The sequence below is a fragment of the Scyliorhinus torazame genome, chromosome 16, assembly GCF_047496885.1.
Source record: "Scyliorhinus torazame isolate Kashiwa2021f chromosome 16, sScyTor2.1, whole genome shotgun sequence".
In the NCBI taxonomy this organism is placed as follows: Eukaryota; Metazoa; Chordata; class Chondrichthyes; order Carcharhiniformes; family Scyliorhinidae; genus Scyliorhinus; species Scyliorhinus torazame.
The window spans coordinates 179,632,541-179,704,629 of record NC_092722.1 but is presented as its reverse complement, the minus strand read 5'-3'; positions in this window follow the sequence as shown (position 1 = coordinate 179,704,629).

The window sequence follows — 72,089 nt, the reverse complement described above, 5'->3', positions numbered from 1 at the left end:
CAGAGGGAGAATTCAGAATTTTCAGCTGGTATGGGAATTGAACCCACGCTACATGGCCTTGTTCTGCATTACAAACCGGCTGTCTAGGCCACTGAGCTAAACCAGCCCGAGTTCAGCTAGAGTGATTTTTCTGCCCATCATTCACTCCGTGAAGGAGTGTAAAAAAGCAACACAGGCCGGAAATATAGCCTACCTTTATTGTATCTTCCTTACAGTAAGACGCTTTTAATTTAGCGCACTTTCGTTTAACATGGTGCTGTTTGGGCACACGTTAGGAGTGCTAAATGGGGCATATAACTGTTCTGCCCTTTTACTGATCGATTCATATTCACTCAAGGAACAGTGAACCAAGAAGGAAGCCTCCTGTTTTGCCAACCAGCTGCTGACCCAAAGAAAAATGGGGCATCGTCCTAGCAACAGCCACTTCGTGGCACCAAGTGCTTATCTAAGGTATCAGAGACGGCACTCACTGAGCATCGCAGTTTTTCTGCTGGTGACAGTTCTTTCGGAATTCTGAAACAACCTCGGCCAATGTTTACTTTGACTTTTTTCAACTTGTTTGCAATTCAGCATCATTAAATTTATGTGCGGCCTTAATGCATCATATCTGTCTGATGATTGCATGCAGTCTCCAGTCTCCACTGCCCTCACCCCAACAGGAATTATTGCTCATTGTAAAAATGGGTAATAGTTTAAAGCCTGCCTTACCGATAACACGATTGTGCTCATTTGAATCAGCACATTATTGTTGTGTGTTAAAACTAAGATTGCAATTTACTGCCACCAGGTGTGCGGGGGGTGGGGTAGGGGTGGGTCTCCTTTAATCACCATTATTTCGTCAGTGCTGTCACTAATTAAAAATGTACCTATGCACTCCTCTTAGGCTCACTAAGGTAGCCCAAGTTGTTAACTTTCTCCATCTATCTTAAAATAAATTGTGCAACTTTTGTGGGTCCAGAAGCCTCACCTCTCCCAGCAATGTGTCAGCTGTGGTTCAGCAGGGAACATCTTTGGTCCCGGGTTGGAGAACTGTGCCAGTACAGCTCAGTGTGGTACTGAGGGCATGCCGCACTGCCAGGGGTGCCTTCTTTCAGGTGAAACATTAAACCGCGGCACTAATGCAGCGGTGGGCAACCTGCGACTTGGGGGGTGGGGGCCACATGCAGTACACGTGTGTTCTGAGTGCGGTCCATGGGACATTTTGTTGACCGTTGCCCACGCGCAGGGTCGCCACATTCCTCCGGTTTCCCTCCGCGTTGTTTTTTTTTCCTGACCAGTATGACTGAAGTGATTCACACGTAAAGCAGGACCAAGCGAAGTGACGTGTGTGCTGACTGCATACATTGACCGTGAGACCGTGGGCTCCCTCTGTGTCCAACGTGTGCATTTTAATTTAATTTTTACCATTTGAAGATGAAAGTTTTTTCAATATGTAAATGATTAAGAATTTTCTATGACTCATTGTGGAATAGTCGGTGTGTATTAAATGTATTTAATCTCATTCATGGGGTCATAGTTGGTGAACAGGCCTTATTTCAATTTTTCCGCCCACTGAGATGAAGGAGGGCCACTTATGCGGCCCAGTCACAATCCTAGGTTACCCATCCCTGCCCTGGGTGGGGATTGTCTGTCCTGGAGCTGAAGTGCTTCCACCTGCCGAGAATCTCTACTGGTCTCCACTGGAGCCAGGAGTGGGGCCCAATATGCGAGTCTCTCCCCTTCACCATGCTAATTTATGCTTGGGGGAGAGCTCGCCGGGATCCGGGTATCGGGCTGCCATTTAGATCGGGCGGCTCAATACTGAGGTCTGGCGGCGAATCCGGCGCCCCCTGCTGACAAGTAGGGGCATCCTCCTCTCATCACAGGAATAGCGGGTCACGCCCCCACGGCACGCACACATAAGGGTGACCTGACCTGGCCCGTCACCCCCCCCACCCCCCCACCCCGGCCATCAGAGCCCCTCCAGGCTCCTCTGCCTGAAAGCTGAATAGCAGTCTAGGCAGTTGATTGAAAAAGCACTGCATTTTCACTTACCCTTCCCTAACATCTGTTGCCACAGACAAAAGTGTTTAATGCAGCAACTGTTACAAGTGTCAGAGGCTTTCTCGAAAGCCAAATGCACTTCAAAGGCCTCAGATCCCTTGGCGACCTTTGAAATGCAAATATTCCATTCAATTTCACACAGCAATACATTGCATTAGCCAGTGATTAGCAGTTTTATTACTCCCCAGTAAGGTGCTTGGTGGATTGAGTAAATCTCAAGTGCCTTGCTTTGATGCTAACCACCATGTTTATAAACACTTTTGCTGTGATTGGCACCACATCAAAAGCAGTTAAGTAGTTTCACTTCCTCTTTTTCACAGCAGAAAACACTTAGATGAGGATGGGGCGGGGGATCGGAACATCGCAACGGGCTTGTCGGCCAGGACGCTCCATTCTCCCCCTGATCGAGATTCCCGATTGCAGCGGTGAGCAAAGGAGATCCCGGCCTTAATGTTTCCCATCTCAGGTAGATGTGAAAGATCCTGCGACGCCTGTTAATGAAGAGCAGGGAAGATTTCCTTGATTTGGTCGTTATCATAGAATCATAGAATTTACAGTGCAGAAGGAGGCCATTCGGCCCATCGAGTCTGCACCGGCTCTTGGACAGAGCACCCTACCCAAGGTCCACACCGCCACCCTATCCCCATATCCCAGTAACCCCACCCAACAATAAGGGCAATTTTGGACACTAAGGGCAATTTATCACGGCCAATCCACCTAACCCACACATCTTTGGACTGTGGGAGGAAACCGGAGCACCCGGAGGAAACCCACGCACACACGGGGAGAATGTGCAGACTCCGCACAGACAGTGACCCAATCCGGGAATCAAACCTGGGAGCTGTGAAGCAATTGTGCTATCCACAATGCTACCGTGCTGCCCCTAGTTATCTCTGTTCATCGGCCTACCTTGCTGTGCACAAATTGGCCACTGCATTGCAAGAGTAACTACATTTCAAACATGACTTCACTGGCTGTAAAGCATTCAGATCATGAAAGGTGCTATATAAATGCAGGTCTTTTGTTTTCTCTTTCACTGGATTTGCACCTTCCTGTGATTCAAGGCAATTCAAAGAGGGAGCAATTTACCAGAATCCATGCTTGTTTCCCATTTTTCCGGACCCCATTCCGTAAGGCAGGGACTCACTTTACATATCTGGGGGTGCAGGTTGCCCGGGAGTGGGGGGGGCTCCGTAGGTACAACATTTCTAGTTTGGTGGGGAGGGTGAAAGCTGATCTGGCAAGGTGGGATGGTCTCCCTCTGTCATTGGCATGTCGGGTACAGGCGGTTAAAATGAATGGGCTGCCACGATTCCTGTTTATCTTTCAATGCCTGCCGATTTTCCTGCCAAAGGCATTTTTGAGAGAGATTGAAGGGATGGTTACTTCGTTCATACGGGGAGGGAACGTGGCCAGAATTAAAAAGGTAGGCAGGGGGTTTGGGTCTTCCGAACCTGATGTATTATTACTGGGCGGCGAATGTGGGGAAGGTACGGAGCTGTGTCAGAGGGTTTGACTCCCATTGGGTCAGAATGGAGGAGAGTTTGGGCAGGGGGTTGGGATTGAAGGCGCTAGCGACAGCGCCGCTCCCAACGGCCCCGGGGAGATACTCAGGGAGTCCGGTAGTAATAGCTTCATCGAGAATTTGGAGGCAGTTTCGCCAACACTTCGGGTTGGGGGCAGGGTCAAGGGAAATGCCGATTCGGGGGAACCATAGATTTGAGCCAGGGAAGTGGGATGGAAATTTTCGGAGATGGGAGGAGAAAGGACACCAAATGATTTGTTTCTTGGGGGTCGTTTTGCGGGATTGAAGAAGCTGGGAGCGAAGTATGGGCTGAAGCAGGGGGAAATATTTAGATACATGCAGGTTCGAGACTTTGCCAGAAAGGAGATACAGAGCTTCCCAGTAGAGCCAGCTTCCACATTGCTGGAGGAGGTGCTGATAACAGGGGGACTTTTCCCGTACCAGCCTCCCCGAATAGGCGCCGGAATGTGGCAACTAGGGGCTTTTCACAGTAACTTCATTTGAAGCCTACTTGTGACAATAAGCGATTTTCATTTCATTTCATTAGGGAAGGGGGTAGTAGCGGCGGTTTACGGAGCTATTTTGGAGGAGTAAAAGGCGCAGCTAGGAGGGATCAAGGCAAAGTGGGAGGAAGAGTTGGGAGAGGGTATGGAGGAGGGGTTCTGGTGTGAGGTGCTCCGGAGGGTGAACACCATCTTGTGTGCGAGGTTGGGGCTGACACAGCTGAAGGTGGTGGAAAGAGCGCACCTTACAAGGGCGAGGATGAGCCGGCTCTTTGAGGGGGTAGAAAATGTGTGTGAACGTTGCGGGGGGTGGGGGGGGGGGGGGCCTCAAACCATGGTCATATGTTTTGGTCCTGTCCAAAGCTGGAAGATTACTGGAAGGAGGTTTTTAGAGTAATCTCTAAAGTGGTGCACGTGAAACTGAACCCGGGATCCCAGGAGGCCATATTCGAGGGGGGGCGATTCTCCGCTCCCCGCGCGGGCCGGAGAATCGGAGGAGCCGCGCCCCGACACCAGCGTGCGATTCTCTGAGGTGCGGGGAATCGGCACCCTTTGCGTCGGTGAGTTTCGCGCGGCTCCTGCCGCGGGCCGCTGGAATCGGCGGGGCCGCCGATTCTCTGACCCGGATGGGCCGAGCGGCCGCTCCGACACGACAGAGCCCCACCGGCGCCATTCACCCCTGGTCGCTGCCGGCAGGAACTCCGTGGGAACATCCGGAGGGCAGGCTTTGGACGGGGGGGGGAGGGGTGTTCCAACCCCGGGGAGGCCCTCCGGAGTGGCCTGGTCCGCGATCGGGACCCACCGATCGGCGTGCCGGACTCTCTGTCAGCGGGCCTCCTTTCTTCCGTCGGCAAGCCTGGATCCATGTGCCATTTTTGTGCCGGGCGGCCTGAGGGAGGACGGCCACCTCACTAGTTGACCCCGTCCCAACTGCGCATGCGCGGGACCCAAGGCGCCTTTTATGCGGCGCTGGGTCTCTGACGCCGCGCTGAGGCCCCGCCCCCGTAAATCACGTGGCGCCCCTGCTAGCCCCATGGAGGGCGGAGAATAGGAGTCTGGGAACGGGCGCCGATGCCGGAGTAAAACACTCTGGTTTTTACTCCGGCGTCGGCACTTAGACTCCCGTGGGGAGAATCCCGCCCCCGGTGTCGGACCAGCCAGGGTTGGAAACGGGCGCGGAGGCAGATGTTGTAGCCTTCGCCTCGTTGATCGCCCAAAGGCGGATCCTGTTAGGGTGGAGAGGTGGAGGTCACCCTCTCCACCCAGTTCCCTGGCGTGGCGGGGTGGCCCTGCTGGAATTCTTGATGCTTTAAAAGGTCAAATTTGAACTGAGGGGAAGGATGGAGCGGTTCTACAATTCATCAGCGTTATTCATTATGCACTTCAGGAATTGGATAAGATCGAACATTAGCAGGGGGTGCTGGGAGGGTTGGGGGGAGGGGGACGGTGTGTGTTAATGGTGACTATGGGTGATTCCTGATTCCTTTTTGTCATTTGTTTATGTTAACATGCGAGCCAATGTCTGGGGTTTGGTGGGAGGATGGGATTGTTGTTATTGAGATGGGGATTGACATTGCATTCGTTGCTGATTATTGTTTATTGTTGGGTGTAAATTTGGGAGAATAAAAAAATCTATATATTTAAAAATTGAACAACTCGGCATCATCTGAACCTCTTGACTGAATTATTCAGGCACCCACTATGATTGAGATGATTCAATATCCTAGACATTTGTTTTATTATCTTTAGGAAATCAGGGAGCATTAACACGGATGTTCCCAAAGGACACTCGCCAACCAATTACATTGTGCATGGTCGGGAGAAAGTGTAGCTCTCATATGCTAACAGTAACCCCTCTACTTTTCCTGCTCTCTCATCTTCTTCGATATGGATATTTCAAATTTGGGTTCCAAAAAAAGGATCTATTGCGTTTTCTGAACTGTTATTCAATTAATATTTCCAATTGCTGTGATATGAACTTTGGGTTTGTGCCAAATATTTTGTTCAGACAACGAATTGCAGCAAAGGAGTCTTCCATTTCTAAGGAACTGTTCACATCCAATACATTACCTTCAACAATGTGATTTTTTTTTTGCAGGCACAATTTCCTACAAATAGCAGCGAGGCAAATGGGCCACTTCTTTCTTTTTGTTATGTTTACGTTGGATAACCAGTAATTTCCTCTCGCAATTGCATTCTGTCCAAATCTCAAATTCCTCTCAATAGCCATTGACTCCGCCCACCTTCCTTGTAGCTTTCTGAGACTGAACCATGCTATTCATAATCTTTGGTGTCCTAACTTAGCCATGAGCTGAGCTTCTATCACAAAGACAGCATCCCAAAGGAGCCATGCACGGGGCGGGGGAGTGGGGGGACATAGCTTGGCATAGTAGGCATGAGGAGTCAAAGTGAGTGAATGGAGGGGCGTAGCTTGGCATTTTGGGTATGAAGGGCGTGCAGGGTTGGGTGGAGGGCCACAGTTTGGCATGGGAATGTGTGGGACTATAGGGGGTGAATGGAGGGGCATGATTTGGCATAAGGGATATGATGGACCACGGGGTGAGAAGGGAGATGAAATGGCATAGATGAGGCATGGGGAGTGTGGGGAGGGAGGGGTGGTGAAGAGGGGCAGTGGCTGGAGGGCATTTTTTGTTTTATTTTAACTCGGACAAAGAACCACAGCTCCAATAGGAGGCAGGCCTTTTAAACAGACCTGCTCAGAAACGGGCAGTCCCAGTGATTGCCTCCAACCTCTTTCCTGGGTCAACTGGCCCAACTCCAATCTGGATCCATACCCCACTTTTCCAGGCACTTGCTCCCAAAGCAGACTCAGCCTGGTTGGCTGAGTCAGGAATTTTCCCAACACCCGCCTCAAGGGTGAAAATTCTGGCCAATGTGTGTGAAAGGGTGTGGTTTTCTGTGGGTGCTGCTACGTGCATTTCCATTTGTGAATGGGTGTGTGTGCCCAAAGGTATAGGTGTGGTTGGATGTTTGTGTGTGCATCTGTGTTTGTGCGGGTATGGTGGTGCGGCTGGCTGTGTTTGTCTGTATGTTTGTGCATGTATGTTTGGGGAAGGCAGTGAGTGTATGTGGGTTTATATATGAGATTAGACCTGGCATGTTAGTCTCCATAGTCGAATGGCTGAGTAGGCCAACTTCCAGCTTAGTACCCCAAGAAAACATCAGAGCGAGAGTTGATTGCCTCTAAGATTCATGGATCTTCATTGTAAGTTGCTCAGTTGAGAACTGAAAAGATGTAAAAAGGAGGGGATAAACACAGACCAATTTAATTATTTCATACAATACACTAAACATTGACCCCTGCTGGAAAATTCGAGAACTATCAACTATCAAAATAAGCCTTTGAAATGAACCAGTTGTTCATTTTTTTAAAATGAGAAGTCCCCTGAGATTTTGTGCCGAATTGATTGATTCTGTTGGCAGTTTAAGTCTATGCCCAATACAGCCCATTGTCATCTCTGAGGGATAAGACTAGCCCGGGGCAGTCATTGCGGTTCCAAATACTGTCACTGTCATATTTCAGCTCTGCATTAACAGTCGCTCACGATTCACTTCAGCCAACAATTTGGCGGGTCCTTTATAATTCTGCAGCCAATATGATTTGCTATTGCTGACACGCCATCAATTCTTAACCACATAGCATCAGCTTGAAGAGAAATCCTTATGAGCTATTGAGACCTGAAATTAAAACCTTGCTCTGAACGACAATGAAATGAGTAAATATTATTATAAATTACGGACCAAGGAATTATCGGAGAGTAGGGAAGTCTAACATTAAAACAAATTTAAATGCTTTGTATCTAAATGCAAGAAGAATTCGTAACAAACTTAATGAACCAACGGTGCAAATAGAAACAAAAGGTTATGACTTGGTGGGGATTACTGAAGCGTGGTTACAGGGAGACCAGGTCTGGGAATTAAATTTCCAAGGGTACGCAGTATTTCGGAAAGATAGGGTGAAAGGAGAAGGAGGTGGCGTACCCTGCTGGTGAGGAAAGGGATCAGTGCTGTAATGAGAGTTGACATAAGCACTGGAGATCAAGATGTCGAATCAATCTGGGTAGAAATAAGAAATGACAAAGGGAAGAAGTCCTTGGCAGGAGTAATCTATAGGTCCCAAACAGTATTTCTACAATGGGGCAATGTATAAACCAGGAAATACCGTGGTATTGCAAGAAAGGTACGGCAATAATAATGGGTGATTTTAATATGCACACAGGCTGGGGTAATCAAATTGGCAAGGGTAGCCTGGAGGCAGAGGTCATTGGATGCATTAGAGATTATTTCAAAGAACAAAGAAAAATTACAGCACAGGAACAGGCCCTTCGGCCCTCCAAGCCTGCGCCGATCCAGATCCTCTATCTAAAACTGTCGCCTATTTTCTAAAGAACAAAGAAAAATTACTTCCTGGAACAGTATGTTGGGGGACCCACCAGGGAGGAGGCGACTCTCGATTTGGTATTCTGGAATGAGGAGGGATACATTAATGACCTCATAGTTAAGGACCCACTGTGGAATAGTGACCATAGTATGGTAGAATTCAAGATTCAGTTTGGGGGCGAGAAAGTGGAATTCCACACTAGTGTTCTGGAATTAAACAAAGGAAATTACACAGGCTTGAGGACAGATTTGGCCCATATAGACTGGGCAAGAACGCTAAAAGGTAGGGCAGCTGATGAGCATGGCAGTTGTTTAAGGAGATACTCAATTCCTCACAACTAAAATATATCCCAGTGAGGAAGAAAGATGGGAAGTGGGGTCAAAAAACAACCATGGCTAAACAAGGAGGTCAAGGATGGTAGCATGGTGGTTAGCACAATTGCTTCACAGCTCCAGGGTCCCAGGTTCGATTCCCGGCTCGGGTCACTGTCTGTGCAGAGTCTGCATGTTCTCCCTGTGTGTGCGTGGGTTTCCTCTGGGTGCTCCAGTTTCCTCCCACAATCCAAAGATGCGCAGGTTAGGTGGATTGGTCATGCTAAATTGCCCTTAGTGTCCAAAATTGCCCTTAGTGTTGGGTCGGGTTACTGGGTAATGGGGTGGAGGTGTGGGCTTGGGTAGGGTGCTCTTTCAAAGAGCCGGTGCAGATTCGATGGGCCGAATGGCCTCCTTCTGCACTGTAAATGCTATGCTATAAAGATATAAACAAAGTTATATCGTATTGCAAAGGCCAGTGGCAGACTGGAAGATTAGGAAACTTTCAAACAGAAACAAAGGGAGACCAAAAAAGTAATTAAAAAAGCTAAGGTAAATTACGAAAAAACAACTAGCACAGAATATCAAAAAGGATAGCAAAAGCTTCTATAGCTACATAAAAGGGAAGAGAGTCGCTAAGGTGAATGTTGGCCCCTTGAAAGATGAAACTGGTGAGTTAATAGTGGGGAACACAGAAATGGCAGAGATGCTAAATCAATACTTTGCCTCAGTTTTCACGGTGGAGGACACTAGTACCATTCCTATAGGAATGGGCAATTCGGGGTAATAGAAAGGGTGGAACTTGGAAAAATCAGCATCAATAGGGAAATGGTACTCAACAAACTATTGGGATTGAGGCAGAGAAGTCCCCTGGGCCTGAAGGCCTACATCCTAGGGTGTTAAAGGAAGTGGCAGCAGAGATAGTGGATCCATTGGTTATGATATTCCAAAATTCCATGGACACGGAAACGGTTCCAGTGGATTGGAAAAATGCTAATGTGACGCCCTCACTCAAAAAGGGAGGGAGGCAGATTGTGGGAAATTATAGACCAGTTAGTTTCGCATCTGTTGTTGGAAAATTATTAGAATCAAAGGTTCTATAGCCAAATTCACAGATGACACAAAAATAGGTGGGACCGTAAGTTGCAATGACAAAATAAGAACCTTACAAATGGATACAGATAGATTAGGAGAGTGGGCCGAAATGTGGCAGATGGAGTTTAACGTGGATAAGTGTGAGGTCATGCATTTTGGTCGAAAAAATAGAAAGGCAACTTATTTTCTAAATGGGGAGAGACTTCGGGGTGCTCCGAAGCAGAGGGATCTGGGTGTCGTTGTGCCTGAGTCACAGAAAATGAGCATGTAGGTGCAGCAGATAATAAGGAAAGTAAATGGAATGTTGGTATTTATAGCAAAAGGAATTGAGTGTGAAGGTAAGGAAGTGCTGTTGCAACTGTACACGGCATTGGTAAGACTGCACCTGGAGTATTGTGCACAGTTTTGGTCCCATTATTTGTGTAAAGCCGCAGTGGCATTGGAGGCAGTTCAGAGGAGGTTCACTCGATTGATTCCAGAGATGAGGGATTTGTTGTATGAGGAGAGATTGAACAGTTTAGAACAATGAAGGGAGATCTAATTGTTAAAGATGCTAAAAGGTATCCATAAAGTAGACATGGGCTGATGCTTCCTCTTGTGGGGCAATCTAAAACGAGAGGTCTTAATCTTAAAATAAGAGGTAGCAAATGTAAAATAGATTTGAGGAAAAACGACTTCTCTCAAAGGGTTACGAATCTCTGGAATTCACTACCCCAGAGTGGTGGATGCCGGGGCACATTTAAGGGGGATTAGACAGATTTTTAATTGGTAATGGGTTGAAGGGTTATGGAGAACGGGCAGGACGGTGGAGTTGAGGCCGGGATGGGATAAGCCATGATCACATTGAGTGTGTTTAGCCTCGGGAGGCTAACTCCTACTCCTGCTCCTCGGCGATGTGTTCCAGGGAGGAGATGCTCTGGATGTGTTCGCAATCCAGCTCTTGGTCTGTAGCATTGTAAGTAGCAGGTGAGGAACATATCGGCCATGATAGAATGGCGGAGCAGACAGCAGACTCGATGGACTAATTCTGCTCCTTATGAACTTATGTGAAGCTTTGTGCTAATTTAGGCCTTGTGCTGTGTATAGTTAAAAGGATGTTTATTATAAGTCTGTTTAACAACTTGCCTCCTCCAGCAGTCTCTATCAAGTCTAAGCAAAGACAATCCAAGCTAAGACCCACAGTGATGATAATAGGGGTGACAGCTGTAAAGACAATGGAAAAAGCACTGAGGAAATGCTCCAGCAACTGAAAAAAACACATGGACTACTTGAAAGAAAGGACAACATGGGGAAAATGTCAACAAGAATAAAGAAAGGCTGGAGTGAAGAAAAATCATGGAAAAACTCTTACACTTACCAGAGTGCTCAGAACATGTGGAAGTTCTCTATCAAGCAGAGGAGTGGCAGAATTGGCATCCGGGATTTAAGAGGTGCAGAGTCACTTCAGGACTAGCAGAGAAGACAAGCAAGGAATAGGTCAATACCCTTCTCTATGCCATTGGCAGTAGTACTGATGATATAATGGCCGGGAAACACATAAATAAAGAAATATCGCACGCAAAGGTGTTTGTAACAGCTTTTGGTATATATTTCAGCCTTAGAATAACACACAATCATTGAAAGGTGAAGTTCGACAGACATCTCCAAAGAGGGGAGAGAGCATGGATTCCTTCCTTAACAATTTATAACAGCTAGCTGTGTGTTGAGAATATGAAACCCTGAAAGATGAATTAGTTTGGGATGGCATTGCTGTTTGAGTGCTGGAGGAGATTTTAACAGATTTTCCACCATTGAGGGAAGATTTAACACTCGCGGAGGCAGTGCAGTTAACAGGGCAGGCAACAGTGGAACGGCAAAGTTGTGTACTTATTAGAGGCAATGGATTTTGTGGAGGAAAATGACTGACGTACTGCAGTTTGCAGGATGAAGGGGTAGCAGAGCACTTACCAAAAATAGGAAAGTGTAAAGGTGGCACGGTAGCCGTCATTGCTCAGTGTTGTTGCTGAGACAGGAAAAGGTCGCACTGGTGCAAAGAATGTCCCACCAAAAATGTGGTGTACCATCCCTGTCAGAGGAACTTTGCGTAGCAGCTCACTGTTTCAGTTAGGCAATCATTAGCATCGCATGGTGACTAGGGTCGTGTTTAAGCCAGTTAAAATCGCCTGAGTGCTGATGGGTATCCTGTTACACATCAAAACATTCTGACACGATGTCAATACATCTCTTTAAAGTAATTTCTACAAGGATCCCTGAAGCTGACAGTCTGTATTCTAAGTCTGTATTTTTCAGTGCAAATGAAATTCAATACTCAAAGGTTCCTTAGGTCATGTTCCCGATTATAGGTATCCGACACTATTGTTTTATTGACAATTTCTTTCTCTGTTTTTTCCCCCTTTTACTGCACGTCTGCTGAATGTGCATCGAATGCAGCACCTTGTCCCATTGGGTCCATGCTGCTGAAAATAGCTATCCCTGCAGTTTAATCCCACTTGTCATCCCTTTGGTCCATAGCCTTATAGGTTACAGCTATACAAATGCATTTACAAGTGTTTTATTTAAATGCGAGAGATTTTTGGTCGAGGTTAAATGGTAGAGGTTCCTGCCGCCATGACCCCTACAGGCAGTGAGTTCTGGCCCCCAACACCCTCTGGTAGAAAGAAATTCTCCTCAGCTCCCCTCTAATCCTCTACCAGTTGCTTCAAATTGTCCTGGTTATTGACCTCTCTGAAAATAAAGGTACAGTGTCTCAAGACCAGCAGCCTCCGGACTAGGTCTGTGCCAGGTTTTGGATGTTGCCGGTTTTCAGGCCGAATGCATCAGGTCAAGCAGGACGGACTGGGTCAAGTCAAGGGTCATTTGGGCACTTTGAGCACGGGAACAATCTGACGCGGGAAACCGATAGCGAGTCAGCCTGCCTCCATGCGAATACAGCACCTATTCGAACAAGCCAGTAAGTTATATTACTCATTTAATTATAATTCAGGTTCATGCATGGCGGCTCAAAAAAGATTCAGATATTGCCAATTTTGGAGAGCTGGGTTTGAGGTGCTATGCCTGTAGTTTGGTCATATTCACTCTATTTGGCCCCCCATAATTTTATACACCCCCATTAAATGTCCCATCGTCTGCACTCTTACAAAGAAAACAACTCCAGCCTCTCCAATCTTTCCTCATGTGATGTCGCTCACGATGACCATGGGGGATCACTAATCGATCTCCCCATGGGGCTTGTAGAGTACGAGTTTCCGTGTTTGTGGGCGGAGACTCTCAAAGCTGGGACTCATTAGTGAGCCCTTTAAATGCTTCTCTCAGAACTGGACTGAGGACCCGGATTTGAATCCCGGCCCTGGGTCACTGTCCGTGTGGAGTTTGCACGTTTTCCCCGTGTTTGCGTGGGTTTCGCCCCAATGCACCATGGTTCTATGGTATTGATACAACTTTCCACTCCACTCAGGAACTGTTTTCTTTCGCACCAACTGATATTATCAACCTTAAATACAGGTTCCTCATCCTTTGAATGAATTCATCCTTCACGAGAACTGCCAACTCACAACCCAAAAGATGTGCAGGGTAGGTGGATTGGCCATGCTAAATTGCCCCTTAATTGGAAAAAATAATTGGGTACTGTAAAAAAAAGAATTGGACCGGGAGTTCCAATAGTCCCGGGTTGGAACATTTGCGATGTACATTGTGGCAGCTTTATCCTTTGAGTTAAAATAAACCTGTTTAGCCTTCTCCTTCGTTTCTCCCGGATTACTACAGTGCCGACGAGAATCAAGTATGAGACTCTGGAAAGACTTCCTTGAAACTCCGATAAGGAACAAAGTGTGAGGATATCCCAAAAACGCCTCGATTCAGAAAACTCAAACTATATGATGTGGGTGTAGAGGACTGGTCCGAATATGCTGAAAGAATGCGCAAAATTTTTCATGTGAATGGTATCGAAGGTGACGACCGACACAACGTAATACTTCTGACTACCTGTGGAGCCCTAACATTCAGCTTCATTCAGAGTTTGATGTATCCGGCAGCCCCGGACTCAAAAACCTTGAATGATCTGGTAGAGTTAGTGGCAAACCACTATGGCCCAAGACCATTGATAATTTTCCAGCATTACAGATTTAGCACAGCTGGACTGACCCCCGGAGAATCCCTGACAGAATTCCTAACCAGGCTCAGCAAACTTGCAGCACACTGAGTACGGGCCATCTCTTCCTGAGATGCTACGGGACCAATTGGCTTGTGGGATAAACAATATAGTGATGCAAAGAAAATTAATATCAGAACCCACTCTAGACCTTCAAAGAGCCATAGAACTGATCTTGTCTCTGGAGAATGCACTGTAAATTCTATGATCTATAAAGGAGCCCAGGTACTGAGCATGGAAGGCGGCATCATCCGATGGGGAGGCCAAGTGATCGTTCCTTGCCCAGTACCCAATCTTGACGGAGCTACACAACGGTCACCCTGGGGTCTCCAAGCTGAATGCTCACCAGGAGCTAAGTCTAGTGGTCCAGGTTTGACACTGACATTGAGAACCTGGTGGAACAGAGCCCTTTGGGTCAGGAGAACCAGACGTTCCCCCCTTTGGCCTCGCTGCAGCCGTGGGAATGGCTAGCGAGAACTTGGGTACAGGTACATGAGGACTTTGTCGGGTCATTCATGGGATCAATGTTCTTAGCCTTGGTTAATGGATGGACATACACTGGATGTCCTGTACGACTTCCAATATGACCACAGAGAAATCCCAGCAATCATTTGCATTCATGGGATACCGGGGGTCCTCGTTTCCAACAACGGGCCCCCCTTCACTAGCCGAGAATTCCAGCCGTCTGTGAAGCCCAACAGGTTTAAGCATATCTGAATGGTGTCATATCATCCATCCTCCTGTTGTCCGTGAGACACCAAATTAGCCGAGCTGTAGTGGAAAAGACTTTGTTGAAAGCCTTCTGAAAGTTCAAATAAACCACACCCACTGACTCCCTTCATCAACTCTACTAGTTACATCCTTGAAGTATGCTATGTGACCCTAATAAAGATTATTATTATTAGATTTGTTGAGCATGATAGAATCCTGGAAGGTGACCACCATTGCATCCACTATTTCTAGAGCCATTTCCTTAAGTACTCTGGGATATAGATTATCAGACCCTGGGGATTTATCAACCTGCAATCCCATCGATTTCCCCAAGACCATTTCTCCACAAATACTGATCTCCTTCAGTTCCTCACTCTGACTAAATCCTTTGTTTCCCCAACATTTCTGGTACGTTATTTGTGTATTCCTTTGTGAAGACTGACCAAAGTATGTATTTAGTTGGTCAGACATTCCTTTGTTTCCCATTATAAGTTTCCGTCTTTCTGGCTGTATGGGACCTACATTTGTCTTCACCCATCTTCTTCTCTTCACATACCGATAGAAATTTTGAGAGTCAGTATTTATGTTCCTCACAAGCTTACTCACAGACTCGATTTTCCACTACTGAATCAATCACTTTGTCCTCCTTTTCTGAATTCTGAACTTCTCCCAATGCTCAGGTCTGTTGTTTTTCTTGGCCAATTTGTATGGTTCTTCCATGCATCTAATACCATCTCTAATTTCCCTTGTAAGTCATGGTTTGACCACCTTTCCTGTTTTGCTTTTGTGCCAGACAGGAATAAACAATTCTTGTAGTTGACCTATGCACCCCTTGAATGTTTGCCTATCCACCATCATCCCTTTAAGTATTGACTCAATCCATCATAGCCAACTTGCGCCTCATTTCATCATAGTTTCCTTTATTTAGATTCAGGACCCTAGTCTCAGAATCAATTACGTCACTCTCCATCTTGATGAAAAATTCTATCATATTATGGTCGCTCATCCCCAAAGAATGTTGCACAACTAGATTGCCAATGATTCTTTTCTCATTACACAATATACAGTCTAGAATGGCCTGTTCTCTATTTGATTCCTCAACATATTGATCCAGAAAATCACCCCGTATATACTCCAGGAATTCCTCCTCTTATGGTATTGTGGCTAATTTGATTTGCCCATCTATTTGTAGGTTAAAGTCACCCTTAATTACAGATGCTCCTTTATCACATGCGCCTCTAATTTCCTGTTTAATGCCATTCCCAACATCATTATGACAGTTTGGGGGTCTATATGCAACCCCTACTAAGGTTTTGTGCCCCTTGGTGTTTCTCAGCTGTAGCAGATTGTTGGAGCTAATAGCCAGAATTCTCCAGCTGTCACAATTCCCTTTTCCCACCGGCAGCGCACCCCTGTCCGTGGGTTTCCCACCAGCATGGAGTGGCTTCAATAGGAAATCCCATTGACAAGCGGCGGGAATATAGAATCGCACCGCGAAGAAACATGCAGCTGAGGGACAGGGGGAATCCAGCACAATATCTTTCCTCTCTATTGCTTTAGTCTCCTCACTTAACCAGCACTGCAACTCCACCATGTTTTCCTTTTGGTCTGTCCTTGGTAAATACTGAATACCCCTGAAAGTTCAATTCCCATTCCTGGTCACCTTGCAGCCATGTCTCCATAACCCCGAACAAATCATACTCGGTTCCATCTATTTGTGCGATTAATTCATCCACTTTATTGCAAATGGCACGTGCGTTAAGGCACAAAGCTTTAAGGTTTGTCTTTTGAACATTACTTGCCCCATCTCACTGTTGTTGACTGTGTCCCTCTTTAAATCTGGCTCTTGGTTTCTCTGCCTATCACTTTTCTTACTCCCTTTTCTGCCTTTTGTTTTTGTCATTGACTCCCCCTCCTCTGACTCCTTGCAAAAGTTCCCATCTCCCAATGAGAATGTTAATGAAGCACAAACTTGAGTTCCAATCAGAGATGAAATTATGGAATACTGTTTTTAAACAATTCATTAACTAAATCCTTTGCACTGTGACCATAATCTGAAAATCACTCATAGAAGTGCTGGCCTATTATGGTTATTTACTGCTGGTAATAAATGATAACAGAAGTACTGAGGGCATGTTTCACTCCCATTCTGTAAATGGTTAATGAGGGGTAATGGTGATTTTTCTAATACACTTGAATGTATACTCAGTCCCTGTACTCTGACCCAGAGTATGTCATGGTCAGGGGTTATGTATCCATAAAAGATTTTTACTTTCTTGCAGTGGCTCTATAAGAAAGTCCTCTCCAAGTTGTTGGTACCGTTGCACTCAGTTTGTTGTGAAGCGATTGGACGCGATTGAAATGCCATGTTACGCCTGAAAGGCAGCGCGCTGCAGCGCAATGTGGCTGATAGAAGCTGGGAAACACCGCTCCCAGAATCGACCCTGCTCGCAACGTCTCGCTGGAATCTACGCGGTCTTGCGAGACGTTGCGATGTGAATCTTGCCCATTGTGGGCAGGATCGGTTTTCAGCAAATCTGCATGTTGCAGCAAGACAGCTAGTCTCATTTTAATATGCAGTTTCCCGAGGCACTCAAGGCATTGAGTTCTATTCCCTTCAGCTCGGAGACCTTGGGCAAGTGCTGTTCAGTACTGGTCTCCACAAACAGGGACCAGACTGACCGACACTTGTGGGGGTCTCCCAGGGGATTGGCGGCCCCAAGGTGCTTGCCCTCTGGGAAGGTTGGCACCCTGAGACTGTTGGTACCACCAGGGTGGGTGCCAGTCTGGAACTGCCAATGTGCCCATGTGGCACTGCCATCTGGCAGGGGCACTGCCAGGGCACCAGGTTGGCACTGTTGGCACTGGCGATGATAAAGCCAGGGTGCTCTGTGTGAGTGTTGGAGAGGTGGGGGGGGGGGGTGATCCCCTCATAGTGAGTTGGGACTTGGGGGGGGGGGGGGGGGGAGGTTGGGTGTTGTGTGGGAACTCCAGAGGTTGGGATGGTGTCCTGATCTTTTGCTACACTGAGGAGCTCCAGTGAGCGGAGCTCCTCAGTGTGGAAAACGGGGGTATGTGCAGCCTCAGCCACGCTGTCTCTGCTGAGGCCCCCGATCTAACCAGGGCCGCGTTAAATAGCGGGGTGTTTCTCAGTGCTGCGAGCACCGGGAAACACGCAGCTAAACCCGCTCGCAGTGGGACTTTGTTACCTTTTAGTTAAATCGCGCCCTTTCTCATTCCATTGCCAGCAGTCAACGCTATCGTTGCTCTCATGTTTCCAATCTAGCACAGTATTATAGAACATGCACCCTCTATGAACCTTTCATAGAATGAAATTGTGAAAGGTGTTATCCCAGTCTGGCCCATTCCCAACCCAGTCTCTTCTCCCTGCTCCTCTCTCTCCCCTTCCAACTAAACCTGCCATGTTTTCTTTCTTTTCAATATTCCTCTGCCTCCTCCCCAGAAGCACCCACCACCCCAACACTTAGATCCCTTTCCCACCTTCCCTAGCCCCACTTTGGCTTCCTTCTCTGACAGACGTTGCCTCATCTCGTCTCAACAAGAATTCAATTTTCTTTTTATCTCAATGGAATCGCTATAAACCATGACTGGTACCTCGTCGACTGTGACCAGAATCAATCCCGCAGCAGATTCCACTGAAGCCGATTAAGATGTAAGCAGATAATAATCTGAAGGTTGGCTGCTGGAGAGGCTTGTTGGACATTATAGAGCAGCCATTAGATACAGTATATCATTTCCAGTATCATTCTGAGACACAACGTTCACTCAATTTAACTTTTCCAATAAGGAAGAAGCAGAGTCCTTTCAAAACGTGTGAAATGTGTCATCTATCTGGCCGGCTAATGTGTTCACTCAATTCCAGTTGCTGTCATATTGGCTCAGTTCGCTGGTCATTGGTTACAGATTTGAAACAAAATGAGAACGTTAGTGAAAGTAAAAATAATCGATGCTTCGCACATTTCAATAGACGGAAGCACAAGATTTGTTTAACCTTTCTCAAAACAATAGCTTCCTAAGACATTTTGGGCACTTGTCTTTTCAATAGGTGTTGATGCGCCACAGAAGAGTGAGGGAAGATTGATCGAAAGACTTCTGGATCCGAAAACTCAGTGATAAGACCAGAAGACATAGGAGCAGAATTAGGCCACTCGGCCCATCGAGTCTGCTTCGTCATTCAATCATGGCTGATATTTTCTCATCCCCATTCTCCCATAACCCCGATCCCCTTATTAATCATTAACCTATCTATCTCTATCTTAAAGACACTCAGTGAATTGGCCTCCACAGCCTTCTGCGGCAAAGAGTTCTGTCGTGTTGGGTGCTCTGCGACACAGACGAACCAGCATGGTTGCAGATGGTACAACTCTGTTTTATTACTATCAATAACAACATCTGTAAACTGGTTCGTTCATTACCCTCTAACCTGTGGACCCAGCCCTAACACTATCTTGGAGAGGCACTCAGCACATGGTGAATGTCTGAGTGGCTGGCTGTGAGCTCTGTGCCCTGAGCTGTCTCCTGCTGGAATGAGCGGGAACTGTGGTGTTCCCCGTTTTATAATGCGTGTGCCCTTGCTTGTGATTGACTGTGATGTTGCGTGTGTGTTGATTGGTCCGTTGATCTGTCCATCAGTGTGTATGTGTGTTTGCTCCATGATGTTTATCTGAATATCATGACATCCCCCCTTTTTTACAAAAATATTTGCCTATGTGTTAATAAATATAGATGTGTACTGAGCGCAGCTGAATGTGTGTGTGCAATATCTACAACATGTACATGAGGCTAAACTATATACATAGGAAGGTGTCAGGTGCAACATAGCAACGAGGTTGTACCATAACAAAACAAGTGTAAACATCAAGCATCAAAATGAACTCCTGTAACGACAAAAAGAGAAACATATTAGCATTGTGGCATAAAACTTTAGTGAGTCCAATGTTCAAACAGGCTCATACGTCCAGCCTAGTAGGTGGGCGACGAATTCGGGTTGACCGCCTCAAGGGTGGGTCAGGATCCACCGGCTGAGGAATGGGCCTGGCCACAGGCGACAGAGGAATGGGCATGGTGGCAGGAAGCTCCACGAAGTCGACATGAGGAACAACAGGAGGGCGTGGCACCGGTGTATGATCATGTAGCGAGCGCGGAAGCAGGCGAAGAGCCCGGCGATTGCACCGGCAAATGGAGCCATCAGGCATGCGAACAAGGAATGAGCGGTGAGCCACACGTCGGAGAACTTCGACAGTTGCCGACCAGCCACCCTCTGGTAGGTGGATACGGCCGTTGTCTCTAGGTGCCAAGGCAGGAAGGTCAGTTGCCCGAGTGTCATGTGCCACCTTCTGCTGAGCACGCTGCTGTCGCATCCTTTGCAGTACTGGAGCATAGTCGCTTTAAATGTGCGGATCCACAGTTGCCGGACGTCGTGACGTCATGGCATTCATTGCGCCATCGCGCATGCGCAGTTCGGTCCTGCGTAGAGCGCGCCTGGGGGTCATGTCCCTCTGCGTCGACGTCTCTTTTGGCGCGTACAATTGTACATAGTTGTACCGATGTATGTATTTGTATATAACAGCGCCACTGACCAATACATGTAGGGACAGTTCTGACCTCACGCCAGCAGGTGGAACCAAAGACACAGACATATATATATAGGGGAACGGACGGGAGGCGGGCACTTGGCAGGAGGACGGACAATAGGGCAGGCATCTTCCTCCATGGTCTTATGGTAACGGAGATGGAATTGTTTGAACATAGAAATGCATGGTAACCATCAAGAATGACTACTTGTAGCAATCATATCTTTGTGTTCTATGTGTACCTTCATGATCAAGGAAGCAAGTGAACACAACAATAATGTGCGCTTTAATTTAAACAAAGTCCTGCAGATACTGGAAAACTGAAAGAAAGAAATACCACATGATGGAAATTCTCAGCAGGCCAGCCAGGCAGGTGGGAGGAGAAACATGGAAAATGGGCTGAATTTTCCTGGTCGCAGAGTAGCTGGAGTGGAGACAGGGGGCGGGGTGGGAAACTAGCAGGGAGCTGCGTTGGGGTAGCTGCCAACACGTTGTCACTGCAGGCAAAGTATCCCAGGGGCTGCCTAGGAAAATTATTGCCTGCCTACTCCATGGATGCAGCAAGTAAGTTTAATAGCTGCAGCCCGAAATAGGCCATTTTGCAGAAAGGAAATCCCCAGTGGCCTGAACAATCCAACTGGTGGGACTCTGCATTCTATCCAGTGAGGGGACGTACTCTTCCCCCCTCTAATATATTGAATTATTTTTACGTTTCCAAGCCTGCCTCCATTTTGAGGTGCCCCACAATCTCAGACTTGCCTCCGCAGCGCCCACCTCTCCTGATGCAGCTGCCAAGGCTCGAAGCTGCTGATCCTCATCCTTAATTGGACAGCAGCCAATTGGAATGTTGTCTCCAGGCAAACAGCCGCGCCAGTCTGGCTCTGAGCGAGACTGGGCTCGGAATCCCCATTCAGCCCCATTGTCGAGGGCCCAACATATGGGGCACCATGGGGAATTTTTTTTTTAGCATGGCCAATCCACCTAACCTGCACATCTTTGGGCTGTGGGAGGAAACCGGAGCACCCGGAGGAAACCCACGCAGACACGGGGGGAACGTGCAGACTCCGCGCAGTCAGAATTGAACCCGCGTCCTTGGCGCTGTGAGGCAGCAGAGTTCAATGGTTTCCCGTTGTTCGTACCTTCCGCCACCGGGGGGGGGGGGGGGGGGGGGGGGCCTGTGGCGGGGGTAATCATCAGCAGAACCAGAAGAACCCGCTGGCAGAAACGGCTGGAAAACCCTGCCCAATCCCGGCATCTGCTGTCCAAACTCCCCCGATCTGTGTTTGGTCTCCCCAGTGCAGATAAGATTAGATTATCAACAGCAAATTTGCCATGTTAAATTTAGAGGTATAAGTAACTCACCGTTTCCTGTTGAAGGAGTGGTTAAGGGCCATGCACAGTGGGAAGGGAGGAGGTGGAAGAGCAGTTCCTTCATCTCCTGCTCTGGGATGAAAGGTGCAGCAGGAAGGTTGGGGTGAGGGGGGGGGTGTAATTGAAGGGTGGACCAGGGTATTTTGGAGGGAACAGTCCTTTCAAGATGCTGAAAGGTGAGGCGAGGGTAAGGTGTGTTTTGACGGTGGCATCATACTGGGGTAGCAAGGATGCTAGAGGATGATCCGTTGAATTTGGAGACTGGTGCACGAGACGTTGAGGACAAGGGGAATCCTAGTGTGGTTCTGGTAACTGAGAACACAAGTGCACCAAATGGAATGGGCAGTCGAGAGCCTCGTCAACCATGCTGGAGGGGGTTCATCCTCAATTGAGGAAAAGGAAAGTCAAACTGAATGGACTGCTACAGAAGGTGGCATCATCAGAATGGATGCAATGAAGAAACTGATAGAATGGAAACAAGTTCATTCAGGAAGCAGGGTCGATGGATACACAGTTAACATGGTTGTGGGAGGGAGTGCGATTATAGTAGATACTGGTTTACAGCTTAGTCCCACAAAACAAATGGCGATACAGAGGATGAAGGGAAGCAAAATGTCAGAAATGGACCATGTGAAGGTGAGAGAGTGGTAGAAACTGGAAGCAAAATTGATGACATTTTCCAATTTGGGGTGAGAGCAGAATACAAATCCAGTACATTCATCCATGTGATGAATGTTCATCTGATGTTAGTTTCTCTGCTGTTTGGCCTTTCACACCTTTTGGGGACTGCCATTAGCACTCTTTCCCCTTTGTTTCTGTGGCCATTAGCACCCGGTTTCCCTGGGTTTCTGTGGCTATGACTCATCTTTCATTCATTCATTGCATTTCATTCATTCTCTCACTCCACAGTATAAATATTTCCCACTTTCTCTGTCTTTTGCTTTGACAAAGGGCCATCTGGACTCGAAACGTTAGCTCTTTTCTCTCCCTACAGATGCTGCCAGACCTGCTGAGATTTTCCAGCATTTTCTCTTTGGTTTTACATTCATCCATGTGCCAGGAAAAGAGATTAAGGGAGGGGCCCCGAGTAGAATGTTAGATTTGGATTTGGTTTATTGTCACGTGTACCGAGGTACAGTGAAAAGTATTTTTCTTCGAGCAGCTGAACAGATCATTAAGTACATAAAAAGAAAAGAAAAGAAAAGAAAATACATAATAGGGCAACACAAGGTACATAATGTAACTACATAAATACCGGCATCGGGTGAAACATAACAGGGTTGTAGTGCTAATCAGATCAGTCCATAAGAGGGTCATTTAGGAGTCTGTTAACAGCGGGGAAGACGCTGTTTTTGAGTCTATTCATGCGTGTTCTCAGACTTTTGTATCTCCTGCCCGATGGAAGAAGTTGAAAGAGTGAGTAAGCTGGGTGGGAGGGGTCTTTGATTATGCTGCCCGCTTTCCCCAGGCAGCGGGAGGTGTAGATGGAGTCAATGGATGGGAGGCGGGTTTGTATGATGGACTGGGCTGTGTTCACGACTCTCTGAAGTTTCTTGCGGTCTTGGGTCGAGCAGTTGCCATACCAGGCTGTGATGCAGCCTGATCGGATGCTTTCTAAGTTCCTTGTATGCCAGTAAGGAGGCCATAGCTAGAATCTATGTTGGTTCCCATAGCAGCATACTTTTATTTGGAAGAAGTTGAATGGAGTCAAAGAATAAGTTGTTCAATGTAAGAATATATTTAGCCCGATGCAGGAGGATGGTGCTGAATAGTGTTAGGCAGGCCCTCTGTCAGGGAGGAGTACTCTTGAGGAAAGTAAACAAAGGGGATTGAACATTCATGATTAAAATGAGGGAACTCATGGCGCTACAGTTCCACTCTTTTTTTTTAAAAATCGTGAGCCCCAAGTTGGGGTCGGATTTTCTCTTCAAGAGGTGGAAATCGCGAGGCAGGTTCAATTCTGGGTCGCAAGTCCACTCCCAATGCAAAATAGGAAGTTGCTTCTCGTTTGACCGAGTTAGGGGGTTAATTGGCTCGTGGAAGGGTTCGCTGCTGAACGAACTGGCAAGGATACGGGAACAGAGGTGGGCCAGTGACAAAGTGAGCCAAGTTGTGACTCTGGCAGTCATTCCCGGAGCTGCCATTTGCACACTAACGTTTTGGAACAAACGTTGACACAGTTAAAACTTCCCAAATTTGGGGAGAGCCGCAGGAAACCTGAGATCCGGGACGAGGTGGGCTGGTGGCGCATTCTTCAAAAAAAAAACAGTGAACGCTTCTGTAATGGGGGCGGAGCCCTCGGCCTTGCTCCGCGTCGCCAGAACGCCACTTCAGACTTCCGCTCACTTTCCCACCTTCCGGATAATGGCAGAGGGCAGAAACTGAGGCGGGATTCCTGGCCACTCTCGCCCTCGCTGCCCATTTTATTTACCGTCCCGGCTCCATTCCTGTCTCATCGTAGCTAAGAGAATCCCATTCTTTGGAACCGAGACGGTCCCGCGCTTACATTCTTACCAATTTTAACATTGTCTCACCCAAGTGCCAAAATCATATTTGGAAGCGTGTCACACTGCACCGGCTGGACTGGAGATTCGATTCATACAAACAGGGTGATTCAGTTGGTCAGAATGTCTGAGAGTAGATAAACCACTCCATTACCCAGCTGGGGGGCAGGGGCGTAGGTTTTTGTACATTTATAGGCACACCCTAATGGGCTGGAACACAGAAATCTAATGTGTTTTCACTTTTTTAAAATCTCTGGGTGAAGCACATTTTAATGTGGTGCCTATCCCTGACTACTTTGCTCATGAGGAAGAAAACAAAATCACCACTAGATGCATATCGTGCATTCATTCCAATTCTCTTTTAAACCATGCTCTGTTGTTCTTTGTTGTCCATAGGAGGTTGATTTGGAGCCTGTCTGAAACAGCTTGGAGGTGATCAGGCACATGCTGGTCCCCCCCAGTTTCATTCCGCCACCCTCGACCACTTTCACAGAGGCAGAATCTGGGAAATGGGAGTGCCCGTCTGCAGCAGATACCCGATTGGGATAATTAAGGACGACTTAATGTTCTGAGATGTGCCCTTCCACCTTGGGCTCTGGGTATGGGACTTGGCTCTAAGACAGACAATAAACATTCTCTGGTACTGCTTAACACTTCCTTATTAGCACCACATCTAAACAAATTATAGAGTAGGCACGTTGCTCCTCGGCATGGTTCTAATCTCTCTTTCTTTCTCTCTCTCTCTCTGTTGAGGAGTCTAACACAGCTGACTGCCAGTACTACATTATTATTTGCATCGTACAGTGGCACATCCCATCTGTTAATCCTTTATCCAATACTTAAGACCAGCTGAACAAGACTGACTGGGATTTTCCACTTGACCTCCAGGTTCATGCAGACAATCGGGGCCAGTTTCTTAAAATTTGGTCATGAGATGTGGCCATTTATTGTCCATCCTAATTGTCCTTGAGAAGGTGGGAGTGAGTTGCCTTCTTGAACCGCTGCAGTCCATGTGTTGTAGGCACACCCACAGTGCTGTTAGGAAGGGAGTGCCAGGATTTTGGCCCAGTGACAGTGAAGGAACAGCGATATATTTCCAAGTGCTCCTTCCAAGTGGGAAGACCTCTGGTAGATAATGCTTGGATGTGGAAGCCCTCCAAGGTCAACACCCACCCTGGAGGAAGCCAATCTGGAGATCCAGTTAAAAGACCAGAGGACGCTTCAGGGGAAATAGGAAAGAAAGAATAATAAGGGCTTCATGGGCAATGAAATATCTTTGAAGTGTAGTATTGCAGGTAACAACGCTTCTACAAACAACAACGGTGTAATGGTCAGATAATCTGGTTTAATTACTGTTGGTTGAGGGATAACTAGTGGCTGGGCGAGGGGGAGAACTCCTTTGATCTTTTTCCAAATAGTGACGTGGGTCCTTTTGCATCCACCTGAGAACAGATGGAACCTCGGTTAAGATTTGATCTGAAAGATATTCACCTCTGACAACGTGACACTTGCTAAGTACTGCATTGGAATATGAGCCTAGATATTGCACTCAAGCATCTGGCATTAAACCAGAATCTTCTGGTCCAGAGGTGAGTGTTCCACCAGCTGAGCAACAGCAGTGGAAAGTGTAACCCATTGCAATGTGTTTCATCCTCTCATATCGCTTGGGTTCAGCCACCTACTCATAGAATCATAGAGTCACCGCGGTGCAGAATGGGGCCATTCACCTCATCGAGTCTGCACTGATCCTCCGAAAGAGCACCCGACCTAGGCCCATGCCCCTACCCTATCCCCATAACCCAGTAACCCCACCTAACCTTTGGCCACTGTAGCCACCTAAAATGGCTGATTCCCTATTAATTTGGCCAAAACCCGATTTAAAATGGCTCACCGAAAAGGGCTGATGGGAAAAGCAGCCAACAGGACGCAAACGGACAGCTGCCGACAGAATAGCGTATTCGGCTCTGGGGAAGTCGGCCCAGATCGATGCTCAAGACCATTAGCAGCACGTCAATCCAGACATCTGCAGTTAAATCGGCTATCCCCGGGAACAATTGCAACATATTAGCAATTGAATGCCGGGCCAGACCTGTCGGCGCCTGCAGTGGCCGAAACAAAGATAGGTGTAAGACCACCCCCCCGATCGAGGAATCGCCCCGTTATTGGACATATCATACCCAGTGATTGGGAACAAGTCCAATCACTTGGGACTCAGGGTCAAAGGCCGCCCCGAGAGGCGGGAAGCCCCTGGGCCCTATAAAATGAGGGGCCAAGTTCAGATCTCTCTATCTCTCCCTTCTTCTCCTGCTCGAGACCTTCGCAAGAACATCGACCAGAAACTGTAAGTTTGACTCCAGCGATCGCTACCCGATAAAGACTCCTAGCCATCGACCCGTATCAGCCTTTTTGAATCCCGCGGGCCAGATCCGATTCGATAAGCCATTCGTTTCCCTGACCTGGTGGGCCCTTCCTAAAGTTAAGTATTGGCCAGTAATGACAGGTTTCGGTATAGATAGTAGGATTATTGTGTAAGCATTAATTGTTGTATGTAATAAATGACCGTTGATTTCAATCTTACTAAGCGGTGTGCTGACTTATTAATCATAACTCGAGTTTGAACCACGTGGCGGTATCAGAAAGATACCTGGCGACTCGTGAGCAAAGGTGACATAATCAGAGGTAATAAAACTAAGGCTAAAAAGAGCAACACCACTAAGGGCAATTTAGTATGGCCAATTCACCTAACCTGCACACCTTTGGACTGTGGGAGAAAACCGGAGCACCCGGAGGAATCCCACGCAGACACGGGGAGAACCTGCAAACTCCACACAGTCACCCAAGCTGAGAATTGAACCTTGGTCCTCCACCTGAACCTCCACTGCAATTCACATATCGCCGCATCCAGTCCACAGCAGACGCCATCTTCCTGGCCTTACACTCATCCCTAAAGCATCTCGACAACAAGGACTCCTACAACAGACCTCTTTATTGACTACAGCTCCGTCTTCAACACCATAATCCCAACCAAGCTCATATCAAAGCTCCAAAACCTAGGACTTGGCTCCTCACTCTGCAACTGGATCCTCGACTTTCTAACCCACAGACCACAAGAATAAACAACAACACCTCCACAATAGTCCTCAATACCGGGGCCCTGCAAGGCTGCATACTTAGCCCCCTACTATACTCCCTGTACACACACGACTGTGGTTCCAATTCCATCTACAAGTTGCTGACGATACGACTATAGTGGACCAGATCTCGAATAACAACGAGTCAGAATACAGGAGGGAGATCGAGAACCTAGTGAAGCGGTGCAGCGACAACAATCTCTCCCTCAATGCCAGCAAAACTAAAGAGCTGGTCATTGACTTCAGGAAGCAAAGTGCTGTACACAGCCCTGTCAGCATCAACGGGGCCGAGGTGGAGATGGTTAGAAGTTTCAAATTCCTGGCGGTACACATCTCCAAAAATCTGTCCTGGTCCACCCATGTGATGCTACCACCAAGAAAGCACGACAGCGCCTATACTTCCTCAGGAAACTGAGGAAATTCGGCATGTCCACATTAACCCTTACCAACTTTTACAGATGCACCATAGAAAGCATCCTATCTGGCTGCACCACAGCCTGGTATGGCAACTGCTCGGCCCAAAACCGCAAGAAACTTCAGAGAGTCGTGAACACAGCCCAGTCCATCACACAAACCTGCCTCCCATCCATGACCCCATCTACACCTCCCGCTGCCTGGGGAAAGCGGGCAGCATAATCAAAGACCCCTCCCACCCGGCTACTCACTCTTCCAACTTCTTCCATCGGGCAGGAGATACAAAAGTCTGAGAACACGCACGAACAGACTCAAAAACAGCTTCTTCCGTGCTGTTACCAAACTCCTAGAAGACCCTCTTATGGACTGACCTCATTAACACTACACCCTGTATGCTTCACCTGATACCGGTGTTTATGTAGTTACATTGTGTACCTTGTGTTGCCCTATTATGTATTTTCTTTTATTTCATTTTCTTTTCATGTACTTAATGAACTGTTCAGCTGCTCGTAGAAAAATACTTTTCACTGTACCTTGGTACACGTGACAATAAACATATCCAAATCCCTGGCACTGAGACAGCAATGCTAACCACTGTGCCACCGTGCCGCCCACTATTTTCATCTTGTTTCATCTACGCTTACACCCCAATGTTTCCAACGACATCTATTTTAGGGGCTGGTTTAGCTCAGTGGGCTAGACAGCTGGTTTGAGATGCAGAACTTGGCCAGCAGCGCGGGTTCAATTCCCGTACCAGCTTATCCGAACAGGTGCCGGAATGTGGCGACTAGGGTCTTTTCACAGTAACTTCACACTTGTGACAATAAAAGGTTATTATTATTATTGTTGTTCAAAGAGGGGTTTTGATCAGTTTCAAATATTTGTGAACTTTTTAGAAATTTTGGGAAGAACATAGGGCACGCTTCTTCAAGCATTCTCTGTATAAAACAATAAAGAGCAAAGTTTATTCGTGTGCATTATTTTCAGTTCAGAAAGTCCTGAAAATTGGAAAAAAATCGTCATCCAGAACTTGCACAAAAGAGCAAATAATGAGGTTTAAATGACAAAAAATCATGTTCATTATAATTCCAAAGCTGAAATGATAAATAATGAGAGCCCACTTTGCAGCTGCCACTTCCAAAGTTCTCCCTCTCTCAGAACTAAATCCTAGGTTGTAAGTTCGTAAGTTCAGGACCATCGCCACCACCCAGTCATATCCCATGATCCACCCCTGACGCGCATACAGGGCAGAGTAGATACATAAAAGAAGCTAGCGAATCAATCAATCCATTCAGTCTTCTACCGCCACACCCCTCCTGTGAACAAGTCAATCAAGTACTTCCCCATAGAACACCTTTATTCACTCTCCGTAACCCGTTTTGCGAGTTAAATAAATCTATAAATGCCTCTAAAACTCTCACTCTCGCTCCATTTTTCCATCACCACCCACTTTATTTTTTAAATTATCAACTAACCCAAACTTTGTTGCTTTTTCTGGTAGTCTGTTCTGCACATCCGCTATCCTCACAAACAGGAAGATTACTCCTGATCCCTTTCCTTGTTTGATGCATATGAATTTTGTAATTGTGAAACTGAATTCCATGCGCTCCCCAAAGAAGAACAAATTATCGGTTGTAGAAGTCAAGTGGGGAAGCAAATTCAATCTGAGTTATTGCAAATGAAAAGTAAAGTTACCATCATCTCAGATGACCAGAGGCTGCTTTCCACTTTGAGGGGTGTGGTAGTCGATACTAGGGGTATTCCCCTTGAGCAGCGTGGAACCCATCCGTGGCCGACCCCGATGCATCCCCATCCCCCACAAGCTTGTGCCGTGCAGTTACCAGGCAACCCAAGGGGGCCCCGCTGTTATTTTTGTGGGCAAGCCAAGCACTCCCGGCAGCGCTGCCCGGCCCGCTCCTCCACTTGCAAAGGTTGTGGCAAAAAGGGCCATTTCGTGGCGGTTATGCCAGGCCCGGGCGGTCGCTGCTGTCTCCGGGGGCGAACCGGGGCCGCCACCATAACTCTCTCCACGGGCCACGTGTGGGCCGCGGGCGCCACCATCTTCATTTTCCCGAGCCATGTGTGGGCCCCAGGTGCCGCCATCTTGTTCCCCAGGGACCACGTGCGATGCGTGGGTGCCGCCATCTTGGCTGGAGTCTCAGGACCCCAATTCGGATGACCACACACCGCCCAAGGAAAATCTTCAACCTTTACCACGACTCACCTCAGTGACCCTGGACCAGTCTCGGACCCGAACGCTCTCGACCGCGACGATGACCGTGCTCATCAACGGGCGCAAAACATCCTGCCTGATTGACTCTGGGAGCACAGAGAGCTTCATACACCCCAACACGGTAAGGCGCTATTCTCTTCCCATACACCCAGTTAACCAAAGAATCTCCCTGGCCTCCGTTTCTCACTCTGCAGAGATAAAGGGGTTCTGCGTAGCGAACCTCACGGTCTAGGGAAGAGAATTAAAAAAATTCCGACTCTACGTCCTCCCTCACCTCTGCGCGGCCATGCTCCTGGGATTGGACTTCCAATGTAACCTCCAGAGCTTAACCTTTAAATTCGGCGGCCCTATATCCCCCTCACTGTCTGCAGCCTCGCGACCCTCAAGGTCGATCCGCCTTCCCTTATTGCGAACCTCACCCCGGATTGCAAACCCGTCGTTACCAGGAGCAGATGGTACAGTGCCCAGGCATAGACCTTCATTAGGTCAGAAGTCCAGTGGTTACTGAAGGAAGGTATTATTGAGGCTAGCAACAGTCCCTGGAGAGCTCAAGTAGTGGTTGTAAAGACCGGGGAGAAGCACAGGATGGTCATCGATTATAGTCAGACCATCAACAGGTATACGCAGCTCGATGCGTACCCTCTCCCCCGCATATCTGATCTGGTCAATCAGATTGCACAATACAAGGTCTTTTCCATGGTGTACCTCAAATCTGCCTACCACCAGCTCCCCATCCGCCCGGGCGACCGCAAGTACACTGCATTCGAAGCAGATGGGCGGCTCTACCACTTCCTAAGGGTCCCCTTCGGTGTCACAAATGGAGGCTCGGTCTTCGAACGGGAGATGGACCAAATGGTTGACCGGTACGGTTTGCGGGCCACGTTTTCGTACCTCGACGACGTCACCATTTACGGCCATGACCAGCAGGACCATGACACCAACCTCCCCAAATTCCTCCATACCGCAAAACCCTTAACTTAACCTACAACAAGGACAAATGCGTGTTCAGCACCAACCGTCTAGCCATCCTCGGCTACGTAGTGCATAATGGAGTCATACGCCCAGATCCCGAATGCATGTGCCCCCTCATGGAATTTCCCCTCCCCCACTGCTCCAAGGCCCTGAAACGCTGCCTGGGATTTTTTTCATATTACGCCCAGTGGGTCCCCAATTATGCGGACAAGGCATGCCCACTAATCCAATCCTCGGTTTTCCCCCTGTCGGCGGAGGCCCGCCAGGCCTTCAGCAGCATAAAGGTGGACATCGCAAAGGCCACGATGCACGCAATCGATGAACCCCTTCCATTCCAAGTCGAGAGCGAAGCGTCCAACGGAGCTCTGGCGGCCACCCTCAGCCAAGCGGGCAGAGTCGTGGCCTTCTTCTCACGCACCCTCCACGCTTCAGGAATCCGTCATTCCTCCGTTGAAAAGGAGGCCCAGGCCAGAGTAGAAGCTGTGCGGCACTGGAGGCTTTACCTGGCCGGCAGGAGATTCACGTTCCTCACTGACCAACGGTCGTTAGCTTTCATGTTCGATAATGCACAGCAGGGCAAGATAAAGAACGATAAGATCTTAACAACTCTGAGATCTTGTATCGTCCCGGGAAGCTAAACGAGCCTCCTGATGCCCTATCCTGCGGCACATGTGCCAACGGACAAGTAGACCGACTCCGGGCCCTGCATGAGGACCTCTGCCACACGGGGGTCACTCGATTCTTCCATTTTATCAAGACCCGCAACCTGCCCTACTCCATCGAGGAGGTCAGGACCTCCACCAGGAACTGCCAAATCTGCGCGGAGTGCAAACCGCACTTCTACCGGCCAGAGAAAGCGCACCTGATAAAGGCTTCCCGTCCCTTTGAACGCCTCAGTATAGACTTCAAAGGGCCCCTCCCCTCCACCGACCGCAACACGTACTTCCTGAACGTGATTGACAAGTACTCCCGGGTCCCATTCGCCATTCCCTGCCCCGACATGACCGCAGCCACCGTCATAAAAGCCCTCCACAGCATCTTTACCCTGTTCAGTTTCCCCACCTATATACACAGCAATAGGGGGTCCGCCTTCATGAGCAACGAACTGCGTCAATTCCTGCTCAACAAGGGCATCGCCTCGAGCAGGACGACCAGTTATAACCCCCGGGGAAACGGACAGGTAGAGACTGAGAACGGAACGGTCTGGAAGATCGTCCTACTGGCCTTACGGTCCAGGAACCTTCCAGTCTCCCGCTGGCAGGAGGTCCTTCCCGATGCACTCCACTCCATCCGATCACTGCTGTGTACCAGAACAAACAAAACAGCTCATGAACGTCTCCTTGTCTTCCCTAGGAAGTCCTCCTCTGGGACCTCACTCCCAACCTCGTTGGCAGCACCTGGACCCATCCTGCTCCGAAAACACGTGCGGGCGCACAAGTCGGACCCATTGGTAAAGAGGGTCCACCTCCTTCACGCTAACCCTCAGTACGCCTACGTGGCGTACCCCGACGGCCGGCAGGATATGGTCTCCCTACGGGACCTGGCGCCTGCTGGATCCCCACCCACACCCCCCCCCCCCACCAACCCCACCCTCCCTCCCACCGGCGCACCACACAGCTGCCCCCTTCCCAGGTGGATCGGTTCTTCCACTGGTCCCACCTAAGGCTGATGAAGCTGCCGAAGAAGCCAAAGTCACGCTCCTGGAATCACGCATGCCCGAGCCGGCGCCTGCATCACCGCCACAATTGCGACGATCACAGAGGACGACCAGGGCCCCCGATCGACTAATTGCTTCATTCTGATATGTACATGTAAAATGAATACTGTAAATAATTGTGACATGTAATAAGGCAAAACACTGTACCACCGATGGGTACCACCATAACCTCTACCACTGTATGACGGGAGACCACCCCCCCCCCCCCCGCTGGACTCTTTTTTAAACAGGGGGTGAATGTGGTAGTCGGTATTAGGGGTATTACGGTACCCAGGTTGATGTTGTAAGACCATTGGTGTGGGAGGTACCTGAGACAGCAATATCATTGGTGAAGCCTGCCTGCTGGTTCCGCCCAGTAAGGCGGAGTATAAGAGTCTGTGTCTCCCTAGCAGCTGCATTCTGTACCTGCGCTGCTGGGGGAAACATCTAGTCCAATAAAGCCTTCAATTGTCATCCAATCTCGCTTCTAGAGTCATTGATCGAGCATCAAGGGGGTGAGCTGACTTGGTGGTGATTTAACCCGAGGATCACCACACCTCAGGTGAGGACAAGGTTGAGAAGGCGGAGCCTTTATGAATAACATCAGCTGGTACAGGGATTGAACCCACGCCTGCTGGCTTCATTCTGCATCACGCACTAACTGTCCAGCCAACTAAACCAGCCCAGTCAATTCGTAAATACTCCAGGTTCTCATGCACCAACCTTTTAAATCAAACTGGCAACACTGACGTACAACAGTAACAAATAGGTCTGATTATACATGATATATGAAATACAATTCATTTCCTATGGAAAAACCTCTAATCGTGGGGAAAAGTGTGTATATTTACCCTTTGCAATCTGTTAACGGTGTCAAATCTCCTGACGATTTACTTCATCCAGTGGCACTTTACTGATTCGAGTGCCTAAACAACAGTGGCCAAATTGAGACAGGGGCATGTGTTTGCCCATATGGTGTGAGGAAGTTTGCAAAGGATTCCAGATTTGGGCCTTTAAAAGACTAGGACCTGGAACATTACCAGAGCCAATTAAAAGAAAAAGCCAACAAATTGCTCACCCCTGGAATGGGACAACCTCTCTGTATCAAACATTATTGGTGACTGCAATGAGAACACAAAGAAGAAAGGTTATCTAGTAGTTATTAGGTCATGTCCAGTGAATTCCTGCCCCCACACGTGCAATGTTATGTCAACAACAAAAATCTAGAAACAAACAAGCGGCCATGGTAAATATGACTACATTGCAAAAGCTGATCATCACAATGCTCTACCACAGTACAATTCCTGACGTGGCACACATTTTGGACGAGTCTCTCGCCCTCTGTTTCTCAGTGACTCATTCTTTCATCTTGCGCCTTAAAATGACAGGGCAGTGAAAAATCTGCTCGTGACTGCGCCATTGGGGAGCTTGAGAATTCACTGAGTCTCCGCTATTGATTCCTATCAATAAATAATATGGAACTATTGCTAGTAAGAGCTAAGTAGTAAGTAATGGATGAAATTCTGATACTTTAGTAAAGAGACTTTTGTTATCATTGGTCAATTATCCACCTTGATCGTTATCTTGCAACATTTTCATGGAATGTGTCACTCGCAATGAATCGTCTCCAATGCTAACTCCCTGTGCCTGTGATAAATCATCCTGATATTCCAATGCAGATTAAATCCAATTTATGTCAGCTGTACTGTATATGTCTTCTGATCTAAAATAACAGTATTTCTGCAAGATATGTGCAAGACCTCATTTTGGCGAAGTTTGATTAGCTCTCCATTTCCGACATTCATCAGGGGATAAGGAGATTTCTAATATGTTTTGAATTGTGTTAGTATCTATGTGACAGCACAGAAATATGCTGCAGGGTGTTCGGAGTGTTTCATATTTGCATCTGCCAGATTTGCAGTGATTTTTGCAGATGCACATACACTGCACTAATTAAGCACAGTATAAACCAACATGCCATTATTAACTAGACATTTTTATTGAACTGGATCCCATTCAATAGAAAGTTACAGAATCTGGCAATATATTGTTCCGTGTGTACAACCCGCTCCGATATTGCTGGAAAAATCAAGCCTGTTTAAGTATCTTCACTTATTGCATAGATTTGGATGAAAAAGGGCTTTTGGGCCAATTTGATTTCACCCTTCTCGATTATCGACCCTCAGCAAACCTGCCATTGTAACACCAAGCTGTTCCTTGCGAATCTGATGTCCCAGTTTGAATCCTCCCCCCTGGTTACCCATTCCATCTGTTGAAGCATTTTTCTTACAAGATGCTTGTCATGTTCTTTCATTCATGTGTGCTGTGCTGATGGCAGCTCCTTGGCTCATTGTGTGCCCGTGCTTCATCCTGAGCCAGTTCCTTGGCAGCTTTCCCAGCCGGGGTGGGGGGGGGGAGGTGAGTGCTGGTTTGCCATAGCCTTCCAATCTCAGGGGCAGGAGTCACCCTCAGCCTGAACAGGAAACAAACTCACACTGTTGGCATTACCCTCGAACCACATGCGCCCAACTGAGCTAATCGGCCCTTGTTATATCATGTAGCATTGAGAAAAGTTTCCTAAATATTGTCTGAGCTGTTTACAGAAAAATAACTCCCGTGCAATTTTTAAAAATAAATAACGGGTTTAAAAAATCCAACCCGGCAAACCAAAGTAACCACTCAAGACGGCCCCTAAAATTAAAGTTCAATTGTTTTTTTAAGCCAGGCTTTAATCACTACCTGGTGGAAATCATACCAGGAAGACGCACAGACGTGCACAGAATGTTCGCATTTAAAGGACTGGAGCTGACTGTAAACCAATACGAACAGCCAGCTCTTGTCACCCTCCACTTTCATCAATACAAATCAGTTCAGTCTCCAAACCGCACAGAATTAGTTGATTGTCAATGGAAAAAACAGCAACAATCCCACAATAGTCCCTTCACTGGGATTCTTCAGCAAACGCTCTCTCCCCACCGTCAGCGTGGCCGGTGTTTATTGCCAGCCTGGTTTAGCACAGGGCTAAATAGCTGGCTTTTAAAGCAGACCAAGGCAGGCCAGCAGCACGGTTCAATCCCGTACCAGGCTCCCCGAACAGGCGCCGGAATGTGGCGACTAGGGGCTTTTCACAGTAAGTTCATCTGAAGCCTACTTGTGACAATAAGCGATTTTCATTTAATTTTCAGATTTCATTTCATTTCATTAACAAACAAAAAAACCCCACCAGAATTGAACTAACCAGAGGGAATCCCCTTTGGGTACTCTCTTTCAGGAAAACAATAATCAAATGAAACAAAGGTTACGGGGGTGGGGGTGGGGGGGGGGTGCGGGTGGCGATAGCCCCTGGTGGGGCATTGTAAATACCATCAAAAGGAAACTTAATGAATTCAATCAAAATGTCATTCCTGGAGGTGAGGATGCACCCCGGCCCCAGTGACTCCCTCTGGTGATGGGAGAACTGGGGTGAAATTCTCCCGAAACGGCGCGATGTCCGCCGACTGGCGCCCAAAACGGCGCCAATCAGACGGGCATCGCGCCGCCCCAAAGGTCCGGAATGCTCCGCATCTTTGGGGGCCGAGCCCCAACATTGAGGGGCTAGGCTGACGCCGGAGGAATTTCCGCCCCGCCAGCTGGCGGAAACGGCCTTTGTTGCCCCGCCAGCTGGCGCAGAAATGACATCTCGGGGCGGCGCATGCGCGGGAGCGTCAGCGGCCGCTGACAGTTTCCCACGCATGCGCAGTGGAGGGAGTCTCTTCCGCCTCCGCCATGGTGGAGACCGTGGCGGAGGTGGAAGGGAAAGAGTGCCCCCACGGCACAGGCCCGCCCGCGGATCGGTGGGCCCCGATCGCGGGCCAGGCCACCGTGGGGGCACCCCCCGGGGCCAGATCGGCCCGCGCCCCCCCCCCCAGGACCCCGGAGCCCGCCCACGCCGCCTTGTCCCGCCGTTCAAAAGGTGGTTTAATCCACGCCGGCGGGACAGGCAATTTATCGGCGGGGGGGGCCCGCCAACCGGCGCGGCCCGATTCCCGCCCCCGCCGAATATCCGGTGCCGGATACTTCGGTAACCGGCGGGGGCGAGATTCACGGCAGCCCCCGGCGATTCACCAACACGGCGGGGGGTCGGAGAATGACACCCCTGATTCTTATATATGTGCCCTAACGTATAGTATCAGCTACTCTTAATCACAACTAGAACATACACTTAATTGTCACAGCCTTTGCGACATTAACACCTTGCACTTCTTAAACCAACCTGTACTATTTAAAGCTAGCCTCGCCTCTTAAATAAAATGCCCTCCTGTGGGCAGCACGGAAGCAATTGCTTCACAGCTCCAGGGTCCCAGGTTCGATTCCGACTTGGGTCACTGTCTGTGCGGAATCTGCACGTCCTTCCCGTGTGTGCGTGGGTTTCCTCCGGGTGCTTCGGTTTCCTCCCACAGTCCAAAGATGTGCAGGTTAGGTGGATTGGCCACGATAAATTGCCCTTACTGTCCAAAATTGCCCTTGGTGTTGGGTGGAGTTACTGGGTTATGGGGATAGGGTGGAGGTGTTGATCTTGGGTGGGGTGCTCTTTCCAAGAGCCGGTGCAGACGCGATGGGCCGAATGGCCTCCTTCTGCACTGTAAATTCTATGACCTTAATGGCAAGGTGTATTCTGGTTGCTGGCGGTGCTGACATCTTTCTGTGAAACAGTCAATAATGGTTGGCCATGGGGGGGATGGTTGGCCATGGGAGGGAGGGTTGGCCATGGGGGGGAGGTTGGCCATGGAAGGGAGGGTTGGCCATGTGGGGGAAGGTTGGCCATGGGGGGGAAGGTTGGCCATGGGAGGGAGGGTTGGCCATGAGGGGGAAGGTTGGCCATGGGGAGGGAAGGTTGGTCATGGGAGGGAGGGTTGGCCAAGGGGGGGAAGGTTGGCCATGGGAGGGAGTGTTGGCCATGGGGGCGAAGGTTGGCCATGGGGGGGGGAGGTTGGCCATGGGAGGGAGGGTTGGCCATGAGGGGAAGGTTGGCCATGGGGAGGGAAGTTTGGCCATGGGAGGGAGGGTTGGCCAAGGGGGGGAAGGTTGGCCATGGGGGGGGGAGGTTGGCCATGGGAGGGAGGGTTGGCCATGGGGGGGGGGGAAGGTTGGCCATGGGGGGGAAGGTTGGCCATGGGGGGGAAGGTTGGCCATGGGGGGGAGTGTTGGCCATGGGGGGGAAGGTTGGCCATGGGAGGGAGGGATGGCCATGGGAGGGAGGGATGGCCATGGGGGGGAAGGTTGCCCATGAGGGGGAAGGTTGGCCATGGGGGGGAGGGTTGGCCATGGGAGGGAGGGTTGGCCATGGGGGGGGGAAGGTTGGCCATGAGGGGGAAGGTTGGCCATGGGGGGAGGGTTGGCCATGGGGGGGAGGGTTGGCCATGGGAGGGAGGGTTGGCCATGGGAGGGAAGGTGACTTGAAGCTTTTGGACTCTACACTAGAGGTCCTGGCGGGGGGGGACAAAAAAGTATCTTCCTGGGGTTTAAGGCCTTACAGACACAGGCTTACATCCAAAGAATGATAACATCAAGCAAGTGTACAAGTACCAAACTGCTCCAATTCACAGCAAAACCATCAAAATAAATGAGAGAGGAGACACCTTTGAGGGAATCCTCAATGGTTCTGGTAAAGTGCAGATCATAGATTATCATAGAATCATAGATTATCATAGAATTAGCAGTGCAGAAGGAGGCCATTCGGCCCATCGAGTCTGCACCAGCCCTTGGAAAGAGCACCCTACCCAAGGTCAACACCTCCACCCTATCCCCATAACCCAGTAACCCCACCCAACACTAAGGGCAATTTTGGACACTAAGGGCAATTTATCATGGCCAATCCACCTAACCTGCACATCTTTGGACTGTGGGAGGAAACCGGAGCACCAGGAGGAAACACACGCACACATGGGGAGGATGTGCAGACTCCGCACAGACAGTGACCCAAGCCGGAATCGAACCTGGGACCCTGGAGCTGTGAAGCAATTGTGCTATCCACAATGCTACCGTGCTGCCCCTAATAATAATCACTTTTTGTCACAAGTAGGCTTCAATGAAGTTACTGTGAAAAGCCCCTAGTCACCATATTCCGGCGCCTGTTCGGGGAGGCAGGTACGGGAATTGGACCCACGCTGCTGGTATTGTTCTGCATTACAAGCCTGCTATTTAGCCCACTGTGCTAAACCAGACCCTTAAGATTCCTTAAGAAGGATCTTTTTTACAACATCCAGTTCCAACCAGAGGAAACAAATTTAGGAGGTTGGGTCTGAAATGAATGCCGACCCCTTATTTCAATATTATAATGAGGCCTGCATGCAGGGACACCACCAAAAAAAAGATCCCAACTAATATTGCAGTGGCCCGTCCTCCTGTGTTAATCAAGATGTCAACTTCATTAAATTAGCTACTCTTGCTCCCATCTTTGCCCATAAAATGGGTGAAACAATGTTAGATTTAGACCCTATAGCCTGGATTTTCCACTTGGGAGCATGTTTTGTGATACAGGCCATTCCGTGGCTCGCAAACTGCATCCTCAACTCATGTGCGACTTTTTAAAAAAAAAAAAATTTTTAATTAAAGTTTTGCAAAGTTTTTCATAATAAATAGTAATAATCCTAACACAGCAAAATAGAGTGAACATTAACATAGTGCAAAAAGAGAATATGCAATAGCAATTAACTAAATGTAACCCCACGCGCCTCAGTCTTCCCACACCCTCCCAACGGAGCACTCGCCCCCACTCCCCTACGGGTCGCTGCTGCTGCTGATGTTTTAATTTTCCCCGAGAAGCCATCGGACGGTATTATGCCCCCCGCTCAACAGCAGCAGCTCTGTATACTTGGCAAAATTATTTACACACATAAGTAGGCATCTGTTCGTGGTGTTGTCGTCCCTTGCTTCTCCCAGACGGAGTTCGCTGCCTTTGTCGTCTCGTGTGCACTTCCGCTTCTGCGGCCCTCCCGTCTTCCCCGTTTTCTCTGTTCCTGTGGATGTTAAGTTTGTTAACGTTTCCCTGCCTCCCCCTTCCCCTCCCTGGCTCTCCTCTATTGTTCCCTGTCTCTTCCCTCTACCCCCCCTTTCCCCGCTTCTGCCACCCGCCCCCCCCCCCCGCCCCCCGCCGCCCCCCCGTGGTTCGCTTTTCCTTCCTCTTAGATTTAGCTGTCCCCCCCCCTCTCCCGGTCTATCTCTCCCTCTCATGCTTTGGCTACTCTCCCCTGTTTCTTGGCTACCTGGCTATTCTTCTGCTTGTTTGTTGGCCACAAACAGGTCTCGGAACAATTGGGTGAATGGCTCCCACGTTCTGTGGAAGCCGTCGTCTGACCCTCGGATGGCAAATTTGATTTTCTCCATTTGGAGAGATTCCGAGAGGTCGGGCAGCCAGTCTGCAGCTTTGGGTGGTGCTGCTGACCGCCAGCCGAACAGGATTCTACGGCGGGCGATCAGGGAGGCAAAGGCAAGGGCGTCCGCTCTCCTCCCCAGGAATAGATCTGGCTGGTCTGAAACCCCGAAGACCGCCACTTTCGGGCATGGCTCCACCCTCACCCCCACCACTTTGGATATTGCCTCGAAGAAGGCTGCCCAGTACTCCACAAGTCTGGGGCAAGACCAGAACATGTGGGCGTGGTTGGCTGGGCCTCCTTGGCACCGCTCACATCTGTCCTCCACCTCCGGGAAGAACCTACTCATACGGCTTCTTGTTAAGTGGGCTCTATGTACCACTTTTAGTTGCGTCAGGCTGAGCCTTGCGCACGTGGAGGTGGAGTTGACCCTATGCAGTGCTTCGCTCCAGAGTCCCCACCCTATTTCGATCCCAGGTCCTCCTCCCACTTTATTCTTGTTGCATCCAGTACGGTGTCGGCCCCTTCTACCAGTCGGTCATACATGTCACTACAGTTTCCTTTATCTAGCATGCTTGCGTCCAGTAACTCTTCCAGTAGTGTCTGTCGTGGTGGTTGTGGGTATGTCCCTGTCTCCTTTCGTAGGAAGTTTTTTAGCTGCAGGTACCTTAGCTCGTTCCCCCTGGCTAGCTGGAATTTCTCTGTCAGCTCGCCCAGTGTTGCGATCCTGCCGTCCGTGTATAGGTCCCTGACTGTCAGTGTCCCTCTGTCCCATCCCCACCTTTTGAAGGTGGCGTCAGTCAGCGCTGGCGTGAACCTATGGTTGTTGCAGATGGGAGCTTTACCCGACATTCTGGTCAGGCCAAATTGTTGCCGTAGTTGGTTCCAGGATTGGAGGGTGGCTATCACCACCGGGCTGCTGGAGTGTTTTTTGGGTGGGGATGGGAACGCCACCGTGACGAGGGCCCGGAGGGAGGCCCCCCTGCAGTAGGCCTCTTCCGCGCGCACCCATTCGGCTTCTGGCTCCTTGGTCCATCCCCTTATTCGCTCGGCCGTCGCCGCCCAGTGGTAGAATTGTAGGTTTGGGAGGGCAAGCCCCCCCCTGGATTTTGTTTTTTGTAGGACCTTCTTTGGGATCCTAGCATTCCCCCCCCCCCCCCCCCCCCCCCCTACGAACGGCATGATTAGTTTGTCTAGTGCTTTGAAAAAGGCCTTGGGCATGTAGATCAGGATGGATCTGAATAGGAAGAGGTACCTGGGCAGCACGTTCATTTTGATCGTCTGGACTCTCCCCGCGAGGGAAGTGGGAGTGTGTTCCATCTTTGCAGGTCCTTTTTTACTTCCTCTGTCAGACTGGTGAGGTTCCATTTGTGGATCCCTTTCCAGTCATGGGCTATTTGGATCCACAGGTAGCGGAATTTGTGTCGGGCTTGTTTAAGCGGCAGTCCCGTTAGGACTGCCCCATCTACTTGTGGGTTCACCGGGAAGATCTCGCTTTTGCTCATGTTGAGTTTGTAGCCCTAGGAGGCGCCAAACTCTTTCAGGAGCGCGATGATTCCATCCATGCTGCTCTGTGGCTCATGTGAGACTTTGCCCGGGACTTTTGTCTTTTCCAATAGGGTACAGGTTCGATGTTCAGTTTGCAAGGCGCTAACCAGCGCAGGTGGAGGTAGACTGTGGAGCTGGGCAGGTGTGAAGACCCACCTTCTTTCTTGGCAACAGCTACATGTGGCGGGATTCTCCCCTACCCAGCGGGGTGGGGGGGTTCCGGCGTAATGGAGTGGCGGGAACCACTCCGGCGTCGGGCCGCCCCAAAGGTGTGGAGGTCTCCGCCCCTTTAGGGGCCAAGTCCCTCACCTTGAGGGGCTAGGCTGGCGCCGGAGTGGTTTGCGCTCCGCCGGCTGGCAGGAAAGGCCTTTGGCATCACGCCAGCCGGGGCCGAAAGGTCTTCGCTGGGCAACACATGCGCAGGAGCGTCAGCGGCTGCTGACGTCATCCCCGCGCATGCGCAGGGGAGGGGGTCTCTTTCGCCTCTGCCATAGTGAAGACCATGGCGAAGGCAGAAGAAAAAGAGTGCCCCCACGGCACAGGCCCGCCCGCGGATCGGTGGGCCCCGATCGTGGGCCAGGCCACCGTGGGGACATCCCCCAGGGCCAGATCTCCCTGTGACCCCCCCAGGACCCCGGAGCCTGCCCGCATCAGCTTGTCCCGCCGTTCAAAAGGTGGTTTAATCCTCGCTGGCGGGACAGGCATTCCAACAGCAGGACTTTGGCCCATCGCGGGCCGGAGAATCGGCGGGGGTGGGCCCGCCGACCGGCGTGGTGTGATTCCCGCCCCCGCCGAATCTCTGGTGGCGGAGACTTCGGGACATGGCGGAGGCAGGATTCACGCCAGCCCCCGGAGATTCTCCGACCCAGCGTGGGATCGGAGAATCCCGCCCAAGGTTCCTCACATTGTTTAAAGGCCATCAAAACCTCATCCTTTACCCCCGCTCTCCACTATCCATCCCATCTGCCACCCCATGCCCCCGCCAAGAAATCCATTGATTGACAGGCACTCCATTTTGAAATTGAAATGAGCACCTTATGTTAGTTCCATCTTAGAGAGTACCCTATTGTTTGGACATTGGGTGTTATTATGAATGCGTGGCTGAGGTTCACGTGCTATAGGAGTTCAGCACAGTAGGCGTCCTATTCAACTGAGAATGAATGGCAGTTTTAAGAGGTTGCAGTAACAGATTGTGCCTTTGATGTGGTTTCTGGTTTGTTGACATAAGATTAATAGGAGGGTAAATTATACGAGTTTTTTTTGCACAGCAGAATGCGATTTTTCTATAGATCAGTGAACTTGATGGGTGCTTTTATTCGGTTGTGAGAAGTTTATTTGTCTTTGCAGGAAATGTAAAATATTTTTCATTGATCTTCCACAGAATCTGTGAACTGGACATACTGGATAAGTGGGTATGGAAGGTCAATGGCATAGTGTAGGTTGGATGGCTTTTGTTTCGGTGCAACATCGTGGGCCGAAGGGCCTGTACTGCGCTGTATTGTTCTATGTTCTATGTTCTATGTTCCGGCCACTATATCCCTCAACCAGCACCATTAGAATCGATGATCATCTCATTACCAAATTACTGCCTGTGGGTTCCACTGTGTGCAATTTGGCTACTGCATTTCCTACATTGCAACAGCCACCGCACTTCAGGAATACTACGTTGTCTGCAAAATCCTGAGGATGTGACGGGCGCAATATAAATGCAGATTATTTCTTTGTAAAGTACAGAAACATTCAGGTGTGGCATGCTCCCCTTAAAACAAAATCTCTCATGGGAATTTGGTGGAGTTAATGTTACAGGTGAGAAACCTCATTATCCAGAGAGAGATGGGATTGTGAAGCTTGCTACTTCAGGGAGTGGTTGAGGTATAGATGCATATAAATTGAAGTTAGATTAGTATTTAATGAAGAGTAGAATAAGGGGTTATTCTAATCGAGTTAAATGAGGAGGGGCGGCACGGTGGTTAGCACTGCTGCCTCACAGCGCCAGGGACCCAGGTTCAATTCCAGCCTTGGGTGACTGTCTGTGTGCAGTTTACACTTTCTCCCTGTGTCTGCATGGGTTTCCCCCAGATGCTCCGGTTTCCTCCGGATGCTCCGGTTTCCTCCGGATGCTCCGGGTTCCTTGAGGGGAGGGGAGAGGAGAAGAGGGACCCTGTACCTCGGCCCTGGAAGGAGACTGCCAGCCTCCTCCGTTGTGCCTGGCCCAGGTGGCAGAGGTCTTGGGCAACGTAGTGGGAACTGGCCAGCAGTGCCGGAAGAAACTGCACATCCTCCTCAGAGCGGCCAGGGTGGGTCCCCGCTCAGTTGCGGTTCCTCATCACACATGTGTCAACCACCGCCCCCCCCCCGCCCCCACCCCCACACCGCCCCTGCCCCGCCCCCACCCCCGCCCCGTCCCACCCCCACCCCCACCCCCGTCCCACCCCCACCCCCGCCTCACCCCCACCCCACCCTCCACCCTTGCCCCCACACCACCCTCGCCCCCACTCCACTTTTGCCCCTACACCACCCTCGCCCCCCCACCACCTTCGCCCCCATCCCACCCTCGCCCCCAGGGATGCAGCGACTAGCCGGAAGGCCACCATTGCTGGTTGAATTCCATTATCCATTGTCTGCAGGGGGTGAAAGGTACGGCATGTTACATAGTGCGTACCCCCCTGCCCAACCAAGTCCTACAGCCACATGATGGCCCCAGTTGGCACTGCGGTCTCTGCCCCCACATATCCCTCCTGCCATCCCCCTATCCCCACACCCCTTCCCCCATTGGTGGCCTGCACCATGGGAGCCTCTGGCCCTGGCGCCCGTCCCTGATGCCAGGTATACCAGCAGATGGCACTGCCCTCACCAGGAGTATGCACCTGTAGGGGCTACTGTGGGTGTTGATCAGGGTGGGCCGCCGGTGGGTGACGGCTGGGTGGGGAGGTGTGGCAGAGTGCGTGGGGTTGTGGTGGAGGGTGTCTGCGGGGTTGTGGGGGGATTTGGGGGCATCCATATGGCCGGTGTCACTCTGCGGAAACAGGGGCCAAGGCGGCTGGTCAGAGGTGTGCAGCAAGATGGCCATGGTAATGGCGGTCTGTGCCTGGAGACATCCCCAGTCATTTGGGGGGGGGGGCCACCCCAGCCCATTCCCCTGCCACCCCCCTCTTCCCCCGGCCCTGGCAGGTTCCCGCCCCACCCCCACCCCAGCCAGCCCGGCCAGTGTCCAGCCCGCCAGCCCGCAGTCGCTCCTCTCTGGATCCTACCTCCTCTCCCTCCCTCATTAGCCACCACGTTGGCTGTGAACCGCACCGTCGGACACGCGGCCCATTGGAGGAGGAGAATCGTGTAGGCCCTGGTTTGGGCCCGCTAATGATATGCAAGCAGTGTTTACTGTACGTGTGTTCTGGTACGCATTGACAGCGCTGTCGAGGTGACGGAGAATCGTGATTTGGCGTCAAATCGGCGCCCGCCGCAATTTTGGCGTTGTTTAACGGAGAATCCTACCCCACAAGTCTCTGTACCATTGTGTTGGAAACATTTTGGATCCCTTGTCAGGTTATGAGAGGAGGTGCAGAAGAACAAAATGCTGTTCGGCAGACAGAGAGAGACTTGTTAGAACGGAGCAGGCTAGCAAAAGGGTGAGGAGGTTCAATTGTCAAAGATCTACAGCGAGAAAGGCTTTGCCCTTGATTACCTGACAGAATGCAAAGGAGTTAGTCTGGTTAAGCTAGCCTACCGAAGTGAGATAGCAGAGCATGTTTATTATTCTTAGCTTGTACACATAGTGAAGTTGTACCATTTGAATTAAATTACTTTGACCCTGACCAATGTTTTGTGTGCTGTGGAATGTAACAGTTTATGAATTCCTCCCCCTCCATGTAAGTTGCATTTCAATACACGATGCTAGTAACACCTGGAGTTCAGCATGAATACATAATGATGGTGCATTGATGGAAATTGGGCTGGCTCTCATTCACACAACACCAGTTCTAATGGTCTTCAGGCGAAAAATATGCCCCTACGGAAACACTGAACCCTCAGATTCTATTTCGACAATAATTTCCCAATTCCACCAGTGAGATCTCTTCCACCTCCTGTCACGGATGCCTTCAGACCTCGAGAATTATGGATTTTGAATCGAAGTTCAGTTGAAGGTAACCAACATCCGTTCTCTGTCCAACCCTCGAGGCCGGTCGGCGGGGGGGAAACCACAGTCCCATGTGGTCGAGCTGCCTGACCTTACGTGGGTCTCACGGGTGAATGGTCAGTTACTCCTACACAACCATATGCTGCACAAACAAATGGAAAAAGAGTAGGCCAATCCTGTAACGAGAGGCCTAACTGTTCACTGCTATGGTTCGAACACTGGAGGGCAGGCCGTGTGACAATTGCCTACTTCGGTGTGGTCCCTTTTTTCCCCCAGCTGTGATTAACAATGAGGAATTGAAGTGGTGGAAACTGTACTCAATCATTCCTGAACTATTTGCATTGAAAATAGGCCAATGCCCTTCATGAGGTAGATTTATTTATTGGCAATGTTCTTAATCCAGCACTTGTGTTTTCATGTCAGGGGCTTTGGTGAATTCTTCTTGTCCTGTGCTGGATTGTGATTCTGCGAGTTAAGAATTTGTCTTTTTGGATCAATATGTATGAGAGGTGCGGAGCTGAATTGGTATCTTCGTGCAGAAATGCGCAGCGGTGTTCGTAAGGCCACATTTTAAATTTCTTTTGGGGGGGGGGGGGAATCAGATTTTCCTCCACCATCCCAACCCAGTGGCTTTTCCCTCCGGCGTGTTTTGCGGCCAGGAATGCCTTGTGTGCAAAATGTACACCCACCCCCACTGTGATTGGGTTCTCCATTTTAAATGGGGGACGGGAATAGGATTATCTCCCACACACCATTTTTTCCTGGTGGTGTACGGGGTTTGCAAGTCAAGTAAAAGCATGTCAGGCTTGAGAGTTCATGAAGAAAATGGAAAGCTTGCTGAGGAGTTGGGAACATTCTAAAAAGTAAGGCCAAAATATTTTGGCACCTTTAAATGTCATTCTTCGGTGCTGTATGGTTTATTATTTAGTGCAATGATTCATCACAGGGATCTGTCTTTTAAAGGTAAACTTAACCAGCATTGTGTAATTGTGCACTTGCATTACAGTATTTTTCTAATGGAGAACGTACTATAATGTAGGGAAAGATTTTATAAAACATTTGTTTTACCTAATCTGTTATCTTTGTAGTGTGATTTAATTGGACCGAGAGATCTGGCTGATGAAAAAAAATAGTTTTTGACACTTTAAAGAAATCAAGCCACCTGCTTCTGTCCATTGATTGACAGGCACTCCATTTTGAAATTGAAATGAGCACCTTATGTTAGTTCCATCTTAGAGAGTACCCTATTGTTTGGACTATGGGTGTTATTATGAATGCGTGGCTGAGGTTCACGTGCTATAGGAGTTCAGCACAGTAGGCGTCCTATTCAACTGAGAATGAATGGCAGTTTTAAGAGGTTGCAGTAACAGATTGTGCCTTTGATGTGGTTTCTGGTTTGTTGACATAAGATTAATAGGAGGGTAAATTATACGAGTTTTTTTTGCACAGCAGAATGCGATTTTTCTATAGATCAGTGAACTTGATGGGTGCTTTTATTCGGTTGTGAGAAGTTTATTTGTCTTTGCAGGAAATGTAAAATATTTTTCATTGATCTTCCACAGAATCTGTGAACTGGACATACTGGATAAGTGGGTATGGAAGGTCAATGGCATAGTGTAGGTTGGATGGCTTTTGTTTTGAAGATTGGAGGAAAGCAGTTGTTCTTCAAAATAATGCCACAAAATTATTTACGTCCACAAGACTGACTGTGTTCCAACTAGATTTTTCTACCCCAGTTGTTGGAGTGAGACTTGAACCCACAGCCTCAAGTGCTACCAGCCGAACGGCCACTGACAGCACCTCCACCTATGGCTGCCTCCGCCACATAAAGATGATTCATCAACTCCTGAACACTGACAGGTGTTCTGGAGTGTTGCGACAATAATCTCAGTAGAGCACGAGAAACCTTTCTGGAATTTTTCTTCAGAAGATTAAGATTGTTTCATTACGTTTACCATTTATCCAACATATCTGGCAGCTATGAGAGGTGAGGGAGAACGAGTCATTCATTTGTGTGGTTGGGTGGTGTGTCCCACCTGTCTGTTCCAAAACACTGCCCATGTCATCCACTCTCCCTCACTTCCTTCCGGATGTGCATTTGCCTGGAAAAAGATGTAGTGGTGTTTTGTCGAGGTTCATTCTCAGCTGTTCTGTGGCACAGGGCTCTGTGCTCTACAAGCTGTTCCCAGGCATCCACCACGGAGATAAACAGCAACTGTGGCTGGACAACCATCAACTGAATGAAAAACACTCTATGGCCTGCCCTAAACCTCTTGGAATGGTCCAGGGCAAACAGTCCATGGCCGAGTGTTGCAGACTGACAAGTCCCACATCCAGGACTATGCGCTGGGGTGTGCACAAAAGTCCAGGGCAACCTGACACAAGGGCTCAATGGGGAAAGGTCACGGCTGACGGCCTTCAGTCATGTTACAGAGAGGGAATTGTGAAAAACCCCTTGGGCTATATGTATTCATGTAACGATGTGGTAGGCTATATTAGGGGTATTGCGGTACCTAGGTGGGATGCACCTTATACTGTCGTATGAGTGGTAGAACCTGCCTGCTGGTTCCGCCCAGCAGGCGGAGCATAAGAGTCTGTGTTTCACCCACAGCAGTCATTCTGTACCGGAGCTGCTGGGGTAACTACTTGTTCATTAAAGCCTTCAATTGGACTACAATCTCGCTTCAGTAATGATTGCTCGTGCATCAAACTAGCATTGCAAATGTTAATTGGAATTGTAAATGGATTGAGTCATCTACTTGGAAGAGACTGATTGGTTTAACACTTTATGCAATGTCAACTTTGAATGGTCGCATAGCGTACTTTTATAAATTTTATGAATAAACCATATTTTTGGAATAAAGTGTCTTCCAGTCTACTAGACAACCCCCCCCCCCCCCACTCCATACACACACACGCACACGCACTGGCCTCCCACAACTAAGTTGGTTTTGTCCCTTTCATGCCAAGGTGACCCATAATGATTTACACATTGGACACATGGTGGTGTATTGGTATCATCACAGGACGAGTAAACCAGTAGGCCTCGGGAAATTCTCCGGGGACATGGGTTCAAATCCCACCACAGCAGCTGGCGGATTTAAAACGTTGGGCTCAGTAACGTCATACAGACCCACCTGGTATTCACAAACGCTCTTTGGGAAAGGATTTCAGCCATCCTTACCTAGTCTGGCCTCCATGTGACTCCAAACCTGCAATAATGTGATAAACTCTCTGAAGTGGGCTGGCAGGCCAAATAGGGATGGGTCAAAAATGATGCCTTTATCAGTGATGCCACATCCCATAAAGGAATAGAGAAAAGTAAATGAACGATCTACTCTGGAAGGGTGTGCAGGTAAGCAAATCGAGTGGTGTGTATTATGGGACCTGATGTGCATGGTATGCGAAAAGAGCAATTAAAAAAAAAAATTAAAGTACCCAATTATTTTTTGTTCCAATTAAGGGGCAATTTAGCGTGGCCAATCCACCCACCCTGCACTTCTTTTCGGGTTGTGGGGGTGAGATCCACGCAGACACGGGGAGAAAGTGCAAACTCCACACAGACAGCGACCCAGGGCCGGGATCGAACCCGGGACCTCGGCACCGTGAGGCTGCAGTGCTAACCACTGTGCCAGTGAAAAGACCAATTTGATGTTTAAAAGTCCGATACTCATTTTTTTGCTCGGGTTCCTATATCCAAAGACATCCTTCGTCGTACAGTTAGGAAGGACGAATAACCCTGAACAAAACCGCTTTGAGCAACGAACAGCAACGGAAAATATGGCATAAGTTACATTGATAAGCTGGCTCTGCATTGGTGTAAAGTGCATCAGGAATCCTGTACAGACATACAATGACAGACAGTGATTTTGTGCATTTCACCAGAGACATATTTCTGCATTCGTTCATTCTGGAACTAGACCTGCTGTCTCCGTGCCAATAATCATGGTCACCCACAAAGACATTCACTTGTCAATTATTTTTAACTTGAGAAGGTCTTCCTGCTGTTGGCCCTTTCAACATTACAAAATTGGTTGTTTGTTGGTTGTTTGCAAGAGTAAAGTTAATGCCTTTCTCAGTTTCACTGGTGTCACAGAGGTGTACACAATCTTGCTGAGTGATTCATATCAGAGGGTAGCTGGGGCTCTGGCAATCCTGTTTCCTGAGATATTTTATTCATCACCTGTCCTAACTCTTATTCCTCAGAATGAAGATGAGAGCATGTGTCACAACACTTTGACAGACTATAAATAGAAAGAAAGTCGGGTATGTACTTTCTGTAACACAGCACACTCATTCTCTTTCTGATGTGACAATAAAACAAGGCCTTGTCTGCCCTCTCACATGAATGTAAGAAGAACCATTGGCACTACTTCGAATAGGAGCAGAAAAGCTATCCCCAGTGTGCTGGCCAATATTTATCCCTCAATCAACATCACACAAACAGATTATTTTGCCATCATATTGCTTTTTATGGTAGCTTGCTGTGCACAGAGTAGCTGGCATGTTTCCCACATTACAATGAGGAAGATGCTTGATAAACACTTCAACTTCACTGCCGTATAGAATTATGTGATGTCCTGAGGCCATGAAGGATGCTATATAAATGCAAGTCTTTCTTTCTTTCTCAGAGTGGTCACATAAACTGATAGTGACATCTATCAGTTAGTCTGCAGTTATACTGCACTGTCTGCCTGAAAGCAAAACACAGTGAGCATTACTCAAATTACATTATCTGACTGAAAAATAAAAATGTGCTCATGAGGGAAGGGGTATATTTAATGTGCGCGACACACGCTCACTGAGTGACCATTTTCAAGCATTAAGGGAGCACGGCTTGGATTTTGTTTTTAAATCATTCTTCAAATGTGGGTGTTGATGGTAAGGTTGGCATTTATTGGCCATCCCTAATTTTCCTTGAGAAGGTGATGATGGCACCTTGTCTTGAACCACTGCAGACAATGCAGTGAAGGTGTCAGGTAGGGAAGGTCTAGGATTTGGTTACCTCAACAACGAGTTAGGAGTCCACAATTTCTCATTGATCTATCTTGAATTCAGAAAAAACAACTTGATAGCTCCCATTTTTCACCTGTAGCATCGCACAGGTGCAATCACTTACTAACTTCCAACCTCATAATATGCATTGCAGAATGACATTGGATAGCCAGTAAGTGGAAAATGTTTGATTCATAACCACTTAGAGCAGCAAGAAATCAATCAGCACTAGGGAGAAATTGCTACCCACTTGAGGAAATAGAGATAGTTTAAATAATTTTTATTTGTATTGTGTATTTGTAATCAGGATTAAGTTTAAGCTTACTTTGTGTTTCTGTAATTGTGTGCTGAGAAAGGGTTAAACTTTCCATTTGGTTTCATGTTAGACTGGTGCCTGCAGGTCTATAGTTTAGTTTCACTTTAAACTTTGCCTGCATTGTAATTTTAAGGTATTATGCAAAAGGTTAAAAAAACTAAACCGTTGCTCAGCAACTGGAGGCCCATGCTGAAAAACATAAGCAGGTAGAGTTCAGTTTGAACCAGCTAACCCAGAAGCAAGAATAGAAGCTACCAAATACAAATTTGGTAAGGGGCAGAAAGCAAGTCCCAGAAGCTAAAGAACAAAAAGTTCCAGAAATTGGGGAATAAAGAGAAGACTGAAGCCAAAGGGACAAAGAAGTAGAATGTGAACAAGGTACTGTCGTTAAATAAAATGGTGGAGAGGGGCTCTGTGTTAAAGGCAGAGCTGCAAGGTGCAGACCTGGAAACGGCGGCAATCGTGAAGCCAGACATCTGAAGGAATCCTAAGGCTTGTGATGCTTTAATACAGCTTGTGTTAAAGCGGAAAACAGGAATGAGAGGTTGAAATCCCGGATGTTGATTCTTGGTGAAGGCATCAGGAGAAAGCGTTGTTTGGGCAAAGGTATCAAGCATGTTCTTTGAGAGTGGAGCTTGAAGACCCTCATGTGGCAACCAGAGTTCCGGTGAGATCCGTTAATCACAATGAGACAAGCGCAGGGGCGTTTTGGTGAGAAATGCACAGAAGTTATATTGGGTGGCTTAGATCATAGAATTTACAGTGCAGAAGGAGGCCATTCGGCCCATTGAGTCTGCACCGGCTCTTGGAAAGAGCACCCTACCCAAGGTCAACACCTCCACCCTATCCCCATGACCCAGTAACCCCACTAAGGGCAATTTTGGACACTTAGGGCAATTTATCATGGCCAATCCACCTAACCCACACATATTTGGACTGTGGGAGGAAACCAGAGCACCAGGAGGAAACCCACGCACACACGGGGAGGATGTGCAGACTCCGCACAGACAGTGACCCAAGCCGGAATCGAACCTGGGATCCTGGAGCTGTGAAGCAATTGTGCTATCCACAATGCTACCGTGCTGCCCTGTGACTTCATTTCAGATTATGGTGTGCCTGACCACGTTTAACCTATTGGTTAATATGGATTGTATACTTATCACAAACATTAGAGTATAAGATTCTGTAATTTGCGTTATCCTTACAAATCTGTACATATCTCTGAAGGTGTAGCTGGGGTGAGGGAGTAGGGTGTTATAGTTCATCTTTTCTCATTTCATAGATCTTTTATTCTTTTGTTAAAAGTTAATCGATAGTCCTGCGACTCTATTCACTCCAAACAAAAAAATAGAAGTTACAATCTACCGAGCGGGGATTGTAACACTAACAAAAGCAAGAAGCAATGGAAAGCAATCCTCTCATTCAAAACTGTTGTAATGTGGGTTTGACCTGTTGTGTCAAAGTCCGCTCCACAATGAAAATTTACACACAAAATGGAGTATTTAAATGGAAATTCATAAAAGAAAACCTTTTAAATGGCACACCAAGTGTATTCACATTCATATACTATTAGGCTGCTGTAAATCTCTGGAAAAACATTTTATTTGAGAGGTTATAGCTCATGGGGCGGAATTTATCGCAAGTTGCTGCATCTTTTATTTTTGGTGGATTTTGGTAACTGTTCTCTGTGGATGAGAGTTATCTGAGTTACATGGTGAAGCGAGTCATCAAGTAGACTGTTTATGTTAATTTACACTATTTGCCTGTGCGTGTGTGAATGTATGTTTGTGTGTGAATGTGTGTTTGTGTGTGTGTATGAGTGTGTGCGAATGTGTGTTTGTGTATGTGTGTATGAGTGTGTGTGAATGTGTGTTTGTGTGTGTGTATGAGTGTGTGCGAATGTATGTTTGTGCGAATATGTGTGTGAATGTGTTTGTGTGAATGTGTGTTTGTGTGCATGAATGTGTGTGTGTTTGTGTGAATGCATGTGAATGTGTATTTGTGTGTTTGTATTTGTGTGAATGTGTGTTTGTGTGTGTTTGTATATGTGAATGTGTTTGTGTGTGTATTTGTGTGTGTGTGAATGGGTGTTTGTGTATGTGTTTGTTAGTGTGTGTATTTGTGTGAGTGTGCGCTTGTGTGTGAATCTGTGTTTGTGTGCGTGAATGTGGCTGTGTGTATATTTGTGTGTGTGTATGTGTGTGTGAATGTGTGTTTGTGTTTGTTAGTATGTGTTTGTGTCAGTGTGTTCTTGTGTGTGTGAATGTGTGTTTGTGCGTGAATGTGGTTGTGTGTGTATTTGTGTGTGTGTGTATGTGTGTGTGAATTTGTGTTTGTGTTTGTTAGTGTGTGTATGTGTGCTTGTGTGTGTGAATGTGTGTTTGCGTGCATGAATGTGGTTGTGTGTGTGAGTGTGTGTGTGTTTGTGTGTGTGTGACTGTGTGTTTGTGTGAATGTGTGTTTGTGTATGTGTTTGTTAGTGTGTGTTTGTGTGAGTATGTGCTTGTGTGTGTGAATGTGTGGTTGTGTGCGTGAATGTGGTTTTGTGTGTATTTGTGTGTGTGTGAATGTGTGTTTGTGTTTGTTAGTATGTGTTTGTGTGCTTGGGTGTGTGAATGTGTGTTTGTGTGCGTGAATGTGGTTGTGTGTGTGAGTGTGTGTGTGTGACTGTGTGTTTGTGTGAATGTGTGTTTGTGTATGTGTTTGTTAGTGTGTGTTTGCGTGATTATGTGCTTGTGTGTGTGAATGTGTGTTTGTGTGTGTGAATGTCATTGTGTGTGTGAGTGTGTGTGAATGTGTGTTTGTGTGTGTGTGTATGTGTGTGTGAATGCGTGTTTGTGTATGTGTTTGTTAGTGTGTGTTTGTGTGAGTGTGTGTTTGTGTGCGTGAATGTGGTTATGTGTGTGAGTGTGTGTGAATGTGTGTTTGTGTGTATGTGTGTTTGTGTGAAAGTGTGTTTGTGTGTGTGTTAATGTGTGTTTGTGTGAATGTGTGTTTGTGTAAATGTGTGTTTGTGTGTGTGAGAATGTGTGTTTCTGTGTGTGTGAATGTGTGTTTGTGTGAATGTGTGTTTGTGTGTGTGTGAATGTGTGTTTGTGTGTATGTGTGTTTGTGTGAATGTGTGTTTGTGTGTGTGTTAATGTGTGTTTGTGTGAATGTGTGTTTGTGTGAATGTGTGTTTGTGTGTGTGAGAATGTGTGTTTCTGTGTGTGTGAATGTGTGTTTGTGTGAATTTGAGTGTGTGTGAATGTGTGTTTGTGTGAATGTGTGTTTGTATGTGTGTGAATGTGTGTTTGTGTGAATGTGTGTTTGTGTGTGTGAGAATGTGTGTTTGTGTGTGTGTGAATGTGTGCTTGTGTGAATGTGTGTTTGTGAGAATGTGTGTTTGTGTATGTGTGAATGTGTGTTTGTGTGTGTGTGAATGTGTGTTTGTGTGAATGTGTGTTTGTATGTGTGTGAATGTGTGTTTGTGTGAATGTGTGTTTGTGTGTGTGAGAATGTGTGTTTGTGTGAATGTGTGTTTGTGTGTGTGTGAATGTGTGTTTGTGTGTGTGTGTTTGTGTGAATGTGTGTTTGTGTGAATGTGTGTTTGTGTGTGTGTGAATGTGTGTTTGTGTGTGTGTGTTTGTGTGAATGTGTGTTTGTGTGTGTGTGAATGTGTGTTTGTGTGAATGTGTGTTTGTGTGTGTGAATGTCGTTGTGTGTGTGAGTGTGTGTGAATGTGTGTTTGTGTATGTGTTTGTTAGTGTGTGTTTGTGTGAGTGTGTGTTTGTGTGCGTGAATGTGGTTGTGTGTGTGAGTGTGTGTGAATGTGTGTTTGTGTGTTTGTGTATGTGTGTGTGAATGCGTGTTTGTGTATGTGTTTGTTAGTGTGTGTTTGTTAGTGTGTGTTTGTGTGAGTGTGTGTTTGTGTGCGTGAATGTGGTTGTGTGTGTGAGTGTGTGTGAATGTGTGTTTGTGTGTATGTGTGTTTGTGTGAATGTGTGTTTGTGTGAATGTGTGTTTGTGTGTGTGTTAATGTGTGTTTGTGTGAATGTGTGTTTGTGTGAATGTGTGTTTGTGTGTGTGAGAATGTGTGTTTCTGTGTGTGTGAATGTGTGTTTGTGTGAATGTGTGTTTGTGTGTGTGAATGTGTGTTTGTGTGAATGTGTGTTTGTATGTGTGTGAATGTGTGTTTGTGTGAATGTGTGTTTGTGTGTGTGAGAATGTGTGTTTGTGTGTGTGTGAATGTGTGTTTGTGTGAATGTGTTTGTATGTGTGTGAATGTATGTTTGTGTGAATGTGTGTTTGTGAGAATGTGTGTTTGTGTGTGTGTGAATGTGTGTTTGTGTGAATGTGTGTTTGTGTGTGTGAATGTCTGTTTGTGTGTGTGTGAATGTGTGTTTGTGTGAATGTGTGTTTGTATGTGTGTGAATGTGTGTTTGTGTGAATGTGTGTTTGTGTGAGAATGTGTGTTTGTGTGAATGTGTGTTTGTGTGTGTGTGAATGTTTGTTTGTGTGTGTGTGAATGTGTGTTTGTGTGTGTGTGAATGTGTGTTTGTGTGAATGTGTGTTTGTATGTGTGTGAATGTGTGTTTGTGTGAATGTGTGTTTGTGTGAATGTGTGTTTGTATGTGTGTGAATGTGTGTGTGTGTGAATGTGTGTTTGTGTGAGTGTGTTTGTATGAGTGTGAATGTGTTTGTGTGAATGTGTGTTTGTGTGTGTGTGTTTGTGTGTGTGTGAATGTGTGTTTGTGTGAATGTGTGTTTGTGTGTGTGAATGTCTGTTTGTGTGTGTGTGAATGTGTGTTTGTGTGAATGTGTGTTTGTATGTGTGTGAATGTGTGTTTGTGTGAATGTGCGTTTGTGTGAGAATGTGTGTTTGTGTGAATGTGTGTTTGTGTGTGTGTGAATGTTTGTTTGTGTGTGTGTGAATGTGTGTTTGTGTGTGTGTGAATGTGTGTTTGTGTGAATGTGTGTTTGTATGTGTGTGAATGTGTGTTTGTGTGAATGTGTGTTTGTGTGAATGTGTGTTTGTATGTGTGTGAATGTGTGTGTGTGTGAATGTGTGTTTGTGTGAATGTGTGTTTGTATGAGTGTGAATGTGTTTGTGTGAATGTGTGTTTGTGTGTGTGTGAGTTTGTGTGTGTGAATATGTGTTTGTGTGAATGTGGGTTTGTATGTGTGAGAATGTGTGTTTGTGTGAATGTGTGTTTGTGTGTGTGTGTGAATGTGTGTTTGTGCGAATGTGTGTTTGTATGTGTGTGAATGTGTGTTTGTGTGAATGTGTTTGTGTGTGTGTGTGAATGTGTGTGTGTGAATGTGTGTTTGTGTGAATGTGTGTTTGTGTGAATGTGTGTTTGTGTGTGTGTGAATGTGTGTTTGTGTGAATGTGCGTTTGTGTGTGTGTGAATGTGTGTATGTGTGTTTGTGTGAATGTGTGTGTGTGTGAATGTGTGTTTGTGTGAATGTGTGTTTGTGTGTGTGAATGTGTGTTTGTATGGATGTGTGTTTGTATGTGTGTGAATGTGTGTATGTGTGTTTGTGTGAATGTGTGTTTGTATGTGTGTGAATGTGTGTTTGTGTGAATGTGTGTTTGTGTGTGTGTGAATGTGTGAATGTGTGTTTGTGTGTGTGTGAATGTGTGTTTGTGTGAATGTGTGTTTGTGTGTGTGTGAATGTGTGTTTGTGTGAATGTGTGTTTGTGTGTGTGTGAATGTGTGTTTGTGTGAATGTGTGTTTGTATGTGTGTGAATGTGTGTTTGTGTGAATGTGTTTGTGTGTGTGTGTGAATGTGTGTTTGTGTGAATGTGTGTTTGTGTGAATGTGTGTTTGTGTGTTTGTGTGTGTGTGAATGTGTGTTTGTGTGAATGTGTGTTTGTGTGTGTGTGAATGTGTGTTTGTGTGAATGTGTGTTTGTGTGTGTGTGTGAATGTGTGTTTGTGTGAATGTGTGAATGTGTGTTTGTGAGTGTGTGAATGTGTGTTTGTGTGAAAGTGTGTTTGTGAGTGTGTGTGAATGTGTGTTTGTGTGAATGTGTGTTTGTGTGTGTGAGAATGTGTGTTTGTGTGTGTGTGAATGTGTGTTTGTGTGAATGTGTTTGTATGTGTGTGAATGTGTGTTTGTATGTGTGTGAATGTGTGTTTGTGTGAATGTGTGTTTGTGTGAATGTGTGTTTGTGTGAATGTGTGTGTGTGTGAATGTGTGTTTGTGTGAATGTTTGTTTGTATGTGTGTGAATGTGTGTTTGTGTGAATGTGTGTTTGTGTGTGTTTGTGTGTGTGTGAATATGTGTTTGTGTGAATGTGGGTTTGTATGTGTGAGAATGTGTGTTTGTGTGTGTGTGTGAATGTGTGTTTGTGCGAATGTGTGTTTGTATGTGTGTGAATGTGTGTTTGTGTGAATGTGTTTTTGTGTGTGTGTGAATGTGTGTGTGTGTGAATGTGTGTTTGTGTGAATGTGTGTTTGTGTGTGTGTGAATGTGTGTTTGTGTGAATGTGTGTTTGTGTGTGTATGTGTGTTTGTGTGAATGTGTGTGTGTGTGAATGTGTGTTTGTGTGAATGTGTGTTTGTGTGTGTGTGAGAATGTGTGTTTGTGTGAATGTGTGTTTGTGTGTGTGAATGTGTGTTTGTATGGATGTGTGTTTTTTATGTGTGTGAATGTGTGTTTGTGTGAATGTGTGTTTGTGTGAATGTGTGTTTGTATGTGTGTGAATGTGTGTTTGTGTGAATGTGTGTTTGTGTGTGTGTGAATGTGTGTTTGTGTGAATGTGTGTTTGTGTGTGTGTGAATGTGTGTTTGTTTGAATGTGTGTTTGTATGTGTGTGAATGTGTGTTTGTGTGAATGTGTGTTTGTGTGTGTGTGAATGTGTGTTTGTGTGAATGTGTGTTTGTGTGTGTGTGAATGTGTGTTTGTGTGAATGTGTGTTTGTGTGTGTGTGAATGTGTGTTTGTGTGAATGTGTGTTTGTATGTGTGTGAATGTGTGTTTGTGTGAATGTGTTTGTGTGTGTGTGTGTGAATGTGTGTTTGTGTGAATGTGTGTTTGTGTGTTTGTGTGTGTGTGAATGTGTGTTTGTGTGAATGTGTGTTTGTGTGTGTGTGAATGTGTGTTTGTGTGAATGTGTGTTTGTGTGTGTGTGTGAATGTGTGTTTGTGTGAATGTGTGTTTGTGTGTGTGTGTGAATGTGTGTTTGTGTGAATGTGTGTTTGTGAGTGTGTGAATGTGTGTTTGTGTGAAAGTGTGTTTGTGAGTGTGTGTGAATGTGTGTTTGTGTGAATGTGTGTTTGTGTGTGTGTGAATGTGTGTTTGTGTGAATGTGTGTTTGTGTGTGTGAATGTGTGTTTGTGTGAATGTGTGTTTGTATGGATGTGTGTTTGTATGTGTGTGAATGTGTGTTTGTGTGAATGTGTGTTTGTGTGAATGTGTGTTTGTATGTGTGTGAATGTGTGTTTGTGAGTGTGTGAATGTGTGTTTGTGTGAATGTGTGTTTGTGAGTGTGTGAATGTGTGTTTGTGTGAATGTGTGTTTGTGAGTGTTGAATGTGTGTTTGTGTGAATGTGTGTTTGTGTGAATGTGTGTTTGTGAGTGTGTGTGAATGTGTGTTTTATGTGTGTGTATGTGTGTTTGTGTGAATGTGTGTTTGTATGTGTGTTTGTGTGTGCTGGACATGGGTGATGAGAACACAAGAAATAAGACCAGGGATGAACCTGCCCCAGTACGATCATGGCTTATCTTTCGGCTTCAACCCCACTTTCCTGTCCATTCCCCATATCCCTTGATTCCCCGAAAGACGAAAAATCTGTCTGGCCCAGCATTAAATGATTTCAATGATGGAGCATAAAATTCCAAAGATTCACTTGAGTGAAGACATTTATCCTCATCTGAGTCCTAAATAATCAGCCCCTTCTCCTGGGACAGTGCATCTTAGATGCCTCAATTAGCAGAAAGTATCTCTTGGTGTCTACCCGACCAAACCTCTTCAGAATCTTGTATGTTTCAATGAGCTCGCCTCTCATTCTTCTAAACTCAAGATAATATCAGACCAATTTACTCAGTCGTCATCATTGGACAACCCCTTCATCCAAGGGATCAATTGAGTGAACCTTCACTGTGCCGCTTCCAAAGCAAGTATATCCTTCTTTAAATGTGGGGACCAAAACTGTACATGGCATTCCAAACCCTGTACAGCTCCAGTGAAACTTCTTTATTCCTGTGTGCCATTCCCATTGTAATAGAGGCCAACATGCCATTTGCCTTCCTAACTGCTTTCTCTAAAGCATTGTAAAGGCTAATGAATGACAGATATTCTTTTAGTGTGAAAGAATGCAGGGTCAAGGAAAAAAAAGACAAAACAGTGCAAACCAAAACTGATTCATGTGAGACTACAGAATACAATGAAGCAAAGGGGTTAACTGGTCAGCTGACTGAAGTCAATGGTGCAGCGACAGTAACCAAAAGCCATTCAGACTCCAGACTGTTTAGCCAGAGAATCTTTGGACTTTCTACTTGCATTTCACATTTCCAGCATTAGTGGTCTGACTCTTCCTCTTGCTGATATTACGGTGGTGGTGACATGGTGGTTAACAGTGCTGCCTCACGGCGCCGAAGATCTGGGTTCGATCCTGGCCCTGGTCACTGTCCATGTGGAGTTTGCACATTCTCCCTGTGTCTGCATTGGTCTCACCTCCACAACCCAGATATGTGCAGGGTATTGGCCACACTAAATTGCACCTTAATAGGAAACCTTTCTTTTTAAAATAAGAATAATGTTGTGGTGAATGTTATGGTGAATGTAAGAAATTGGTATATATATTGTATTTTATATCTGTTGCAGTAAGGATTTTAAAAGCCTTGGTTAAGGTATCTAATTGTTTCAGTAATATTATTCAAAAACCTAGGTTAAGGTACCTAGAATGTGTGTTCGCTAATGCTGCAATTAAGGAGTCATAAAAGGTGTGGTAACTATTGGATTTGTAATAATTTGCTTGTTTACATTCAGATAGCTAATAGGATATTGTTATGATTGCTGAAGATTCCCTGTAGTGTAGATAATTTATGAGGGAGTGTATTTAGTCCTAGCTAAGCAGACGATGAATTATCTTTGTGGGATACAGATGGTGCAATTAATGGGAGGAGCCAGGTATGTCTGTAGTTTTGCAGTCTTGATTCAGATTTTAAGTTGAACAGCTGTTTTGCCAAATGCTGCCAGGTTGTGAGGAAGAGTCTAGTAAGGCAGAAATACACTGGATCTGCTCTTGAAAGGGTCTGGCTCTTCAAAAGGTCTATGCAAGTAACCTGGTATGTTGACTTGATGTATAAGTGTCCTTTGAACTATGTTGGGTTGCTTTGTGCAATTAGTGGCAGTTGCAGATTGTAAGTTAAAGTTTTTCCTTTTATTTAAGAATTGTTTGACTGTTAATTGTAACACTATTTATTTGATGTTAGTGGAGTTAATTCTGTGTTGAAATGAAAGTTTGTTTTAACATAAAAAGATACCTATTGGTCAGGTTAGCACTCTGAAGTATCCTTTCCTCACAGTTTTATAAACAGAAAAATTGTTTGGGTTCTCATCCTAACATACGTTGGGATCTGGTTCGGTATCTTGACAATTAATCTGTGTGTGTGTGTGTGTGTGTGTGTGTGTGTGTGGTAGCCTTTTCAAATCTTGACCCTACCACAGACCCGATGTTGTATATTAATTGTATTTTCAACCTTGGAGTTCAACAGGGGCAGTTTAAGAGAATGCTTGCATGGCAAATGACACCGTCGGCCGTTTGAGCGGGTAATTGGGCAGCGTAACATTGCAGCCTGTTGTGTTAACATTTCCTGAATAAAGCTCTTAGCCTTTCTTTAACTTCCACAGCCTCCTCAAGTCAATCCTGCGAATACTACACAAACTGGCGACAAGGAAGCGGGACAATGCTTGCAATCATCCGAAGGGAACACAGAAGAAGGAAAAACCAATAATCGTCACACAAAAGGTGGCGGCGAGGGAGTCAAACCACGGTTGCAGCCACCCGGAGGAGCACAGAAAAACACTGAAAATCTGATGAAAATAACTTTGGCGAGAAGCTCTCCGCGCGCTCCCCCTGAAATGAGCTCGGTAGCCGTGAGTAGCTATTACTCTGCAGCAACAAATTTACACCCGAGGGTGTTGTGAAACACAAAGAAAAACAGACCGAGTTCGGGTTGTGCCTTCCTTTGGAAGAAAGGAAGCAAGGTAGTGCTCGAAGTTCACGTCACATTGCGCACATGCAGGTCGTTCCATTGAGGAAAATGAGGGGTGGGGGGTGGGAGGGGGGAGGGGGGGAGGGGGAGGGTGGAGGGGGGAGGGGGGGGGGAGGGGGGGAGCATTTTATCTCCTTAGGAGTCTGGTTCAGCCTGAAAAGTCAGGTACAAAAACGTATGAAGAAACAGTAGAAACATTTCGGTAAATAGTGGCCCTGCAATAGCATAGCTATGTTCTATGCTATTGCAGGGCCACTATTTACCGAAACCTCTTGTAATTGCAGAAAGGTTTGGGTTTCATCAGCAAAACCAAGAAGAAGAGCAAGCGATTACACCATTTGGAGCTAAACTAAGAAGTTTGGCTGAACATTGCAAATTCGAGGATTTATTAAATGATGCCATCCGAGATAGACTAGTCTGTGGATTGAGGAGTGAGGCAAATCAAAAGTGGTTGTTAACCGAAAGCAACCTGACTTTTAAGAAAGCCTTGTAAGTTGCTGAGTCAACGGAAGTAGCAGCCAAAGAAGCTCAACGGTTGAGTTCAAACACAAAAATTCACAAGATGTTGGCCAAAACCCGAACGCCAACACCGACCCGAACTTGCCATAGGTGTGCTAAAAACAGACCCCCAGCAGCAGATTGTTGCTGCAAAGACATCGTGCGCAGGAATTGTGGAAAAAGGGCCACGTTGAACGTGCACGTTGGAAAAAGGAACAACTTTCAGGTAAAAATTGCAAAAAGCAAGAGCTGAATAAAAAAATGGCAAACAGAACAAAGGAAAAAGTGTCCATGTAGTGCAAAAGGACATGTGGAGAGACCAGATTCATAGTCTGAAGACGGATTGTCATTAAATGTACTTGCTATTGCTGGTGCTACAAATCGGTACATGGTCACTCCACTACTGCATGGACAGCCGGTAAAGATGGAGGTGGACACTGGGGCAACAGTTCCACTGGTGCCAGAGACTGTCGAGAAAGAAAATCTCTGACATGCCTCTCTGAAACCCTCGAAGATAATATTAAAAACTTACACTGGAGAAGTGGTTCCATTGAGGGGCTGTATTGATATAACTGTGCAATCGAATGGACAGGCAGCAGGTTTGTCCTTGCACTTAGTCAAAGGAAATTATCTGGCACTAATGGGAAGAACTTGGTTGGAAAATATTGGGTTAAATTGGACCCGGGTGTCATGGGAGTGTCCCTTTCAGAAATGTTTTTGTTTTATCACCTGGCTTCAGTGATGCCATTGTGTGGGTGGAGCTGGGCTGTGGCTCTGAGTTTTTACTTTCGCTTTGAATTTAGAGCTGGTTTTGTGGCTCTGGGTTTTACTTTCGCTTTCAGCTTTTGGGCTGGTTTTGAGCTGCACAGTTTGAAAGAAGTGTTTCTCTAACTTCATTTTAAAAGCTGTTTCCAGGCTACTTAATAACTTAAAAGAGATAATTGCTTTCTGGAAGGAATTTAAACCTGCTGTTTGAAAAGGAGAACAGAGTATCACTAACAAGTCTTCTACCAGTAAGAGTGCCGTGTGCTGGGCCATATCTTTGAAAAGGGGTTTCTGGTTTAACTTGGATTTTGTTATTGAATTGGAACAGTTAAAGGGTGAATTCATTAAGGGTTACATATAGATTACTGTAGCTGTGTGGGGTCTTTATGTTTGTAGTTGATAATAATTCTTACTGTGTGTGTTTATAAAAATGTTAGCTCAATTCATAGAATAAAGCTTGTTTTTTGATTAAATATGCCTAAGAACTCTGCTGAATAACACCTGAAAGGCAGGCTCTTATGCTCATCATAACCAAGTTGTAGGTCAGGTGAACTCCATAATATACTTTGGGGGTTTCTAAACCCTGGCCCATAACACAAGTAAACCTCATGACAGATTCTACATCAGGCCTTACCAAAATACTGAAGAAACGGGTTATTGTTTTCAACGGCGATCTGGGAAGTATGAAGGATATCTCGGTAAAGTCAAGATCAAAGAAGAGAGTTAGGCGAAATGCTTCAAGGCTAGGTCGGTGCCTTATGTAATCGTACCTGAAGTTGGGGCAGAATTAGAGCAACTGGTCAAGACGGGAGCCCGAGAACCCGTTAACGTGAATGAATGGGCTACACCGATCATGCCAATAATGAGGGGAGATGGATCAGTACGGATTTGTGGTAATTTCAAAGTGACTATTAATCCTGTGCTTTCTGCAGAACAGTACCCCTGATTGGTGACCTGTTTTCAGGGTTGGCTGGAGGCCAACACTTCAGTAAGATCGACCTCAGTCAAGCAAATCTCCAAATGAATGCAGATCACAGGTCCTGATGCTTGTGACACACAAAGGGTTATGTCAATACAAAAGATTACTATTTGTCTTCACTTCAACTCAGGCATTGTTGCAATGGGCAATGGACCAAATTTTAAGTGGGTTAAATAGAGTCCAATGTTACCTGGATGACATCTTGGTGGCTGGGAAGAAAGAGAAAAAACATCTCTGCAACCTCAATGCCACGTTTCAGAGATTATGGATTAAGAACCCGAAAAGGCAAATGCAAATGTTTCCAAACTTCGATCAAATATCCGGGACATGTAATCGACACCAAGGGACTGCATAAGTCGCGTTCGGAGGTCAAAGCAATCGCTGAGGCACCTACACTACAGAATGTTAATAGGCTTTGAACTTTCTGAGGCTGACTAAATTACTAGGGAAGGTTTGTCCCCAACCTGGTGGTGATTCTAAAACGTTTGCATTATCTACTGTGTCAAAATAAAAGGTGGAAGTGGGCTTTCCCGACTACCCTTACCAGATAGATCGTTGATAGACTGTCCATTTGCTACTTTGAGCAGGTAGATAATACTCCTGTAACCACAGGACAAGTGAAGAAGCACACCAGAAGTGATCCAATATTTTGCGAGGTAATGAGCATGGTGCTTCAAGGCAAGGCCTCAGTCGCGAACTCTGAGTTAAAGCTGTATTCCACCCAAAGACTAGGTTATCTGTGCAGGTGGGATGTCTCCTCTGGGGAATGAGAGTCATCGTTCTTTCATTATTGAAAATAAATGTGTATTGAACCAATTATATGAAAGCCATTGTGGTTTTGTGAGAATAGTGAAGAACTATTTCTGGTGGCCTGGTTTAGATGCTGAAATAGAGGAGAAAGTAGGAATGTGTTCATCTTGCGCAAAAGTGTGAAACCTGCCGCCAATAACACCATTGCATCCATGGGAATGGCCAGAAGATGCTTGGCAATGGGCTCGTGTTGATTACACAGGACCCATTTGAGGGGCACATGTTTCTCATTCTAGTCGAGTAGTTCATTCAAAACGGCCAGAAGTTTCCATCACAAAATCTATGCCATCGGAGAAAGCAATTGAGAGCGTGAGAGAAATCTTCAGCAGATTTGGGTACCCTGAATAATTGGTGAGTGATAATGGACCACAGTTCATAACTCAAGAGTTTGAAAACCTCTCAAAGGAAAACTTAATGCAACACATCAGGTATGCACCATGCCATCCTGCTGCAAACAGACCAGCAGAACACTTTGTGCAAAGGACGAAGCACATGTTAAATGTCACCAGGGAACAGGGGGTGGGATTCTCTCAGCCCGGGGCCGGGCCGGAGAATCATGCCACGCTGCCCCGATACTGGGACGCGACTCTACAGGGCCCCCCTCCCCCGAGCAGCCATACCGAAAAACCCGAGTCTCGCCGGCACCGTTCAAACGTGCTCCTCGCCAGCGGGACCTCAGCATTGAAGGGTCCGGGGGTGGCCTGTGAGGGAGGGGGGGCTGGCGGGGGGGTCTCCACTATGGCCTGTCCCGCGATTGGGGCCCACCGTTCGGCGGGCTGGCCTCTCGGGCTGGGGGCCTCCTTTCTTCCTCGCCGGCCTATGTAGCCCCACGCCATGTTGCGCCAAGGCCGGCACGGAGAAGTGAGCCACTGCGCATGCATGCGTTGGCGCCGGTGCCACTGCGCATGCGCGGACCCTGCGGTGCTCAGTTGACGTCGGGATCAACAGCTGGAGCGGCGTGGGTCGCTCCCAGTGCTGTGCTGGTCCCCTGTAGGGGCCAGAATTGCTGAACCTGAGGGCATGTCGACGTCACGACGGTGTTTATGACGGGTCAACACTTAGCCTCAGGATCAGAGAAACCCGCCTATGGTTCATTGACCAAATGCTTGTGTCAATTCCTGCTTATGTACAGGAATACTGCTCATGCAACAACCCCAGCTTCTCTGGCGTTGGTAATAATTAAACATCAACTACATACAGCATTCAGCTTACTAAAACCACCAGAAAAAGCAACAGGGTCAGGTCATATGGTGGCAAAACAAAGCAAAATGTCATGTTTTTCATCAGGGTCAAGACATTCCGACAAGAAAATACACCACAGGTGAGAAATGGATTCCTGCCACCTTCAGAGTTTCCTATACTGTCCAAATCCGAGATGATGTAATCTGCAGGAGGCCCAAGGATCAATTTTTGACGACACAAACCAATCCGCCGGACTCAGAAACGACAGAGTCCAAATCCAACTGCGCCGAGAGACGGTGTGGACCTTCCTGAAAACCTGACACTAACCGATTAGGGAAAGCACCACCCCGACTGCCAATCAAATACTAGGTCAACCTCAGATCATAACAGCGACTCCGGTTTAAACATTGACATTGACACCAAGACAAAGGTAGCAGCAGGTACCAGCAAACAGATGGCTTACATTGGCCGACAAACATTCGGGGAATGACGACCTCCAAATCACCTGACATATTGACCGTTGTTACTTGATTGTTCATGTTGTGCTGTTTACTGCGTTGGGGAGTGTTTGATTTAAAGGGGGAGGAAATGTTGAGTATCTATAATATTTTAGCACTGCTGCCTCACGGAGCTCAGGACCTGGGTCCATCCCAGCCCCGGGTCACTGACCGTGTGGAGTTTGTGCATTCTCCCTGTGTCTGCATGGGTCTCATCCCCACAACACAAAAGATGCGCAGAGTAGGTGAATTAGCCACGTTAAATTACCCCTTAATTGGAAAACAAATTATTGGGTACTCTTAAAATTTAAAAAAAAGTCTGTCCCCGCAACCCAGTAACCCCACCTAACCTTTTTGGACACTAAGGGCAATTTTAGCATAGCCATTCCACCTAACCTGCACATCTTTGGACTGTGGGAGGAAACCGGAGCACCTGGAGGAAACCGGAGCAGACATGGGGAGAAAGCGCAAACTCCACACAGACAGTGACCCAAGCCGGTAATCGAACCTGGGACCCTGGAGCTGTGAAACAACAGTGTTAACCACTGTGCTACAGTGCTACATAGCCTGGAAAACGTGAGTAAAGCTATAAAAATTCTCTGGTGCCACCTGAACACCAGGGGATAAAGTTTAACATAAATAGCTTTCCGTGTTTTTGATTAATCTATGAGCAAACTTCCCTAATGATACTGCGATGCTGCTGAGGATTGACATGTCCCTTTCTTACTCCGTGGGTTCTGAAATATATTTTCTTACTTGCCAGGAACAGCACAGAATGTTGCTGCAGACCATAATGAGTTGCATACACAAAACGGAAACCACATCGGCCTGGGCTGGCATAATATTTCACTTATCAATTAGTACACAGCTGCTTTCTTCACTGCCATCTGCAGAATCTGCATGTCCATCCTTTCAAATATAATATTAATGGAGCAGTGCCTCATTTAGTACAATCAAAGGACGATCAGAGAGAGGCATGCAAGGTCGTTAACTGGTGAAATGACTCTCTTACGCTCCTCGTCTTATTAACTCCTCGAAGCCATTGCCACCTTTCTGCTGATATTAACAAATTGGTTACACCAGGTTTTTGGGCCACTTGGCCAGCCTGCAGAAATAACTCCACTGTCGTAATGAATGCATGAACATGTTAGATTCTTCGGACCATTAATTTAAGGAAAACGCTAAATAGATTTATTGTGTCAATGCCCCATAGTAATATATGAAGAAGTGAGCTACAATGGCATTGAGAGTGTGACCCTGTAATTTTGCACATTATTCTTTACCAGATTACTTTGACTTTTAGTAAATGTTTGGAGTATGTCTCTCTGCTCATTGAGAGATCTACAGCCACTTTTGGAATTTCCTGTAGTAATAATAATAATTGCTTTCGGCTCATCTTCCAATTTTAATCAAAGCACTCTTGGCAGCCGTGACTTCCATTGTCCCCAAATTCTAGAAATTCCTCCCCGAACAACTCGGTCTTTCTCTGCTCCTTTCAGACGCTCCTTCAAACCTCGCAATTTGACCCAGTTTTGATCACCTGTCCCATTATTTCTTTATGTGCCTGTCTGACTTCCAGTACTGGGTAAACAGAAATTTGCTCAAATCATGGTCCCTTGTCTTCCGTCCTTGCCAGAGATCCCATTCCCCAGCCATTGACTCCATCCCCCCTCCTGGTAACTGGCTAAACCAAACTGCTCGCGACCTGGGGCACACATTTACGTCAAAATGATCTTCCGACTCTTATATCTATTTCATCATTAAAAACATCTTCCATCTCCATAACCTCCCCAACTCTGACCCATCTCAGTTTATCCACACCTTTGTTACCTCGAGACTTGACTATTCCAATGCATTCCTGGCTCCTCACATTCTTCCAACGGCCATAACGTAAATTCATCAAATTTTATTTGGCTGCAACATTTTATTTGTTGCACCGAATCCCATTCACCCATCACCCCAGTGCTTGTTAGACATTTTAGTTGCTGTGATATGCAGAGTCTAAAGTTCTGTTCCTTTTTCACCAACACACATTTATTTCATTCCAACAGACTTTGCACAAAACTCTAACTACACATCACCTGCCAGAGGCCACCTGAAGCCCCTTTACATATCAGTGTCAATTAATGGATACTTAACATAAATGAGACAACTAATTGCAATGTCTCTTAACCCATTACTTAACAGTCTCCCCTTCCTTGGAGAAAAAAATTAATTAGGTGAAAACAAAATTTCAAGAAACTCAAAAACACACACATGATTTCCCTCCCTGTTTTTTTCCAGTTTTTGTTTGGACGAGAAAGAAAAAAAAAAGTCACATTTTGACAATATCCAAAAGTTTCTGTGAACTCGCCCCTCTTTTCATAAAACAGTCTGACAGTTGATAGCTACTGTCGACCCATTTAATTTTTGTTATTTCCCCTCTGTCCAACATCTGCTTCAAACTTGCGATGTCTATCCGTAACCTCTTTTCATTGGCACTTTTTGTAGAGTGCACATTTTCCCACAGGGATTTATTGTCAATGTGACAGTCAATAGATATATTACCCAAATCCCCTAATCCCAAAATTTCTGTCAATATCTGACTTATATAAAAGGCCATATCCACCGCCTCTACAAGGACTAACGTCTCAGCAGCCAAAGTGATTTTTACCACTCTCCTTATTTTCTTTGTTTCCCACACAAGCTTGCAACATTTACCATTGTTCCCCAAAAGGAAAATTATAAAACCTCCTGCGCTTGAAACCCCATCACATAAATTTGCGTAGGACGCATCACTATAAACAATGAGTTTCAGGTGCCTAAGGTCACCTAAAACCGGGAACTTCAAAACACACTCCTGCATTTTTAGTTTGGCCAACGCTTTATTTGCTCTTATTATGTCTTCCACTTTGGGATCATTCATTTTTGCACTCAACTCTAAGACATCAAAACTCACGTCCGGTCTAGTCTGTCTACCTAACCAGTTCAGTTGCCCAATTAAACTTCGCAGTTGCTCTTTTTCTATCTTTGAAACCATTGCGTCTTTTTGTGAAACTCGGCCACGACTAATTGCTGTTGGGCTGATGCTTTCCAAATAAGATTGCTGACGTAAAGTTGCCCCTAACTTAGTCTGTCCAATATATTTAAATGCACCGGAAGCCTGACTTCCAACCCTGAATTCTTTCCTCAAACCAGAGATTACAATAGCTTCAAAATCACTAGCTCCACCCCACAAAAAATCATCGACATGCATCATAAAGATGCCAGAAAGATTTCCTTTATAGTGCCAGTAAAACATTGCAGGATCTGCTTTCAACTGGCAACAGCCTAACTTTAACAAAACTGAACTTACCGAAAAATACCAGATTCTAGATGCATCATTTAATCCATATACACATTTGTTCAACTTCCAAAGTACCCCTTCTGTGTTAGCTGCTTCTTTAGGAGGACGGAGAAAATTGTCTCTCTGGAGCTGATGCCCCTGCAAAAAGGCAACTTTTATATCTATAGATTTGCATTCCCATGCCTTTGTGGCTAATAGAGCCAAGAATATCTTTAAAATAACCTTTCCTGCTGTAGGTGAATCTACCCTTAAATCCTGATCTTCTAAGTTTTCTTCAAATCCCCTTGCCACAAGCCTTTGCCTTGTAAGTACCATCCGGAAAAACCTTTTCCGTGCAAATCCACCTGTGGGATAGAGCTCTTTGTCCCCTATCCGGTACTTCCGTGTATACCCCAATTTCACTCCAACTATGCAATTCTTGCTGTTTAGCATCTTTGATAACTTTTTCATCTTAATTTATTTGAAGCCACCAAACTCTCATGTGCATGTGGGCTTCTACTCCTATTAGTATTCGTAGTCTTACACATGTTCCGCGATCTTGATAAACTACGTCCCCTCTCCCGTCTGGTATCTCGTTCTGTACTGCTACTGCTTGATCTTTCCCTTCTGCTGTGGGGTGTTCTTTCAATAGTTCGCAACCTTTTCCTGCGGACCTGTTCACTATCCGATGTACAATATGAACTGGCACTGCGTTTCTGTGCCCTCCATTTTTGAACTTTGTTTTCCCAATCCATTGTCTGGACTCCTTCCCCTGAATGCTGTACATTCAACCAATGTTTATACTTTCCAGTGGCCTTCCCTGCTCTACTAATAACAGTTGCATCCTTCCATTGACTAGATCCTTCAGGCAAGTATGTCACTTTTGTACCAACTTTTGGCAGTTGCCCTTTCGGAAAAATGGCCTGTTCTAATTCATCAGAAGTGTTGTGTTCCTCTACAGAAACCCTGTCTATATCAGTTAACTGGTCCTCAAAGTTCTGTAACACATGCATACCAGATGACTCTGGTTCCTCGTCATGTCTGTCTGCTCTGTCTAAATTTGAAAATATGTAAACTGTACCCATTATCCTTGATGAATGTACCCTAACAGTTTGATTACCATGTTGCAAAATAATTGTTTTGCCATCTATGCCTATGATCTTCCCTGGGCCTTTCCGTTCATTAGAATTGTCTCTCTCATAGTATACCATGCCTCCTTGCTGAAAAACAGCATCTGATGGCCGTACGTTATGTCTTAAAGCTCTGCGAATTCTTTCAGAGACTTCTGCTTCCAAAAAAGCTTTTCTACTGCTATGTAATGCATTTAAATGTTCAGCAAAACCAGAGCTAATTGTAGTCCCCTCCCAAGCTGGAGGCTGGTCATCCAAAATGGACGGAATTTTAGGATTTCTACCAAACACTAATTGATAAGGACTATACCTCCCAACCATCTGCAATGAATTATTTGCATGTACCGCCCATGCTAAAGCTGCATTTAGCCTGCAATTAGGTCGATCTGCCAAAATCTTCCGAAGCATGTCATCGATGACAGCATGATTTCTTTCACAGACACCATTATTAAATGGGCTTTCTGCAGCCGTATTAATAACTCTGATATTCACGTTTTCACACATATCCCTAAACTCATCGTTAGCAAATTCTCCCCCATTGTCCGTAAGGAATTTTGCCGGTGGACCCATTCCTGTCCCTATCCATTTTTTCCACGATTTGATCCAGAATTACTCTCTTTTCTTTACTTCGTACAATCGTTGATTGACTAAATCTGGTTGCTAAATCTACAAAATGCTAAATAAATATATTATTTGCTTTATCCCAGATCTTAAGGTCCATGGCCACAATGTTGTTAAAATCGCTGGCCAAAGGTAGGGTTACTATCGGTCGTGCTGTTGTCCTGCTGTACTTCCTACAAACTTCACAGCGGTCACTAACCTGTTCAATCCGCTTAGTATAGTCGTCATCCCTTACCCCTGCATCCTTTAATACATTTTTCAGCCTCCGAGGAGACGGATGTGCAAATTGCCTATGCAGTTTTAATACCACAAGCTTTTTATCAGCTAAAGTCCCATTTTCAACTGCCATTAACACATCCTTAACCACTCTACTTGAAATATTATTTGTCAGTAATGGAATACAATAGTGTCCCGACTGTGTAAATTGTAAGTCCACCGTCTTTCCAAAAACTGTTGCCTTATCCTGTTCCATATCCAGTTTCATGTGTGCTTTCTTCATCGACGGTCTGCTCAGAAGCAAAGGTATCTCACTTGATACAACATCCGTGCTAATGAAATGATTCACTCCGGCAATATTGCAAGGGATCACCACTCTTTTCAGCGACTTCAGAGTATTATCATCCCTAAACCTGAAACCTGTGGAACTTTCAAATTCCTTAACCTGGTTACGATTTTCAGCATTCAAGGAGTCCAAATAACATTTTAACCAGTCAATTTCACACACAGTAGATGTGCAGCCACTGTCCAATACAGCACAGTTGAAGGATTCTGCAACCAACACCCTAATTACCGGCGTAAAACTGCTTGTCAATAGGACAATGCCTTCTTTCTGATCACTCTCTTTTTCCTCTTCTGACCCTTCCGTGTCATGTGTCGCTTCAAACACTCTATCATAACGAGTTGAACAGTTGAAAGCATAATGGTATTGAGAGTCACATCGAAAACATCGATTTATCATGCCCCGTGCATTTTTAGGGTTCATCTTCCTATTGTAGGTTCTAACTGGGGTTCTGTCTTCATAATTTCCTTGTCTCGGTCTCCTCCTATAGTCTTGAGCCCTGTTCGTAGCCATACGATTTCGCCATCCTGTTAGTAGT